Raw genomic sequence first — 71,367 nt, forward strand, 5'->3', positions numbered from 1 at the left:
TTATGCGTTTTTGAAAAGGACTTTTTGCCCTATCTCCCCAGGCTAATGTGGGTCCCTTGTTAGCACTTATCATTGTCTGTACTTCTTTTTCTTAAAAAAAGAAAAAATCTGTTTATCTATTTCTATCAGTATTTGCCCTCTCCTGAAGACCTGACCTTCAGAAGAACAGAGACTCTGCTGTTTGCGACTGTACTCGTATGTTTTAGCCTGTACCTGGCACATAGTAGGAGCTCAATAAATATTTGTGGCCCCAATGTTCCTGATGAGCACTCATCCCTACCCCAGCCCTGCTGGCTTGATACCAAAAAGCATTGGGCTGACAGATGTGTAGAGCTTTTTGACATTACAAAGGGTCATTCCAGGGCCTTTGACATAATTACAAACACAAAGCCCTGTTACAACAAACACTCCTTTCCTTTCCAAGGCTGTGGAAGAAATGAAGCCAGAATCACAAGTTCAGTCAGAATGAAGTCAGTTGCCACCCATAGTGTGACAGTAGGGATTAGCAAACCCTATTATGGAATTTTTCTCCAAAGCCAAGAATGTTAAACGTTGCGAAATCGGTACTGCTTAGAGTGATTTATGGAGGTGAACCACATTTGATTTCCTTGTGTCAACCCTTACTTTGACTGTATTCATTCACTTGTTCATTTGTTCGGATACACTTCTTTTTAGGCTTTACTGTGTGTCTTTGAGCAGAACATGGTGAGATGTGTGCCAAGAGCCCATGGAGGGAAGTGCATCTACCCAAGAATTGCAAGGCTCATCTGAGATGTTAGTATCTGGGAACCCATTTGACTAAGGTCTGTCTCTTGCTGGGGTGCCTGGGTGGCTCAGTGGGTTAAGTATCCAATTTCAGCTCAGATCATGATCTCATAGTTTGTGAGTTCAAGCCCTGCGTTGGGCTCTGTGCTGACAGCTCAGAGCCTGGAGCCTGCTTTGGATTCTGTGTCTCCCCTCTCTGTCTGCCCCTCCCCTGCTCATGATCTGTCTCTGTCTCTTCTCTAAAAAAATAAATAAACATTAAAAAAAATTTTTTTTTAAAGTCTCTTGCTACTAAACAGTAAGCCTCAGGGAAACAGGGACTATTTTTTTTTTTTTGTCTTGCTCAATATTGAACAGTACTTGGTACACAGTAGGAACTCAATATATAGTTGCAGAATGAGGGAAACAGTATCATCTAAAAGAGATCCAAGAAGTGCTATGGGGATTGGAAGGTAGAGCTTAGTCTCAGCTAGGGAAATTATATGATCAAAACTGAGTGCTTAGTGCTTAGTGCTTCCTGCAGCTGTTCTCAGCCCTATTTGACAATGGGGAAACTGCCACAGAGAAAGAAAATGATTTGTCTGGGGTCACACCGTGTTATGGGCTGAATTTTGTCCTCCTCCCATTCATATGTTGAAGTCTTATCACCTAGTACCTCAGAATGTGACAGTATCTGGAAGGAGGGTCTTTAAAGAGGCAAATAATTTAAAAATGCAGTCATAGGGGTGGGTCTTAATCTATATGACTAGTGCCCTTAAAGAAGAGGGGATTAGGACACAGACACCTATGAAGGGAAGAACCTTGCGAAGACACAGGGATAAGATGGTTATCCATAGGCCAAGGAGAGAGGCCTCAGAAGAATCAACCCTGTTAGTATAACACCATGATCTGCTGTCCTCTAGAACTGTGAGAAAATAAACTTCTGTTGTTTAAGCCCCTCAGTGTGTGGTACTTGGGTATGGCAGCCTTAAGTGAACTAATATACTCAATAAGTGATGGCAGAGTTAGGATGAGAAGTCAGGTCTGCTGAATCTCTCTCTTAAGCTCTCTACACGGCCCCACCCGGCTGGTCCAGTCAATGCTCCCCAACACCTGCTCCTGGTGAGGGCGAGAACGATGATGCTAACAGCTAACCCATATATAGTGCTTATCATGTACCAGGCACCCTTCTACGTACTTTACATACATTGGTTCATCTAATTCTCTCAACATGCTTGGGAAGTAAGTACTATGATTGTTCCATTTTTACACATGAGGAAACCGAAGAACAAATTGAGCAAACAGATTGAGCAACTCGCCCAAAACGCCCCAAAGCAGCCAGCTACTCAGTGCTCCAGGGGCTGAGAGCCGCTCCAGGGCCTGCTCCTACCCTCCTGCTCTTCTACTGTGGTTTGTCTACATACCAAAGTCGTTTTTAAATTTTTTTTTTCAACGTTTTTTATTTATTTTTGGGACAGAGAGAGACAGAGCATGAACAGGGGAGGGGCAGAGAGAGAGGGAGACACAGCATCGGAAACAGGCTCCAGGCTCTGAGCCATTAGCCCAGAGCCCGACGCGGGGCTCGAACTCACGGACCGCGAGATCGTGACCTGGCTGAAGTCGGTCGCTTAACCGACTGCGCCACCCAGGCGCCCCCCAAAGTCGTTTTTAAACATGGGAGGTAATGGTGGCACTTCGGGCCTCACTGGGTTTGCTTTTATATAGCCATCTGTTGTGGCCATACTTACCCCGATCTGAAGCGGTTCAAAGGAGGCATAAAACAAATGAGCGGAGGGGAACTGGAGTCTTGCTAAAGAGTAGAGTGTTGGGATTTATTTGTTCCAGAATCTTCCCATGTGTTAGGATATCAATCAGAAGCACTGAAGGAACGGATTTCAAGCATCCTGCAAGTTCAAAAACATCTTCTAATTCAGTTCTTGAAAGTGAAATAACCAAACGACTCCAGTCAAAGCCGCTTTGCAGTAAGAGACCTGGGTTTAAGTCCTCTCTTGACCACTAACCAGCTGTGTGACTTGGGTTTATATGCTTAGTTGGAGCTTCAGTTTTCTCTTTTGGGAGATGGGGAACTAACACTCCTTTCGTGGATTAGACATAATATATACAAAAACACTGCCACAGTGCCAGTACATAGTAAGTGATCAATAAACACTGCTCTTATTAGCTAAGCAAAATGACCACACCCAAAGGCTTTCTCCTCCATGAAGCCTTTCCCGATGTCTCATCCTAGCCTGTCCAAATTAATTGCTCACAGCTCTGGCTCTCCCAGGAAGTTGCTTACACTTCTATTGTCCTTCATTGTATCATAGAAGTTGATGACACGCCAATCATTCTGTCCATCCACTCAGTAAAATTATACTAATCATTTTCTGCATCCCAGTGCTGTGCTGGGCACTGGGAGTTCAGAGATGGGTGCCTAGACACTCGCTTTTGCCCCTATCCAGCCCTGTTTTAGCTCTTGTTACCACATCCTTGCAGACTCCTTCAAAAAACTGAGGCTGTTAGTTTAGGCTGGGGAAAGGTGGATGGAAAGAGAGATATGTGCTAGCTATCTGCAAAATCCCAAAGGACATCACTCTGCGGAGGAGATGTTACCAGAAGACAGATGTAGTTCCAGAGAACAGAATGGGCCAGTGGGGGACATCTCAGGAGATAACAGGAGGGCATTCCAAGAGAAAAAGATTCTTGTCAATTTTGCTTATAGCTCAAAGAGTTTGGGCTTTGGGGCAACTCAGGGCTATTGAGACCCTGTGCTCAATAGGCAGGGTCGTAATAATAATAATGACAACAACAAAGATTAAAGGTTTTTTTTTTTTTTTTTATACAATTACATTGTATTATAGTATTTATTATGGGAACCCCCATCACTTTGTTGGGTTTCTAGACACTTCTTTTATCATTAAAACTATTTTTACAGAATAACATTTTCAGTTCCTTTCCAGTTTAATTTATAAAGGTCTCAATCTGGTTCAGTTTGGCAACAGATATATTAAAGAATAATTACAAAGGCTGTGTTAAGTGCTGGGCTAGAAGACTCCAGTGTTTTCTGGGGTCTGAGGTAAGAGAACCCCACTGCCCCAGTGGAGCTACCAAAGGGTGGGAACCAAGCCTTATCCTAGCTTCATAACTGTCCTTCAAGCTGACAGAGTTTAGATGCCAGCTTCTTCAATGCAGTCCACAAAAGGGCATGGAGAACGCGGGGTGGGGGGTGGAGGGCTCTTACCCAATCTTCCCCTAGTCTGGGCAGTGAAACTCACATATTTTCTGTTTTGTATAAAAAACAAACAAACAAAAAAAACAACAGAGGCCCAGATGGTGGAAGTGACTTACTCAAGATCAAAAAGTGGAGAGTGGCAAATGTTTTAATAGTTAACACTTACTGATTCTTTATTATAATGTCAAACATTGGCTAAGGGGCTTTGCAGTTTTCTCTCATTTAATCCTCTGACAAGCTGTCAAGTAGTTACCCTTATTTTTCCCCATTTCACAGATGAGGAAATGAGGTAAAATAAGACATTTTCACAAGGTTATCTAGCTATTAAGTAGCCAAGTCTGCATTTGCTCTCAATAGGTGGTGGGTTGACTTTGGAATAACAGCCTGATCCTGGACGTGTGTTGGGGGGCCACGATGAGGCACGAGGGACAGGTGGACGCCTACCTGGGCGTGCACTGCACAATCTTGGCCTGGGGCTGGAAGCACAAGGAGGGGGCGGGTTAGGGGTGGGGCCTCCGAATCGCAGTTCCCCACTAGCTTCCCCGGCAGAGGAAAAGTCCCGCCTCCCACTTAAGAAAGGGCAGGGATTGGCTCTTCCGAGGAAGATTGGTAGCACAAAGCACGAAGGGGGCCGCGGCGGAGGCGGGGCCGCAAGCAGGAAGTGGGAGTGAAGGTGGCTCGAGGGGGTGGCCCGTGAGCTGCTACCACCACTTCGCCTGGTCGCGGCCGCCAGGGGCGAGATGGAGGGCCCGGGGCTGGGCTCGCAGGTGAGTGCGACCGGACGCTGGCGGTCTTGGGGCCGGGAGAGCAGCGGCGGCCATGGGGAGAGGGAAGGGCGTAGGTGTGAGGCGGCTCCTAACAGGGGCCTCCGGGGGCGGAGGGGCCTGGGCCGGGGAGGAGGAAGCATGGAGACGCCGAGAATGATGCGGGGAATTCTCTCGGAGGCGACCGGAAAGAAAAGGCGAGGACACACGGGTGAGTGTCCTCCCGGCCCTCCAGCCTGCACGGTGGGCCAGGATGCCCCCCCCAGGACCGGTACCCCCCGTGCCCGGCAGGGACCTCAGGGGCCTGGGAGTGGAGTGTGGCCGTTCCTGGGAGAGGTGTCGGGTGACACACCTGAGTTGGACCAGCCTGTCTTGACCTTGGCCTGGAATCCGTGCGGTTCTCTTGATCTCTTTTTTCCGTGGAGTTGCCTGGGCACCTGCCTTCGCCCCACCCAGCCCTGTTCTAGCTTTTGTTCCCACATCCTTGCTGACTCTTTCAAAGAACTGAGGCTGTTGGCTTCTGCTGGGGGAAAGGTGGGTGGAAAGAGAGGTAGGTACCTGATAGCGATTTGCAGACCCCCCCGTCCCCCCCCCCCCCCCGCCCAAAAAAAGAGGATGCTATTCTGTGGAGGAGAACCTACCAGAAGCCAGATGTAATTCCAGAGAACAGAACGGGCCAGTGGGGGACGTTACAGGAGATAACAGGAGGGCGTTCGGAGAGAACAAGATTTTTTGTCCTTTTTGCTTATGGCCCTTTCCCAGTGCCTAAAGTGCCGACTGACATGTTGTAGCTGTTCACTTAATGTTGGATAAATGAAGAATATCCAGATTCTGCCAACATTTAGTGAGTGCTTAGCATATACCAGAAGCTTTTATATGCATTATTTTATTCTGGAATTGAAGCATCGTGAAGAACATCATATTGTCTCCTTTTTTACTGAGGAGAAAACTGAAGCTGCCTCCAGTTGGAGTGAGCTACATAGCAGATTTTCGGCCCTTAATGGGACCCAAGCAGTTTGAGATGACTGGATTAGTTGGCCTCTAAAAAAAGAAGTGTTTACAATCCTTACAGTGTTTCTCATGCTTCCTCATTCCTGTCCTTCTTTAAGCAGCCTGATGTGGGTTTAAGAGAAAGAATAAAACATGTTTAAGAGAAAGGATAAAACAAGAGAATTTGTTAAGTTGTTCTTACCGTATTAGGTGTTCTTGCATTTTGACAGTGGGAAAAAAAAAGGTTCGCAAGCCAGCTGGATTTTACAAAAGGGGGCAAGAGGGGGTATAGTTTCACCTGGAAGCTATGTCTCATTTTATTTCTCAGAGAATCTCAAGGAAAAGTTGAGAGAATTGCCTGTCTTATCTTAATTACTGCCACTCATTGACAGAAGCCTTCAAGTGCTTAAAGTCCAGTCCCTCGTGCTGAAGGGAAAGATAGCCCTGCCCCAGTTTCATGACAGGTGGAGGAAGAGAATGATTCAGAGGTTGAAATTAATGGGGCATGGTAGAGTGGTCATTGTTAATAATAATTGTTGTTGTTAATAATACCATAATAATAATAATAATAATAATTGTTTTTCAGTAATAAAGATTTCACCTGTATATGGTGCTCTACAGTTTGCAAAATATTTCCCCATGCTTGATCACTCTGACCCTATGAGGTGGGGAGGGATTGTTATTCTAGTTTGAAAGATTAGAACTGACGCTCAAAATATCAGAGGCATTTGTTAAAAGTCAGATAGCTGCCAAGTGACAGAGTGAAGACTTCATTCTTTCTACTACGTGCCAGGCACTGGTATAGGTGCTGGAGATAAATCAGTGAACAAAACAGGCAGAAATATTCCTGTTCTTGTTGGATTTGGTTCTGCTGATTCCAATTTCAGTGTTGTTGGGTTTTTTGTTTTTGTTTTTGCCAGAATTTGCTTATGCCATCTGACCCCCAGTTTCCTCTCTGACCTCTTTTTCTTTTTTACTACTTTCTTGCTTGCTTAATCAACCCTAGCCACACTGGCCTCAAGACCTTTGTACTTTCTCTTCACTCTGGCTGGCGTACTCTTTCCTCCTTTGCCCACATGGCTTATTCCCCCACCACTTTAAGGTTTTTGTCTTTTTTTTTTTTTAATAAAGAGTGTTGCATTTTTTGAAAGTTTATTTATTTATTTTGAGAGAGAGAGCACAGCAGAGCCTGATGCATACTTTGTCTTGTTTGTTGTCTCTTTCCTTCCATTGAATGTAAGTTCTATGAGGGCAGTGATTTTTATCTGTTATGTTCGCTGCTGTGTGCCTAGCATCTAGAACAGTGCCTGGTGTTGTTGGGTACTCTGTAAACAAATGTCCAATGAATGAACTTAGAAGCAACTCTGTACTTCTGTTAATGTCATGAGAAGTTTTAATGGTTATCTATTAGGTTTCTCTTTGTTTTATTTGATAATCTGGCAGGAATAGTCATCCTCATCAGAGTTTGAATATGATTTTTTAGATCTTGGGTTTCTTTTCAATTAATGCCCAGTGTAACTTTAATAGTACTTATTTACTATTTAGAAAAAAAATAATATGATTCATGATATCTCCATGTGAAAAATATATGATCCCTTATATCTTATATCTTATATTGTTGTATCTTAAAATTGTTCTAGTTTTCTATTGCTGTGTAACAAACCACCCTAAAACATAGTGGTGTAAAACAACCCTTGTCATGCTCATGGACTGTGTGTCAGGAATTTGGACAGGGCATAGCAGAGATGGTTTGTTTCTGCTCTACTGCTAGAAAGCTTTTGCTAGAAAGACTCATAATCTGGAATACTTAGTAGCTGGGGTTAGTATCATCTGGTGGTGTCTTTACTCACATATCTGGCAGTTTATGTTGACTTTCAGCAGGAACACCTACATGTGGCCTGGGCTTCTGCACAGCATGGTGGCTGGGTTCTAAGAGTGAGCATCTCAAGAGACAGAGAGAGGAAGCTGACAGTTTCTAAGACCTGGGCCTGCAAACTGGTGAAGCATCAACTTTTGTGGTATTTGATTAGTGAGGCAGTCACAGAGCTGAGATTTGAGAGGAAGGGACACAGACCCTCTCCTCTTGATGGAGAGGTATCAAAGAATTTAGGGACTTTGTTGTAAAAATCACCACAGATGTATCCATATCTCTGTTACATAATTTTCATAATGTCTTGCTCTTCCCTGTGAGGGAGATTATTCAGGCAGCTACCTATTTCTTGGTATCCTTTGTACTTTTTTAAAAAATTAAGTGTATTTATTTAATTTTAGAGAAACAGAGATAGCCCAAGTGGGAGCAGGGGGCGGGGGGGGGGGGAGAGAGGGAGAGAGAGAGAGAGAGAGAGAGAGAGAGAGAGAGAGAGAATCCCAGGTAGGCTCTTTGCTGCCAGTATAGAGCCCTTTGTGGGGCTTGAACGCGTGAAACTGTGTGATCATGACCTGAGCCAAAATCAAGAGTGGGATGCTTAACTGACTGAGCCACCCAGGTGCCCCATCCTTTTTACTTTTTTTGAATCTTGCCTGTTGTGTTCACTGCCATATCCGTGTGTCTAGAACAATGCCTGGCACATATAGGGCGTTCAGTAAACATCTGATGAGTAAATGAATGGATTGCAGCTGGAATTGTCTTATTCCCTAATTACCTAATACAGATCTTCCTCCAGTTACAAAGGGGTTACATCCAATAGGCTTATCATAAGTTGAAAGTGCATTTATTACATCTAACCTACTGTACATCATAACTTCGCTTGACCCACCTAAATGTGTTCAGAACACTTCCATTAGCCTGAAGTCGGGCAAAATCATCTAACACAAAGCCTATTTTATAATAAAGTGTTGAATATGTCATGTAATTTATTGAATGCAGTATTGAAAGTTAAAAACAGAATGGTTATATTGGGTACACTACGGTTGAAAGCGTATCGGTTATTCACACTTGTGATCGCATGGCTGAGTGGGAGCCATGCCCAGCATCACAAGCATCCTACCATGTATCACTAGCCCTGGGAATGATCAAAATTCAAAGTACAGTTCCTGCTGAATGCATATTATTTTCACATCATCATGAAGCTGAAAAATCCTAAGTTGAACAGTTGTAGGTTGGGGACCATCTGTATTGGGATTGGTACCTAGCAGGTGTTCTTTACATTTCTCTGAATGAATGGTTAATGAGAACTCTTATGAGTTTGCTGCCATCATGAGAATTTGCCTAGTCTCTTCTGTTACCTTAACATTGTAGGTCGCCAGATAGCAGTGGAGCTTTCACTGCTGTAAAGGGTGTTTATGTGAAAAGTCTTTGTCAGTGCACATTTCAGTAATGACTGTTGTAACAGCTCCTCTTAGATCCATACAGCATGGACGTGGAAGAAACTTTATAGCTACACTGACCAGTTCTTTGCCTTTTACAAATGTAAACACTGAAGCCAAAAATAACCAGCATTCGCCAACATTCACCAACACGAAATCTGAGACTTTGGCCTTGTTCTCAAGGGGTTTACATTTCAACAAGGTAAAAATGAAATCAGAGAATACTTAAACATTTTTTTAATTTGATAACTAGAGGGTAATTTCTAAGAAGGATTTATTATCTTGCTTTAGTCTTGGTGATAGGAATGTATGGTTGCTTTCCGTAAACATTTTTATGTGACTGCCCCCAAAGTTGACCTCCCCCAAAGCAGATCATTCCCTTTCTCAACGGTAGCTCTTGTAAAATTTTGGGGGTGTGTGATATCCAAAGCAAAGGAGATCTTTAAGCTGCTTTGATCATGCATTCTTATCAGTAAAACAGTTTTGAGCTTGTACCCCCAGAGTAAAACCCTACCATAATGTGAAAAGCGGAATCCCACATTTTCATTTTTGTAAAACATCATGTGCTGTGAAATTAATGGAATGAAAAATGAAGCCTGCACTGCACGCTGCACGGTCTACATCATCCAGGTACTGACTGCAGTTTGTTAGTCACTTGTTGGGAATTGATCACTCTAACTTACACATTGATGGCACAGTTCTGTGTTATGTGGTCGGTCAGCTGGGACTTAAAAAGTTCAGCTTCCCTCTGTTTGATGTACATGGGGGCTGGGGACAGGAACCCATTGCTGAATTCGTATCGTCACAGGGCATGCTATTGTAAGATCTGACAGTATGTTTCTAAATTATATTCGTTGACTGACACACAGCTCTGTTATATACCTATGGTAAGGTTTTGAACTAAAAATAATATAAACCTGTTTCAAAGTAGTCCTTTTGATTAATTTTGATTTTTTTTTTTTTGTAGGGAGACTGGCTTTTTGTTAGATCAGATTAGATTGTCTTTGCTTTTACTTTAGGTTATACTGAAGGTACTATGAATAAAAGTATCAGCTCTGCTATTTTCTTGTTTGCTTGTACTTATGCTTATTATTACCCTACTTCACGGCTTCTTTGTAGGAATCAATTTAAGCCACTTGCTTATTTCTGGAGGAGTAAGTTAAAATGAGATAATGTAACTTGAAAATGAACTTAATCTGATAGATACTGCAGTATGCTGAAGGTCCCATTGTCAGCCCCTCTGGGTGGTGGAACTTCTACTCTGCCCCCCCCCCCCCATTACTTTGTAAATAGGCTGTAAAAGAGTGACTGGCTTGACATTTGAATCAAAAGAGGCTGGCAGTGCTAAAATTAGTAAAGCTTAAAGAACCGGATTTGTAAATTTTTGTGGTTTTCCCTTTTTTTAAAAAAAAAAAAAGATAAAAATCATTTTAATAGAAGCTTTAACGTGTTCTCCCATTACCCAGTGGGTCACTGCATATGTGGCCTTGATTGGCCTTGCCTGACTTTGGAGATCACTGACTTTGAAAACAGGCTTTGAATTTATATGATCATTTTTTAGGTTTACTCTGACCTCGATTTTGGCAAAAAATGATGATGTGAACAGAAGGTAGCTTCTGTTCTTTAGGCTTTACCACCCATTTTTGCCACTTAATCACATGTTGCCTTGCATTATCACTTTACTCTGTTTGTCTCTATTAGACTCTATTAGACTAAACTCCTGGAGGATAGATACCCATGTCTTCTGTGCCCCTAGCATAATGTTTTGTATGCCATAAATACACAGTAATTAATTGTTGAAAAAAATAAATGCTCTTAATTGTGGATATTCTTTACATTGAAATGTGTAATCCTCCTCAACTTTCTACATGAAAAATGAAGCTGATGTTAAGGCATTAAGAGAAGCAAAAAAATTTGTATCTGTGGAATGAGTAAATTTCTGCATTGAAAAATCTGTGTCTAAACAAAAGGTTAATCTTCCTAACATACAAATGGGGAAAGATACACAATCCACTAGAAAAACAGTAGGCTATGAAAAGGGAGTCCACAAAAGAAAAAATATGAAAGCCAATAAACATAACACAGATTCATTAGCAACTAGGGGCATACAAATGAAAACCAAGATGCTGTTTTTAGCTATTGGATTGGAAAGATAATAAAATGATTGATAATGTTCAGTTCTGGGGAGGTTTGTAGGGAAAAAAGAATACTCACATACTTGCTGCAGAGTGTGAAATGGGGAGAGTAGTTGCTCAGTATCTATGTTTCAGCATATATTTTCTGGCCCAGCAGTCCTACTTTGGGAAATCAATGCTGTAAAATGTATAGGGTGTTCTTTGTAGGGTTCTTTATAGAAGTGAAGGCTGAAATTAGTCTGCATCTGTGAATAGCACCGAGTTTAGGGGCGCCAACCCCCACACAGTAAAAAAAAATCCACGTGTAACTTTTGACTCCCTAAAAACTCAAGTACTAATAGCTTGCTTTTGAAGCCTTACTGATAAGATGAATAGTTGATTAACACATATTTTGTATGTTATATGTATTATATGCTGTATTCTTACAATAAAGTAAGATAGAGAAAAAATGTTAATAAGTCATAAGGAAGAGAGAATACGTTTCAGTAGTATACTGTGTTTATAAAAAAAAAAAATCCGTGTGTAATTGGGCCTGTGTAGTTCAAACCCAAATTATTCAAGGGTCAGCTTTATACATAATGAGGAAGGATACACCAAACTGCTAATAATATTTTTTGGGGGGCTGCAAGATTAGAGGGAAAATAGTCCAGATTGTTTACCCTTTGTTCACTTTTATATTGCTAGATTTTTTAGATGAATATGAATCACTTTGTAATTTAAAAAATTAGTGTTGTTGTAAAAAGTAGACTGACTACTCTGTCAACTTTAACTACATCTGCTATTTACTGACACACTAATAATTCTGAGCATAGTTCAACTCTTTCCTCAACAGCTTGTCTTCCAATTGGATATCATTACAATTGCTGTGATATGATGAAAAGAATCTTAAAGTAATATTCTTATTTATGTTTTGATCTCACTACCTATATGTTTATTTTTAGCTGTGTATGAGTATGCTTGTGTGTAGAGTGTCAGGTAGTGAGGCTGAATCCACCAGCTAAAGCAGAACTTACCTATTGAAAGAGCATTTGTGGCTGTGGTTCTGGGTAAGGTGGAATACGTGCGCTCCGCCCTGCCAATCCCACTGAACGCACCGGGCACAATGTAAGTAGCAGCCGTTTAAGGATTCGGAAAAGTAAATTGTAACAGGTAGATTGCAGGGAAAGGTCAGAATTCAAAAAAATCACTGAACCAGGAGCGAATTTACATTTTTTTTTCCATTGGGGGTTCCCTCCCCTGTTGCCCCCCATGCTTGAACTTGAACCATGGAGATGAGCATCAGTGCAGACAGAATGCTCTGTGAGAAGCCTTCTAGTTCAGGTTCAGGGAGCAAGAAGAAGGTCTCTTGGCAGCACAAGCATCTGAAACTCTGTGGGAGGAAAACTTCCTCTTTGAACAGAGGAGTTGTGGTCCCAAGATAACTCTTCTTAGAAGTGACACCAAAAGCATGGTACATGAAAGAAAAAAATTGATAAATGGGACTTCATCAAAATTAAAAGTTTTTGCTGTATAAAAGATTTTTAAGAAGTGGGAAAATAAACTACAGACTGGGAGAAAATATTTGCAAATCTCGTATCTAGCAAAGAACTTGTGTCTAGAATGTATAATGTGAAGAACTCTCAAAACTTAACAGTAAGAAGACAAACAGCCCAGTTAATAAATGGGTAAAAGACAATTCACCAAAGAAAGTAAACAGATGACAATAACCACATGAAAAGATACTCAACTTCAGCCATTAAGGGATATGCAAATTAAGACCATGACTATGTATTGCTACAGATCTATTACACTGACCATACCTGGCTCCCGTGGGCACGTAGAGCAGTGGGCACTCTCATACATTGTTAGTGGCAATGCAAAGTGGTATAGCCACTCTGGAAAATAATTTGATGATTTCTTATAAATTTAATGTATACTTACCAGATGGCCAAGCAGTCTCACTCTTAGAAGCAAAAACATATGTTCATACAAAAGCTTTGTTGGATGAATGGTTATAGCTGCTCTATTTATAATTGCCAAAAGCTGGAAACAGCTCACATGGGTTGTCTGAAAGGATAAACTGATATATTCATATAATGGAATACTATACAGCAAGGAAAGAACTGTTAATATAAAACCACTTGGATGAATGTTAAAACTATTATGTTAACTGAAAGAAGCCAGTCTCAGAAGATTATGTACTATATAATTCCATATGACATTCTGGGAAATATGAAACTAGTGATGAAGAACATATTAGTAATTGCCAGGAGTTGAGATTGGAGGGGAGGGTATGACAACAAAGGAATATCTCAGTGGAGTTTTTTGAGGTGTTGGAACTGTGTTGTATCTTGATTTTGGTGGTGGGTTACACAACTCTATATACATAATGTGTTAAAATTCATAGAACTACATACCAAAAAGTCAATTTTATTGTAAGTTAACTTAAAAAAAGACAAGGCTGTTTCCTCTTTTAGTAAACCCATTGAGGGGTTATAGACTTATTTCAGTAAAACTATCATTTCTTAAACCTTTTTTGGAACTGTTGGAGAATTGACTTAGGCATATTATTTTAAATATCTTCAGTTTTTCTATTCCTAATGTGTATTTATCCCTTGAGAATAGTGGGGTTTTTTTTTGTTTTTGTTTTTGGTGGGGGGCTGTTTGTAAACAGTGAAAAGTTCAGAGAGATAGGTCTGATGAATAAGGTGCGTGAAGGCTGGATAACCTTATGGTAAAGCACAAGAAGGAATGATGAAATAATTAGCCAGTTTCAATTTCTAGGAATGGTTTGCTAGATACTTGATGTGAACCTCCCCCTTGAATGTAATTAAAAATGCTGGATATGATAGAAAATGATCTTAAGTATTTTATATTTTTGATGCTATTTAAATTTTATAAAGATTGCTTAGATCTCCTACGTATATGATCCTGTTGTCTGCAGAGAAAGATAGACTTGTTTCTTTTCTAATCTGTATGCATTTTATTTCTTTTCCTTACTCTATTATTCTGTCTAGGACTTCAGTACAATGTTGATTAAAATTGGGGTGCCTGGCTGGCTCCATGGGTGGAGCAAGCGACTCTTGATCTTGGGGTTGTGAGTTCAAGCCCCATGTTGGGCGTAGAGCCTAGTTAAAAAAAAAAAAAAGAAGAAGAAGTGGTGATAGCAGACATCCTTGCTCTTTCAGTCTTCAGAGTTAAAGTATGCAGTCTTTTGCCACAAAGTGTGTGTTAGCTGTTGATTTCTCATCCTGTACCTCTTTATCGGGTTAAGGAAGTTCCGTTCTTCCCCTGCTGTGCCAGGAATTTTTATTCAAGAGTTTTTATCATGCATGGGTGTTGAATTTTGTCAACTGCTTTTTTTCTACTGAAATGAATGTATTTTTTTCCTTTATTCTGTTAATATGGTGAGTCACATTGATTTGTTTTAAAATGTTTAAGCTTGGCTATAATCTATATTATTCTTTTTACATATTACTGGGTATGCTTTGCTTAATGTCTTCTTTAAAGATCTTTGTATCTGTGCTTTTAAAGGATATTGGATCTGTAGTTATTTTTTGCTTTGTTTTTTATTTTATTTTGTTTTTTACTTATAACATCTCTTGATTTTAGTATCAGGGTAATGTTGCTTCCTAAAATGAGCTGGGAAGCATTCCCTATCATTTCTGAAGGAGTTGGTATCATTTCTTCCTTAAGTATTTTGATAGAGTTCATCCGTTAAAAGTTATATAGACCTGGGGTTGGTAATTTTTTTTTTTTTAAATGGGAAGATTGATTGATTGATTGATTTTTTAGGGAGCGAGAGAGAGCATGTGTGCCTGTGCACACAAATGAGGAAGAAGGGCAGGAGGAGAGAGAGGGAGAGGGAGAGAGAGAATCTTAAGCAGGGTCTATGCTCAGGGTCGAGTCCGATAGGGGACTCGATCCTGTGACTCTGGGTCATGACCTGAGTCAAAATCAAGAGTTGGATGCTCAACCAACTGAGCTACCCAGGCACCCCTAATGGGAAGTTTTAAAATTATGAATTCAATTTCTTTAATAGCTAGAGTGCTACTCATTTCTTTTTAAGCCCATTTTGATAACTTGTGTCTTTTGAGGTATTTGCATTCCATCTAAGTTGTTGAATTTATTGACGTAAAGATGTTCTCATTATTGCCTTACTCCCTTTTTAATTTTTTTTAACGTGTACTTATTTTTGAGAGAGAGAGAGAGAGAGAGAGAGACAGAATGTGAATGGGGGAAGGGGCAGAGAGAGGCACAGAATTCGAAGCAGGCTCCAAGCTCCACGTTGTCAGCACAGAGCTGGACACGGGGCTCGAACTCACAAACTGAGATCGTGACCTGAGCCGAAGTTGAGCGCTTAACCAACTGAGCCCTGCCTTATTACCCTTTTAACGTTCATAGAATCTTGTATTGATGTCTCCTTTTTAAGCCTGTTTGTCATTGACATCTTTTTTCTTGATCCATTTGACTAGAGGTTTATTAATTTTTATTAATTTATTCCTTCCAAAGAATGAGTTTTTTTCAGTGATTTTCTGCATTGTTTTCCATATTGTATGGGTTTCTTCTGCCTTTACTGTTTTCTTCATTCTGTCTACTTTGAGTTTAATTTTCTGTCTCTAGATTCTTAAGGTGAAAACTTAGATGATTTATTTATTTTAGACTCTTTTTGCCTGTTTGGCCTTTAAAGCTAAAAATTCACTCTGAACACTGCTTAGGCTGCATGCCATGTATTTTGCTGTGGTTTCTTTTCCATTCAGTTCAAAATATTTTCCACTTATTCTTTGTTTTCTTCTGTGACCTATAGGTTATTTAGAAATGTGTTTTTCTGGGGCGCCTGGGTGGCGCAGTCGGTTAAGCGTCCGACTTCAGCCAGGTCACGATCTCGCGGTCCGTGAGTTCGAGCCCCGCGTCAGGCTCTGGGCGGATGGCTCGGAGCCTGGAGCCTGTTTCCGATTCTGTGTCTCCCTCTCTCTCTGCCCCTCCCCCGTTCATGCTCTGTCTCTCTCTGTCCCAAAAATAAATAAAAACGTTGAAAAAAAATTAAAAAAAAAAAAAAGAAATGTGTTTTTCAGTTTCCAAATATTTGAGAATTTTCCACATACCCTTTGGTTATTGATTTCTACTTAAATCTGTTGTAGTGAGAGAACATACTCTGTATGCGTTCAGTCCTTTTGACTTTGTTGAGACATGTTTTATATTGTCTGTCTTGGTATTCTGTGTGCACTTGAAAAAAAAATCTGTTCTACTGTTGTTGGGTTGAGCTTTATGAAAATGTATTGGATCAAGTCTCGGTGGATAGTGTTAAGTCTTCTCTATCCTTTTCTCTATCCAACAGGATTTTCTGTTTACTCCTTCATAGTTATCGAAAGAAGTGTTGAAATATCCAAATGTAATTGTGAAAATTTCTATTTTTTTCCAGTTCCATCAGTTTTTGCTTCATGAACTTTAAAGTTTTTTATAGGTGCGCACACGTTTAGGATTGTTATGTCTTCTTGATGAATTGACTTCTTTCTTTAATATTATGAAATGTCCTCCTTATCTCTGGTAATATTTCTTGTGCTAATGTCTACTTTGTCTTATATAAATGTAGCAGCTACCTTCCTTACGCTTAATGTTTCTGCATAGCGTGTCTTTTTCTGTTGTTTTGCTTTTAACCTGTGTATATTTTTATATTGAAAGTGGATTTCTTGTAGACAGCTTATAGTTGTAGTATTTTTGTTTGTGTCTTAAAATCCAATCTAACAATCTCTGTCATTTATTTACTTATTTATTTATGACCATTTGCACTTAACGTGATTATCAATATGGTGGTTAGGTATGAAAATATCATCTTGTATGTTTTTCCTCTCTGGTTCTGTATTCATTTTTTTCTACTTTTCTTGCCTTTTTAAAAATATTAATTTGGTGTCTTTTATATATTTTATTTTATCTCTGCTCTTGGCTTATTACTTAGACCTCTTCATTTAAAGGTTGCTCTTGGGTTAGCATTATATGCTTTAAGTTATCACTACCTACCTGAAAATACTACTATAGTATCTCTTATAACTATTATAACATCTTTTAGAAGTATACTTATAAGGATACTTCCGTTTCTCTACTATCATCAAGAAATTAAAAAATGAGAAAAAAATCTGTTATGTTTACCCACATAATTATCCATATTTACCCATGTGGTCTGGCATTCTGTTCTTTTGTATTGATTCAGATTGCCATCTGGTATTATTTTCATTTAAGCCTGAAGAACTTCCTTGATCATTTCTTGGAATATAAGTTTGCTGGCAATTTTCTCATCTTTTGTTTGTCTGAAAAAGTATGTATTTCACCCCCATTTTTGAAGAATATTTTTGCTGTTGCTTCAGGTTTGTAATTCTTTCATTCAGCTCTTGAAAACTGTTGTGTTTGCGTTCTGGCTTGCACTTACTGATAAGAGGTCTGAATTTATTTGTATCTTTGATTTTGTTAACACAGTGTATCTTTTATCCTTAGGCTGCCCTTGAGATTATCTCTTTAACATTGGTTTTTGGTGATTTGATTATGATATACCTTTGTGTGCAGTTTTTTTTTTTAATTTTTTTTTTTAACGGTTATTCATTTTTTGAGAGACTGAGCGTGAGTGGGGGAGGGGCAGAGAGAGAGGGAGACACAGAATCCCATGCAGGCTACAGGCTCTGCACTGACAGCACAGAGCCCGACGTGGGGCTCGAACTCACGGACCATGAGATCTTGACCTGAGCCGAAGTCGGCCACTTAACCGACTGAGCCACCCAGGATCCCCGCTTTGTGTACAGTTTTGAGGTTTATCCTTCTTGGGTTTGTTGAGCTTTTAGAGTTGTGAGTTTATAATTTCACCAAATTTGGAAGGCTTTGGGGTATTAATTTAGTCAAATATTTAAAAATATTTTCTCCTCCTCTCCTGAGACTCCAGTTATACCTATTCAAGAACTTGTTTTATTGGGAGGTTCGAAGGATCCTTAGGGTGTGTTTGCTACAACTCCCCAAAGCAGAGAGCTGGTGACCTTCCTATGTCGGTAGCCGTAACCCTCCAGCTACTACAGGTCAGAAGGTCCATTGGTGCCTTTGTAGATTACTTTTGTTTAATGACAAAATCTATAATGGGGAATTTTCTGATGATCATCTCACTCAGTGAATAGGATTAAGATGAAAATCTTCCCTAGGATATACCTGGAAGACTCAAAGTAATTCTAATTTGATAATATAGATACACTGTTGATAGTAGCAGCTGGTTTGTTATGTACTTGAATGTGACATTAATTCTCCTCCTATGCTTTGTCACATTTCTCTTATGCTTCAGTGCAGGAATCACAGCCACGGCCCCCACCCTCCAGGATTTGGTCGACATGGAGTCTGTGCATATGAAAGCAAAGAACTTGCCAAGGCGAGAGAAGCTCTTCCTCTTATAGAGGACTCTAGTAACTGTGACATTGTAAAAGCTACTCAGTAAGTCTCCCCAGTGCTTCATCTGATCATTTCTGCGTTCTGTGGAATCGTAATAATGTTTGTGCAGTTTGTGGCACCTTCCTCACCTCATACTCTAGCGGCTAGTATTTGTCCTATGGGCATCAGAGCACTTAATACAGTGCACCTTAGCAGTTTACTACCGGTCTCTGCCATTAGATCATGAGCAGCTTAGGAGCGAAAGCAGGTCATTTTCATCCTTGTCACCCCAGTGCTTTTGCATACTTCTTATGTTTGCTGCCAAATAAATGTTCGTTGAATGAATTAATAATTATAAATGACAGTAAAACTAGACTCTGAGTTTGAAACAAATTGGAGTTTTTAAAAATGTGCTACAACCTAAATAAGTCAACGGGATAGAAAAATATCAGCTCGGACACTTAATGGATATTTTAAACGATTATTTATCAAGTACTTTCTTTCTTTTTTTTTAAATGTTTATTTATGTTGAGAGAGAGAGCAAGCGCAGCAGGAGGAGCGGGGGAAAGAGAGTCCCAAGCAGTCTCCGCACTGTCAGCGCAGACCCTGATGTGGGACTTGATCTCACGAAGCTGGAGATCATGACCTGAGCCGAAACCGAGAGTTGGATGCTTAATCAACTGACCCGCCCAGGTGGCCCTCAAATACTTTCTATGTACCCATTGTACTGGGTGCCCTGGAAAAATGTCAGTAAAATAGAAATAGGTTTTCTGGCCACTTGAAACATATAGTGGGTTATTTGCTTGCACTGTAAATGAAAGTGTGTTTTGAAAGTTTCCCCTTGAGCTCTCCATATGTGGGTATTTGTATTAAATCATTTCTAACATTTTCCCCCTCATGGATCTCACTGGTTATTAACATCCACCCCACCTCTTGCCATTGAACATGTTTCGAAATATTTTGTCTTTTAGATTACATTAATTAGGAATCATTTTCTTAGTGATCAAATGTAAATCTGCCCATCAGAGCTTCTAATCAGCATGTAAGGAACTAATGTTACCACACTAACTTGATATAATTTCTCTCAAAAGCAAAGACATTTGGTGACTGATTAGTCTGTTAGGCCTTAACAAAAACTAATCTATTATTTATGTTAAAAAATAATCAACTTGTGGTGCCTGGGTAGCTCAGCTGGTTAAGCGTCTGACTTCAGCTCAGGTCATGATCTTGCAGTTCGTAAGTTTGCCCCACGTCGGGTTCTGCGCTGACAGCTCAGAGCCTGGAACCTGCTTCAGATTCTGTGTTTTCTCCCTCTCTCTGCCCCTCCCCTGCTTGTGCTCTGTCTCTCAAAAATAAATAAGTGTTAAAAAAAGAAATCAATAATTATTTGAGTATTCTAATTACTAATTCATATGAACTCGAAAAGCCCTTGGAACTGCTACTTTAGGTGAGTCTTTTTTGATATTACTTGTATTATTATATTTATGTGAAGGTAAGAGTGTTCTTAAGGTAATTTTTTGCTTTAATTAGCATAGAAGCATTTAAATGTTTCTCTGCTGCCAGTAGAGCTCTGTTATGATAAATAAAAGAAATTAGGCTATGTTCACAGAGAATTCCAGTAAAAACTCACGTTTTATATCTTTCCTAAAATTTACTTTAGGTCTTAGACCTCCTTAAGTGGTTGTGGGAATATCATTAGGTGGTGTTTGGAAAAGGCAAAGAGAGCTAGGATATGTATGTTCTCTAAATCACCAAAATCCTAATTAATGTGTACTCTTACTGTATTTCTCACATAAAGGGAGTATTTCTTTTTCAGTAAAATGTTAAAGTTGACCTTTAAAACATGGAGAATATAAATATACGTATCTTTATTCACAGTTCACTCTCATTACTATTTTCACTTAACATTGTCAATAAGTATCTCTACCTTTTAAAAAGTACCTTAAAGACAGCCTGATCAGCACACACATTTTGGTGAGGTATACGTTATTTAATTTAACATTGTGATTTTCACCCTTAAAGGCCTATTGAAACATTTGGCTCCCTCTAAATAGAAATAAGTATCGGGGCGCCTGGGTGGCTCAGTCAGTTAAGCATCTGCCTTGATTTCGGCTCAAGTCGTGATCTCACAGTTCGTAGGTTCGAGCCCACGTTGGGCTCTGTGCTGACAGTATGGAGCCTGCTTGGGATTCTCTCCTTCTCCCTCTCTTTCTGCTCCTTCCCAACTCGCACGCACGCATGTGTGCTCTTTCTCTCAAATAAATTAAAAAAAAAAAAAAACACATAAAAAATAAGTCTCAAAGAAAGTGCTAAATGGTCTGTTGGGGACTTAATAGTTTCTATTAGAAAGAAATAAAGCTAATGAATGATTTAAAAAATTTTTGTAGTATTCAAAAGATATTTTTTATTCTGATAGTCACTTAAATAACCATCTTAAATATCCCTCAAGTCCATTCCTCCTTTTCCATTCTTACTGCCTCTCTTAGTTCAGGTTCTCATTACCTCCCACCTATTTTTATGTAGAAGAGTCACGCTCTTCTTTTTTTTTTTTTTTTTAAATTTTTTTTTTCAACGTTTATTTATTTTTGGGACAGAGAGAGACAGAGCATGAACGGGGGAGGGGCAGAGAGAGAGGGAGACACAGAATCGGAAACAGGCTCCAGGCTCTGAGCCATCAGCCCAGAGCCCGACGCGGGGCTCGAACTCCCGGACCGCGAGATCGTGACCTGGCTGAAGTCGGACGCCTAACCGACTGCGCCACCCAGGTGCCCAAGTCACGCTCTTCTGATTAGCCTCCATACCACCACAAATGGGATCTTTCTTAGAACTCAAAGTGGGTATGCTTTCCTTTTTAAAATCTTCAGCAGCTTCCCTCCGAACTATGAAGTCTGAAGCTGCATAGCATGGCATAGAGGCCCAAGCAGCCTTTGCCTGCCTCTTTTAGCCTGATCTCTTGCCACTCCCTTTTTTTATGCTTTTATGTTTCTGCTGTGCTAAATTGCTTATATTTCTCTGAACATCCATGCAGTTTCACGTCTCTGGTTTTTATACATGCTCTTTTCTCTGCCTGAAATGCCCTTCCTTCAGCCTATAAAACAGCTTATATATCATGCTTTATCTCCTTCAGGAAGGGCTAATCATTCCTTTCTTTGCTATAATTACACCACGCCCACATCGTATTGTTGAATTTATCCCATTCCAAGTTTGCTGTTAGTCTGTCTCTCTTATTCAGGGATAGGATTGTAGTTAGGGACGAGCATCATACATTCCTGGCATATAGGAAATGATAAAATGAAATTTATTGAGGGAGGGCAAATGTGAATGTTGAAGTTTAATTAAGAAAATCAAGTTCAACTCCACGTGTATCTGTCTGATCAGTTAGTAAATAAAGTTTACTTTTATTGTTTGGCTTAAGAATACATCCTCTTTTTTTTTATTCTTGTTAATTATTGTATCTGTGTTGGCTGAGAGATTAGATAAAGACATGGTAAACGGAATAAATTTTGGTATTTGAAATTATTTTAATGGTATCATTCTGCCTTTTTTTTCCCCCTCTTATTTCAGGTACGGGATTTTTGAACGTTGTAAAGAGTTGGTAGAAGCAGGATATGACGTCAGGCAACCAGACAAAGAAAATGTGTCGCTTCTTCATTGGGCTGCTATTAACAACAGGCTGGATCTTGTAAAGTAAGATGGGCTGTGTGTGTGTTATTAAGTATGTATTTTTTATTCTAGACCTCTTTTCAGTTGTCTTTTTCTTTTAGTACAAGTATGAATGCTGTACCATCTATAATCTTTTATTGTGAATGAATACCTGAAATTTTGTGTTGCATGCATCGGTTATTATCGTGTTGAAAAGGGCTTTATTGACCATCTAGTTCAGGACTCTCACTGGCCCAAAAAGGAAAATTAAAGATAAAGCCATGGGACCCATTGTAAAGATAAAGTTCAGGCAATGAAATGGAATACTGTTGTTTTTGTTTTTTTCTTTTCTAAATAGCCTCTAGGCCCCATGTGGGGCTTGAACTCACAACCGCAAGATCAAGAGTTGCATGCTTTACTGACTGAGCCAGCCAGGTGCCCTGAACATTTTTTGAAAAGGAAAAACGTAACATAAACTGTCTCAGGATAGAACAGAAAGTTTCGTCTAGTTTAGAAAAAACATGGAAATATTTTACTTTGTTAAAATCCCAGGAGGTATGGATGGGTAGGAGAATGATTTAACCATTTTTTAGATTAAATATGGAATACATTTTTAGGTAGACATGTTTGGATTGTATGAAATATTTCCCCTTCATAGAGCACTACTTCCCCATTGTGTGGTTTTTGTTTGTTTCTTTATTTTATACCTTAGCATGTAAATTAAATGTGTGTATGTGAATGTGTATGTATTTTGTATTATATATATTTAAAATCCTTGGGATTTAAGAAAATAAAAATGTACTAAAGTTTAAAATACACTTAAAAAACCACACTTTATAGTCACAGGCAAACACCTTTTCTGTGGAAATAAACTAGTATATTATTTAGATAATATGATATATGAAGTACAACTTTAGCATAATGAGACCACTTCCTGTAAACCACAGAAGAAAAGTCTCTTCATCTTATAGGTTCACTTGATACAGTGTATCACCTCTGTGACCCCAAAATAGGAAGCCAAATACTCAGAATATCTAACTTTTCTGAAAGGATTTTGAATTAAGTTTTTACTACTTACTTTTAGAATTCAATTCCACATAGTAATTTTACAAGTGACATTATTCCACGTTTCTTCTTGTGGGTTAAGTAGAATATCTGTGTGATCCTAAGTGTTTTGAATATAAACCATTTAAAAAATTTTTTTTTCAACGTTTTTATTTATTTTTGGGACAGAGAGAGACAGAGCATGAACGGGGGAGGGGCAGAGAGAGAGGGAGACACAGAATCGGAAACAGGCTCCAGGCTCTGAGCCATCAGCCCAGAGCCTGACGCGGGGCTCGAACTCACGGACCGCGAGATCGTGACCTGGCTGAAGTCGGATGCTTAACCGACTGCGCCACCCAGGCGCCCCGAATATAAACCATTTTAAGAGTGCTGGGTAATTAGAATATATGGTGAGAGTAGTTATCATGCGTTTGGTATGTAAGTTATGATGGAAAGCTTATGACAGCAGGAGTAATTACTGATATGCTAAGACTATTTCACCAGGGATCTGTTTGATGCCTTTGTGTGAATCTCAGACTTCTGTAGGTCTGAGTGTTTCGGGGGAGGGTTATTATTATAATTTCTGTTGTCGTATATTTATTACTAAGAAAAATTGATGTTTTCTTTCTCAGTATGTATTTTAAGTTTTAAATCTTATTTTCATTTATGTCTCCTTTTAATAGGTTTTATATTTCAAAAGGTGCTGTAGTAGATCAGTTGGGTGGAGATTTAAATTCGACACCTCTTCACTGGGCCATCAGGTAAAGATTTCTTGAAACACTGAAATTGCTGTTCAGAGTCACGGTGACTTAAGTTCATTTTCTGAATCTTGTAGACTAGCACTTTCTGGCAGAACTTTCTGTGATGATGGAAATGTTCTATTTTGTGCCATCGAGTATTGTGGCTACTAGCCACATAGGAAATGTGAAATGTGGCTAATGCAACTAAGGAAATGAATTTTTAATTTTATTTAATTTTAACTAATTTGAATTTAAATAGCCAATGTGCCTAGTAACTATCATATCGGGAAACTGCTGTTGTGGGCCATAAGAAAGGCTTTCTTTCCCTTTTTTCCCTTTCATTAAAAAAAGAAAATTATAGTTTTGAGACAGTATATATTTTTTTGTTTAATTTAGGGTCCCACTATGATGCTAAAACTGAAATATGTGTATTATACTTTCTTATAATCAAAATAAGTATCTTTTATAGCTGATCACATGGATAAAGTGATAAGTCAGTGAACTGTAAACTTACTTAGTGTTTTTCTCTGGATTATATTGGCCATTTGAAGCTGAAATTAATATGTGCCTGTCTTGATACTTAATAGTTTCTTCATCTGTCATTTCTTTTTAAAGTTTTATTTATTTTGTGAGAGAGAGATTGGGGGAGGGGCAGAGGGAGAGATGGAATTGGTGCTTACAGTTCCAAGCCCCATGCCGGGCCCGAACTCAAAAAACACAAGATCATTACCTGAGCTGAAGTCGAGAGTCTAGTGCTTAACCAGCCGAGCTAACCAGATGCTCCTCTTCATCTGTCATTTTAATTCCAGTCTCTGGCTGGTGGGGTTGACGTGAACCTAGAACTAAAATGAGTACTTGTTTATTTAAGACAGGAGTGGAATCTTTTTCCCACTGCCCAGAATTTTGAAGAATCTAAGGTTAACCAACTCCTCCCTTTTGAGCAAGTGGGGTGCAATGCTTTACATGGAAAATGAGCCATATTCAAATGTAGAAGTCTGTAGTTCTAAGAATAATATTATCATGGTATATACCTGCAATCTGAATGTTATACCTCAATTCTCATGATTATTTCTTGGTTTTAAAATAACAACAGTGAAGGGGCGCCTGGGTGGCGCAGTCGGTTAAGCGTCCGACTTCAGCCAGGTCATGATCTCGCGGTCCGGGAGTTCGAGCCCCGCGTCAGGCTCTGGGCTGATGGCTCGGAGCCTGGAGCCTGTTTCCGATTCTGTGTCTCCCTCTCTCTCTGCCCCTCCCCCGTTCATGCTCTGTCTCTCTCTGTCCCAAAAATAAATAAACGTTGAAAAAAAAATAAATAAATAAAATAAAATAACAACAGTGAAGTGTACGTGGTTTTGAAGTTTTCATTTTCAGGGGCACCTGGGTGGTTCAGTCAGTTAAGCGTCTGACTTTGGCTCAGGTCCTGATCTCATGGTTTGTGAGTTGGAGCCCAGAGTTGGGCTCTGTGCTGACAGCTCGGAGCCTGTAGCCTGCTTCGGATTCTGTGTTTCCCTCTCTCTCTCTGTCCCTCCCCTGCTCGCACTCTGTCTCTCTCAAAAATAAATAAACGTTAAAAAATTTTTTTTTAAGTTTTTATTTTTAGCATTAGTCACGTATAATTATTATTATTATACATGTATTATTTATACGTTATAGCAACACAAGGTTTGATAATAGATTGGGAGGTTATTAAGTGTATTACCTGCATTCAAGAAGGACTGTCCAGAATAGCCCTAAGTTTGGAGTGTCAAAGTGAAATACATTTGGACAGTCTCCAGTGTTTTGAAAGTCTGTTAGGAAATACTCTTTGTATCGAACCAAAATCTCTCATGTTTTGAAGTTTTTTTTTTTTAATATTTATTTATTTTTGAAAGAGAGAGAGCGAGAGAGAGAATATGAATAAGCAGGGGAGGGGCAGACAGACAGGGAGACACAGAATCCGAAGCAGGCTCCAGGCTCCGAGCTGTTAGCACAGAGCCCGATGTGGGGCTCGAACCCACAAACCACGAGCTCATGGCCTGAACTGAGGTCGGACACTTAACCGACTGAGCCACCCAGGTGCCCCCCAAATCTCTCATGTCTTAGGGATACCAGTTTCTTCCTGAAATTTTTTCTTTTACTGCATGCTGTAGAAAACGGTGTAATTTTTACTCTCTATTTGCAGACAAGGACATTTGCCTATGGTCATATTATTACTCCAGTATGGAGCCGACCCCACTCTCATCGATGGGGAGGGATTCAGCAGCATCCACCTGGCAGTATTATTTCAACACATGCCTATTATAGCGTATCTCATCTCAAAAGGACAGGTATGTTTAGGAACATATCTTATACTCCAGCTGCTGTGAATCTGAAGAGATTGGGAGGATGATTAGTAGTAGGTCTGCCCTCAGTTTTAGAGTATATGTTATGGGTATCAAATATTCAAATATTAGCCCCAGTAAGTCTAGGTATTGAATGCTGCTTTTCCAGCTTCATTGGAGCAAAAAGGACAGGTCATTTAGCTCAGTAACATGTAATAGATGTTTTTGAAACTTGTAAGCCTGTAATAGATTTTCTTATGATCCCAGTAATTTGCAGAGTTTTTCAAAAACATGACTTCAAAAGCCTGTATTTTTCTTCTGGTTGAATGTAGAAATGGTAGTCAGATCACTAAATGAACCCATCATTTGCTTTCATTATTTGAGTGCAAATGGGAGACCAATTTGAATGTGTGCTTCTTATTGTTCTCTAAAGTAATTCCATGAAAAATGACTTGCCTTAAGAGGCATCCATTTATGGCACAGGTTAAATTATAGGGTATTGGCAGTGGGAGTCTCCCTGTCAGCCATACTTGCCTGGGATATGCTTTCTGGTAGCAGAGTGGTTTCTGTATCAGCAGACTTGCCTATAACAGGCGTGGAAACATGTTTGCACAAATGCTGTTGGAATGATTGTGTTCCTTTTAAATAAGCACTTTCTCTCAGACTTAGCCCACTGAAGTAGAATAATTATAACCTCCTGGGTCTCATTTTGGGAAGACGTATGAGGAGGAGCCCTGTTTGCTTCTCCTTGGGCTCTTTCCCAAGTCGTATTCCTCCAAGGCCCAAGAGACACTTCGGTAACTGAAACTCTTTCCTTGACTTGGTTAGAACCATTATTGTGCACCTCAAACACGGGCGCATTTTATTAAAAGGAGCATATCCTTATGGAGATATGGTTTCTTTCCCCACCCCCACCTCCATATTATAAAAAATAGAAAAGAACTTTTCATGTTTTAGTCTTTGAAACATAAGTCCAAAATTACAATGAGTTGTCTCAGAAAAGATAGAGGTTTCATTGTCACTGGAAGTGTTTACATGGAGACTGGGTGGCTTTGTGTAAGACATGATAATCTGAATTACTGTGTCAGGTAAGGTCTAAACTAGATGACTCCTAAGGTCTCTTATATCTGATGGTGATTGTCAGCATTTTCCTCTTTCCCTTCGCTTTCTTCCATTCACATCATGCAACACTTTGAAACGTATATTCAGATTTTTCCTTTATGAGTATTTTGTAGAAATCAATGGATTTTCACCCTTTGGGTGAGGAGCAGAACACTGTTTTGTTCAAATGATATCAGAACACTTCTTGTAAAAGCAATGGTGATGTTGAATGTATTAAAGAGATACTTCTATTAAGAGAAGAGAGAATTTTGACTGTGTTTACAGTTAGGCTGATTGACTCTTCTTTTCGAACAGAGTGTGAATATGACAGATTTAAATGGGCAGACACCTCTCATGTTATCAGCTCACAAAGTACTTGGGTAAGTAAGTCTAACTGACTTGCCTTTTTCTGATTCTTGGTTCTAACAATTTCTTTTCTGTGTGTATAATTTTAAGTAGCCTAGTCTATGTTGAGATGATACTACATTCTGAAGATTTTCTACCCTGTGACTGTGGTATGAACGTTTAATGTAGTTACGGCTAGAAAAGCACCACTGAAATAAAATTTCTCTTCTGATAGCTTTGGGGAACAATTTGAAAACTGCTAATAAGAAAAAAATTTCCTTATAGAGCAGGTAGAGATTTTATAGTATATGCTGTGAACATGGCTTATATTTCTCAGTTTGCATTTTTTTTTTTTAATTTTTTTTTTTCAACGTTTATTTATTTTTGGGACAGAGAGAGACAGAGCATGAACGGGGGAGGGGCAGAGAGAGAGGGAGACACAGAATCGGAAACAGGCTCCAGGCTCTGAGCCATCAGCCCAGAGCCCGACGCGGGGCTCGAACTCCCGGACCGCGAGATCGTGACCTGGCTGTAGTCGGACGCTTAACCGACTGCGCCACCCAGGCGCCCCTCTCAGTTTGCATTTTTAAAAAAAAATGACTACAGGTTTAAATGTTCTCAAAGTTTGAAATCGAGATGATAAAATCTTCTTTCCAGACAACAGTATGTTTTAAGTTTCTCTGACATTGTTGACTGCTCTGAAAATAGCAGATTTTGAATATCTATGAATATGAGTATGGTCTGTTTATATGTTTCTATCAGGTACTTACATGTTTAAGTTTTTCTGTTTGTTTATAAACACATGTGATTAATGGCCACCATGTAGTCTAACTTCTGGTATTCTTCTGTTCAAATACTTGCTACAGTTTTGCCTTTATGAATTTGTGTTGTGCTTAATTTCTGATTCTACTTTTACTTAGGATTTCTCTCCTAGGATCCAAGGTAGTTGTGATGCCATTTCCTTTTGATCACGGAGTGCTGGGGCTGAGGGTTGAATTTTGTTAAAAAGCATTTTGTCTTTTTCGCCGACAACTCTGAGGTCAGATAATAGTGTTTAAAGATGTTGATAGAATAAGTAAAATAGAATACTGCTTTATTAAAAGAATCTTTTGAGTAGTCATGAAGGAAGAGAAGGTATTTATGGTAAAGTAAAAATATTTTATTGAACTCTGCCTTTTAGTCCATAGGTTTCTAAGATAAATGAATGTTTTAGGACATTATTTATGCCTGTTTTATTTAATAATTGGTTAAAGGAAGCATGGAAGTCAGCTTTTGGTTTATCTCCTCAAATATAGTGTTGCGTACATTTAGTTTTTAATTAGATAAATAACATAGCATTGGCCCAAGTTAAATTCACAATAAAAAAAAAAAAAGGTAAGCACTACAATAACTACATGAAAGTAAAAGTTTGAAAAACAAAAGCAGTTATTCCAGCATATTGATGTTGAAATTACCGTATTTGTATTGCCGACTATCACATAATAGATGTCTTTTTTTGGAGGTGCATCTCTCCTATTAGCCCCTGGAATAGAACTCTGCACAAAGAAGTTTCTCGATCTTCAGAATACTTAACTGAGTGGTTAATTTATATGTTAGCTTAAAAGATTCATTATTTGCATTTACCTTTCAACTCATTCATCTCTCTAATACTCCTTGGTATTTTATTGTTTTGAGACAGGCCAGAACCAACTGGATTTCTTTTAAAGTTTAATCCTTCTCTCAGTGTGGTTGATAAAATACACCAAAACACTCCACTCCACTGGGCAGTTGCAGCGGGAAATGTTAATGCTGTAGATAAACTTTTGGAAGCCGGTTCTAGCCTGGACATCCGAAATGTTAAGGTATGACCAGGTATTTATCTCCTTTAGTTTATTATATATTCAGTTAGAAAATTAGTACATCAACATAAACATAAGCTATACATATATTTTTCAATTACCACAAGATAAATAACCAACGACAGTAACTGACTACTTCCAGAATGAATACACTGAGTCTATGATTCTGCTGATTTCTTGTACAATATTTAACACCCATACTCTTATCAAAAATATAATTGAACTTTCTCTCTCTCACTCTCTCTTTTTTTTTTTTTAAGGGCGAAACACCTCTTGATATGGCTCTACAAAACAAAAATAGGCTCATTATTCACATGCTAAAAACAGAAGCCAAAATGAGAGCTAACAAAAAGTTCAGACTCTGGAGGTGGCTGCAGAAATGCGAGGTATTTTCATATGGGTCCTGTTCTGTGGGCCATAAGAACCGTTTTATTCATTTGTGTTTCTGTTTTTAAGGCAAATCAGGGGGGAAACCAGGATGAAACCAGGAAGTTGGCTTAGGGCTGCATTATATCCACTGGTCACATCTGCCCCATGTGTCCCATAGCCCAGAGTTGGAAGTGTGGCACTTTCATTGGCAATTTACTATTGGTCCTCAGCTAGATGGCTCTAAAGCTACATGTTATCTTGTGAATATCATAGCAGACTTCCACATTTACTTAATGAATGAATTGAAACAGATGGTTTAAATTCTTAGAGTAGCAAGAGGAAAATTTGTTTTTACTGAAAATCTTTTTCAAGGGGCAAACAGTAGCATTCAATGTTTTGTTAGAATCATGAGGAGTTAGCAGATTTCACAAAATGAAAACATCTAGAATTTCAAGAGATGACCCCCAGTTTTATGCTTTGTTCAACTTGGCAGTTCTTCTGAGTGATGTCCTCCTGAACTTAACAGTTAAACTGATGGGGAAAGTTAAGAAGTTCAGCTTATTCTCATAAAAATCCAGCCCTAGTAGTGTCGTATTAGTCATAATTCAAATTATTAAAATGGGGTGTTGAACTGATTCTGTTTTTAATGTTTTCAGATATGAAAGACGGCATCATCTTTTCTAATGATGATTAGTAATTATACTTTCAGAACGATTCTAAATTCACAGAGCCCAGATTTCTCTGCAGAGGTTCATTATGAATACTGCATCTATTTTGCATTCAGGCGTGTAGAGGGAGAGAGGAAAAAGTAACTGCTACTCCTCAGTATCCTTTGCCAGCTCCTCTGCTTCTCCCCTATCCTTATTGGTAGGGTGACCCAAGATTTTGTTCTTGGACCTCTTTTGGTGATCTCATGCACCTCCGTGGCGTTAAATGCCGTGTGTGTATTGACAGCTCCCAAAGTTATCTTCAGTCCAGATCTTTCCAGACTCCTATATCGAATTACCTACTTGACTTATCCAGTTCAATGTCTTATAGATATCTCCAATATACATATCCAAAACTGAACTCCTGATCTTTTTCCCACCCCGCCCCAACTACTCCATCTACAGCCTGTCCCTTCTCAGTAGGTGGCAACTCCAGTCTTCAGTCATTTTTGTCTTTTCTCTGTCATGCCATGTATCCAGTCCATTAGGAAAACACATTGGCTAATTCTGCCCTCAGTATATATCCAGAATCTGATCTCTTCTCACTGTTCCACCAATGGCATTTTGGTCCAGCCTCCAGTGTCTTTCCTGCGGCTTACTGCAGTTGTCTGTCATCCCCCTGCTCCCACTCACTTCTAGTCCATTCCCAGCTGAGCAGCCAGGTGAATCTTTTTTTTTTTTTTTAACTTATTTTTGAGGCAGGGGAAGGGGCAGAGAGAGAGGGAGAGAGAGGATCTGAAGTGGGCTCTGTGCTGACAGCAGAGGCCCCGATGCAGTGTAAACTGTGAGATCATGGCCTGAACTGAAGTTGGATGCTCAACTGACTGAGCCACCCAGGCGTCCACTGATGAATCTTTTAAAATGTAGGTCAGATCCTGTCATTCATCTGCTCAGAATCCTGTGATGTCTCCCCCTTTCCCCTAGAATAAAAGCCCAAGTCCTTTCAGTGACTTACGAGGCCCTGTGTGATCCAGCTGTTTATATGCTATTAAACCACTTAATACATTTGGCTGTCATCTTCTGCTAGAATTTAAGCTCCATGAGAGAAAAACCTTAAATTCATGATGTGTCCCAAGTGCTTAGAACAGTGCTGCAGCATATAGTGTACAATGGAATATTTATTGAGTGAGTAAATAGTGTGGCTCATTTATGAGTGTTATATCTGGGATTGAACTTTGAGATCCAGGGGCTCCTGGGTGGCTCAGTTGGTTGAGCATCTGACTCTTCATTTCAGCTCAGGTCATGATCCCAGGGTCATGGGATCAAGCCCTGTGTTGGGCTCTGCAGTGGGCATGGATCCTGCTTGGGATTCTCTCTCTCCCTTTGCCCTTCTTCCCCACTTGTGTGCTCTCTCTCTTTCTCTCTTTCTCAAATTAAAAAGAAAGAAAAAATTTGAAATCCATATTTAATTCTTATTTCTGTTCTGAGATTATGTTGCTCATAGATTCTAAGTTTACTACCTTTAAAAAAAATCTAAACTTGATTACCTTGCAAATTAGATTTAGGATTTTATTTTTTTTAATTTTTATATATTTTTTTAAAGTTTATTTATTTTGAGGGAGACAGAGACAGCATGAGCCGGGGTGAGAGGGGTCATAGAGAGGGGTAGAGACAATCCCAAACAGGCTCCGCACCGTCTGCCCAGAGCCCGACACGGGGCTCAAACTCACGAACTGTGAGATCATGACCTGAGCTGAAACCAAGAGTCAGACATTTAACTGATATAGGACTTTAAAAGATTTGATAGCATTTGAAAGTATTCATCCTCAGAACACTTAGAGAAATAAAAGTGGAAGAAAATAGGGCAGAATATATTTTTTCCCTTTGCCGTTGCAAAAGCCTTACTGGCTTCCAAGGTCATGTATATCGCAGTTAAGGGACTGCATTGCAGAAATGTGGTGCCTGGCTTCAGTACAGACAGTCACACTGTTGGTTCATAGACATTTCATTCTTTTCACTTTGCCGGCATAAACCTAAATGATTAGCATCCCAAGGACATGTTTCAGTCTTTGGCCTCCGTGTGACATTTGACAACTGAGAATTACTCCTTTCTTGAAACTTGAATCTTCCTTGGCTTTGCTGGGACCTTTCTCCTGTGTTCACGTCCTGCCTTTCTGGTCACACCAGTCACTCTTCGTTACCTTTAACAACTTAACTTTTTTCCCCTTCAGCGTTTGTGTTGGCGAAGATTCTGCCCCTTTCTACCTTGCACACAGTCCTTGGGATGTTACTGGTTCATGGCTTTCCAGATTATATACTGATGAATACAAAGTTTTCTCCTGGGTGGTCGACTGCTTTTCTGACTGCCTCCTGGCTATCTCCCCATAGGCATCTGAAATTCCACATGCCTCCAACTGTCGTCTTTTCTGCGGACTTGTTCCCTCTGACCTTTATTAAGGGATGGCACCATCTGGTGTCCAGGCTGGAACTGCTGCACTCTCCACCTTGAGCCTTGGGTGTCCTGATTTTTGTGTGGTCCCTTTGTTTTGCTTTGTGCTTTCTGACCTACAATACTGTTTGAAAGAAATTATTTTTAAAAATGTCAGCTCTCATTAGCACTCCTCTGAAAGACCCCTGTTTCTTGGAGGGGAAGAAAGCACAAGAAAACATGTTTAGGCAATATTTTATAAAATCTAAGGTTTTTAAAGGATTGTTTCCAAGATTGGTAATTTTCTCAGACTTCACATTTACTAATCAGCAATTTTGAAGAACAACTGTGTTCTGCTGTTGTATTAATAGTTATATATTTCAGAAGAAGTTCTTCTGTGGTACTAATCATTATTGGATACTTAGGAGGTGAAATCCATAAGGTTCTAAAATTCTGAATCTCTTAATAGCTCTTCCTGCTGCTGATGCTTTCTGTGATTACCATGTGGGCTGTTGGATACATACTGGACTTCAATTCAGATTCTTGGCTTTTAAAAGGATGTCTTCTAATAACATTGTTTTTTCTGACATCTTTGCTTCCAAGGTGTGTATATTAGTCTTTGCAAGGCTGGTTATTGCATTTCCGTGTGATTGTTTATTTCTGTTAATTAGCTGAAATCGCAGTTTTTACTGAGCTCTGAATGTTATTTACCACATAGAAACGTCTTCAGGGGTGGTGGGAGGGAAGGGCTTTGGTAGCATATGATTTGGCTAAAAGCAGATTGGTCAACCCAGTAGTTTGATTGAATTGGCAACTGGTAGGAAATAAAGACCCTAGCTCATTTTTTGAATGGTTGATTTTGGTAAATAATGAGATTTTTGTAAGTGTTTTGCATCTTGAAGCACTTTTGCCCACTTTTCAGAAATTGTGTTTTTTTCTTGATCGGAATTCATTTTAAGCTCGTTATTTTTGCTTTTAAGGTTTTTTAGTTGAAACGACCTAACTGAAATGTAGGAAATTATAAAATGGTAACTGTGGGATGGCTCTATTTTTAGGAAAACATACATGATTGTATTTAGTCATGGTTAAGGGTCAAGTTGCCTGGATTCAAGTCAGGCTTTACCACACAGCAGTCTGACCTTTAGCAAGTTGCTTTACCTCTCTGTGCCTCACTTTTTTCATCTATAAAAATGAGGATAATAGTTGTGACAATGCCTGCTTTATGGTTAAGACATGTACAATGGCTGGAACCATGGCTCACACACAGTACCCAGCAGTCATACCACACCCCAGTCTCTTCCTGCTTTCAGTAAAATGGCATCCAGTTCCCCGTGTGAATAACGACTGTCATCCTTGGATTACTGTTGTGTTCCATTCTTCCCTTCCCACATCCAGCTCATCACCACGTCCTTCCTGTTCTTTCTCCAGTTGGTCAGCTCTTATCCCTGATTTATAGTTCATCCCCACTTAGCAATCAGGGTGGTCTTTTTAAAAGGCAAACAGTTTCCTTTTTTTCTCTCTGCTTAATGGCTTCCACTGACTTTTCTGCGTCTTCAAAATAAAATCCAAACTCCTTGCCTGTGAGGTGTCATGTGATTCGATCTCTCCCTTTGGACTTCATCTCTTTCCTCTCTTCCCTTCTCTGCTCTTCTGCCCCCTTTCTGTTTCTAAAGCACATTGAGCTCATGCCTCTCCTGGGCCTTGACTCTTGCTTAGGTCTTTGTCTGAAGTGTTCTGATACCGTATCGTTTTAGAGCAGGAGACACAGCCATTCAGGCCTCAGGACCAGTGTCACCTCCTTAGGCCATCCCTGAATAACTCTGCATCACCCTGTTTGATTTTCTTCATGGCACTTACTCACCGTTTCCTGGAATGTTAAGGCCCATGCAAGCAGGAAATGTTTCTCTTTTCAATTTTCAGTAAATGTAAACTTTCATTTACTGAATGAAAGAAAAATGTAAAGTATGATGATGATCCGTAGAAAAGGATCTAAAAGGATCTCTCTTCAGGGTGTGATGTTGAGTATTCCTATGCCTTTTTTTGCTTGCCAGCATTTTCTGGAATAAGCATGAGCTGCTTGAGTAATAAGGAAAAACAAAATATTAGAGGAATCTTACCTCTTGGTCACTCAAGAGCAAGACGGTTGGAAATGAATTAGAATATAAGTGTAAAGTAAAAACTTATATTTCTGAAAAATAACAAAATGCCTAAAATTGTCTGCTGTACAGAAAACTTATAACTTAGAGATATTTATACATTTTCCACTAAGTAGATTGTGAGTTGGTTGCCAAAGAAATTTTAAGCCAAATCACCAGAAATCGCAATGATCACTTTGGGGTTTTTGTGTTTTCTCTTTCAGAGAGAAAGCAAGAGCTGACAGTATCTACTCACCTAGGATAGGAGCATTTGAGATTTTGTTTGTTTCAGTAGAAACCAACATTGTACAAAAGTTTACAGGAAACTTTTATTTTTGCTGACAGTGAGTGGAGGGCTTTGTATGCTAGACTTGGCATATGGACACGATTCAAATGGGACACAAATGCATATGGCAGCTTTATCCATACTGCTTTTATTTCATACCCTTCTGTAGAGACCGCGTCTCATGGAGGTAGGCAGCTGCAAACTTCTACTCTTCTTTAAGCTCCAGGCGCAGTTGCCTGTTGATCCAGGCTGCTACGTGATGCCTGTTCAAAGCACACAGGTCGTGGTAGCAGACGCTTACAAATTAGGTAGTTCACTGCACTGCTTAATTCATTCAGACACATCTGCGCTGCCTAATCTCAGGCAGGTCATGCTGTGGACGTTATGTGGGCTCTATTTGGCCTGTTCTGGTCGCGTATTATGTGCCCGAGGCTTGGAACCTTCAGTTTTTCTCAAATATTTTATCATAATTATACTTCTGATCTTGATAGCTTTTAAAGAATCCCTTTCTTACCCATCATCAACCATTATTTTTTCCTGGTATAAATTTTAAAACAGATCCAGGTAAACCATATTCCTGCATGGATTTACTCTATTGAATATTTAACATGAAAGACAGATTTTTTTTTCTTTTGAAGCTACAGTATTAACATTTGAGTAAGTTCTGTGCGGACTTTCACGTTGCTCGTTACCCAAGCGAGAGGGTTAGTGTTTGATGACTAAGGCCACTTTCAGCCTTTATTTCTTCTTTTTATGTTCAGTGTCCGCTTCTCAAGCTGGTTGTGGGATAAAGCTGCTTAAGGTCGTGTGCATCTGTTATGGTTTAAAAATATACTGCTAGCCTCCAGAAGAAAGCTTGTTAAATGTGAAGGTGAATCTCCGAAGTATTTAAAATTTTTGCATTTTGGAATATTTGAAAATATGATATGCCAAAAAGAGAACTACAAATGTGATATTTTTCAATAGAAATAAAGATTCACTGCAAATAGAAAGTTATTGGGAATGAAATAATGTAGAAGTTAGTTTTAAGGACTGGAACATGCATTTCTTGAGTGCTTTACTTTTCTCATGGGTACAGTGGGGTTGAGATGGTGGCAAACTCTTGTTTTTTTAATACTTTTTTTAATGTTTATTTATTTTGAGAGAGAAAGAGTTTGAGTGGGGGAGGGCAAGCGAGAGAGAGAGAGAGATTGAGAGAGAGAGAGAGAGAGAGAGAGAGAGAGAATCCCAAGCAGGCTCTGTGCTGCCAGTGCAAAGCCCAATGTGGGGCTCGATCTCACGAACCTTGACATCATGGCCTGAGCTGAAATCAAGAGTCGGTAGCAGGTCGTGGTAGCATTAACCATGCTTATCCATTTGAGCTTCACCATTTGAGCCACTCAGGCGCCCCACAAACTCTTAATTACTATGTGGAAAGTGGCACATTGGAAGCACTCGGTACTAAAAGCTGTTATTGTTGTTACTTAAGGGAATCGTTATTATTACTGCTATTATTTAAGGGGATTTAGAGCTAAAATTAATATGAACCCTACCTGTTTTTACTAATACCATATGTTTATCCTTTTTTCTTTTAGGTTCTTGGTCGGGTATAAGAGTCTCATCTACTTACCAACAGTCTTCCTGCTAAGTTCCATTTTTTGGATATTTGTAACGTGGTTCATCTTATTCTTTCCTCATATCCTTCCAGCTGAAATTTAAATACACATCCCATTTTTCCTTTAAACAATAGTAATGCCATAGTTAGAAATGTAGATATTAGAAGAGATCCAGGGACTATAACTCATATTTGTATGCATTTTAATTATTTTGGTTGAAGATATTTCATGTTGAAAATCTGCTCAATTCTGGAAATAATCTCCAGACACACCATGGAAGCAGTAGTGTCTAGCATTTATTACTCAGAGGATAGAAACAATAGAGTGAATTATTGTTTTACTTGGACCCGTGAAAATTTGTCGTATTGCCTTGAGATACTCTCCTCAAGGTCAGCAGGTTCTTTTAACTTGGTTGGCAGTTACAGTTGATTAATAAATCTTCTGGGTGCCAAGATGGTCTATAGGGGAGGGATGTTTGGAGAAATGTGTCCTCCTCAGCAGTGGCCAGTGCAGTGTTCCTGTCCAGAGCAATGGATTCTCGTCTACAGTAAAAATACATTTACATTGCCACCCAGACCGAATGTGAAACAGAAAACGATACTCCTAACGTGTGCTTTACTGTGAAATTCTGTAAATGAACTGTAAATGAACCACTTAATTCTTCCATGAACTGCTAATGGATTGGCAGCACATGGTTTCAAATAAAAAAAACTCATCCAAGAGATAGGTTTATCACTCGAAGAGCTGGGCTCAGGCCACGGCCAGCTTAAGCGTGTGTTGTGCTCTTCGAGGAGAGTTCTTGGTTTATAGCTAAAGCTGCCATTAGGAGGGAGGCATTTTCTCTAATTTTTTATCTTCCCACCTCTTTCCAAGTTCCCTTTTCCCCTTCCAGAGACTCTAGGAAGCCATTATAACCTTGTTTTCTTTACAGGGTAGGAGAAGAAAGAATGTGGTGGATAGAAATGTACCTGTAAACATATTCCTTTAACTTCTGTGTTATGTGTCCTTCTGGTAATGGCATTTTTAAAAAGAAAGATGGTGTTTGTGGGAGAAATGCATACAATCAATTCAGGAATATTCTTTTCGTAGAAATCAATGTGAAGTGAAGAAGCATATGAGTTCTCAGAGGGCATATATCTCCTTTCATTATAGCATGTTTATACTTTAATGATATTTGTTTCTGAGCATTTTCTCTAATATTTTTCAAATTCCTTTAATGTAAATGAATGGGGTAGCATACCATGGAGTTCATTTGACTTTTATCAAAAGATGTTATTACACAAAGCCTTTGTCTCATGATTAATGATTTGGGGCAGCTTTTTAAGCACTAGTCTTACTGCCACTAGTTATTGAAGGCTTGCATGATATTATGTGTTATAAAAATACTTTATAAGTAACCACAAGTGTATAAAACAACAGGACAATATACACCCCAAATTATTTGCGGAAATCTCAAGCCTGATAAATTCTAGGATAAGTGACATGATTCTGAGAAGGGATGGCTAATATTTTTGTTGACCAACCCATGTGGCAGGGGAGTAAACACAGTTTTAGATTTGTGTTCCCTGATGATTTTTTTGCAGAATCTATATCAACAAGAAAGTAACTCCACTGTGGTTTTGCAAGCCTCGATCACAGAACCTCATATTCAGTTGAGTTTAATTGCAAGCGGCTCACCATTTGCGAAGATGCCATTACCTCAGAAGAACTGATTTCCAAAGCTAGACAGACTCTTATGTCGGAGTTGATGAGATGGGATCTTTTACTTGCGTGTACAGCAGAAAGCCCTTTGATCTAGGCAGCCATATGCACCTGCTACGGGTGAGTGCATGTCAGTCAGTAGGTGGCACACTTTGCCATCAGATCAGTGTCTTCCAAGCTGAACGGTAAATGTCGTGTGGACTGCCCCGGGTGTGACCGGAGGTGCTGCGCTCAGTTCTGAGTAGACGAATCTTGTCCCAGGTTTTGCCAAGTCTGGGCTTCCCCTCTCACGGTCCTTTATGGGAAAAGTGTCTGGGGCACTGTGGAAAGAGTACTATCTTTGCCATCAGAGTGAGTTTGACTTTGGCTCTCTTTCTTAGGTACCACTGGGCACATTATTGAATTTCACCGAGTCTCAGTTTTTCTGTTAAAAACAACAACAAGAAAAAAAAACCCGAGGGATAACAGTACCAAATTTGTGGGATGGCTGCAAGGAATGCTATGATGTCTGTAAAATGCTGACCACGGTCCTCATTGCATAATGGGCATTTTGTAAATAATACCTATTCTGTTATTATTCACTCTCCTGAATAAACTCTGTGTAGAAGGCTGCATGTTGAAATTAATTTTAAGGGAGACTCTGGACTGGTTCCTCAGATGATCCCTTCCTTTTGGTGCTTTTTTATATGTTCAGCAAGTAATGTATTTGGCTTTTATGAGGCAGGATCAGGTGGAAGAGATAGGACCTTACTGATGAGTTTGGAGATGAGATGAAGACTCAGGAAAGAAATGGTGAAGCACGGAACGCTACGTCTGTGATTCTGGCATGTTCCAGATCAGGTGCAAAAGAGCAAGAGCTTTGACTGAAAGCCTGGTGTGGGGAGTGACACAGGTGTCAAGGGAGCCACTGTATTCCCTAGTAGTACAAGGATTTGAGTCCACACAAAGGACAACAGCCATCTCACTGTCCCCGGCACTGGTCAGTACAACCCCGCAGTGTGCTTGTTCTGATTTGAATTCTGTTGTTTTAAGAGAAACATTGACAGATGGGAGCACAAGTGGAGGAGCATGACCAAGAAACTGTACTGTACAAGGAACAATGTTGCTGCTTATCCTGGAGGTGTGAGCACTGCCTTCCAATGTCAAGTGTTTGGAAGTCCATCATTTGTAAGCCAACGTATTGTATGGAATGGACGTTGGATAAAAATTTATTGAACAAATGAGGAATAAGCTTCTATAGGGTAGATCTAAGGACAGCTATAGTGTAGATCTTTAGCATAGAGCTAAAGGATCTAAAGAAGGAAAACCGGTTAGTCCAAGTTCCAGGAAGGCAGATTTCACTTGAAGAGCTGGGCTCCATATTGAGAGACTTGAACTGCAAAGAGTCACAAGCTAACTGGAGAGGCTGAGCAGTCTATAAATAACTATAAGGTCTAAGTGCCACAGAACAGGCATTTTAGACTCAGGGAAGGGAAAGAATCCTTTCGCTGTAGGGAATCGGGAAAGACCTGCAAGGGGAGGGAGAATAAAGTTAGACTTGGATGTCCTAAAAGTGTGTTTCTGGAAGTATATGGGGGCAGTGGGGAGCATTTGAGGTTAATGAACCACACAAAGCAAGGGCATGGAAGCAAGGAACATTTGGCTTTCCTATGAGGGGTTCGATGCATTCATTTTACTTAGAGAGGATCCAGTGATTCTCCTGGGATTTGTTTTGAAAGTTATTCAGAACAGGAGGCCAAAGTTCAGTCACTTCAATATGCAGAATCATGTGATTCAACTGAGTGTATTTTTGAGAATGTGTTGTGTTTTGATCAAGATTTTGTGGAAAGAAAACAGGATGTGATTCTTTAAAGGCCTTGACCTATGTGCTCTTTATCAGTGTTGTTAATCCAATCTAAGTAAGCTTCATTTGTTAGAATTTCATTTCACACAACACTTCTAGATCCTATGTATTTCTTAAAGCCAGGCCCTTCTGCAGACAAAGTGATAACCTAACTTTTGTTTTTTTCCTCTAAATATTTATTTATTTTGAGAGAGAAAGAACAAGCAGGGGATGGGCAGAGAGAGAGGGGAGAGAGAATTTCAATCAGGCTCCTTGTTGTCAGTGCCAAGCCTGATGTGGGGCTTGAACTCATGAACCGTGAAGTCATGGCTTGAGCCAAAATCAAGAGTTGGGCACTCACTGAGCCGCCCAGGTGCTCCCAAACTGATAAACTAATAAACCAACAAGATTTGTTCCTGCCTACCTGAACCAGATGTGGTTGTGCTAGTTTTTGTGGGTCACAGCAGTGCTTCTTAAACTCTGTTGTGCATGTGGATCCCCTGAGGATCTTGTTAAAATCCAGAGTCTGGTTCTGCAGGTCTGGGGTGAAGTCTGAAGTGACGCCTTTCTCGCAAACTCCCAGGTAAAGCCATTGCTGTGAGTCTATGGACCACACTTTGAATAGCGAGGGTTTAGAGTCTGTTTTATGGCTGCCTTTTCCACTCCAAAGTTTGGCACAAGACAGCCTGATAATACCTTGGAAGGCAGATGTGGTTACTGTGTTGGTAATGACTTAAACTGGGCAAGGAGAATTGGTTTACTACTGGTATACTGGCTTATTACTTACTGCACCTTCATTTGTCTTTCCCTGGATCAAAGTTTTACTTTTTATACAAAGAATTTGTACTGCTTCAAAAACATTTCCAAGTGGGCAATATTTATCCTTGAAATACTTTTTATCTTAATGTGTCTATAGTATCTTCCTTTCCCAAAATAGTACTTGATTTGTAATTAATTTGCAAAGAGCAGTTTTTTAAATTTCTAAACCGCTACAGCCTAATACAGTGACAGGCATTAATTAAACTTGCCATTAGTAAATTTTTGCAAGCATTTATCTAATGTATAAGGAAATATTTTTAATTGGAATCTCTGAATCAAGTGGTTTGTTTCTTTGAATGATTTTGTTAAAATGACTGATAATTATTCTTTTAGATGCTTACAGGAGAGCCATGGTAACACCATTAGAGATGAACTTATTTGGATCTTGAATGTTTTTCAGTTCTCAGGATGTTCCTTATATATTGCAACCATTCCTGTCAATAATTTTTGTATGAGTTTCAGCTAATTAGAAGGGATTAATTATTAGCCAATTATGAGCAAATCCCTGTGGGATTAGAACATAGGATGGGGTCAGGTTTGGGGGCAGGGATGTGTATTCATAATGGAACGTGAGGTTAGAATGCAGAGAGATTCTTAGGCACCGATGATGAAATTTGCTTATGTCATAATTATGTTATTCTTAGTGGAAGTTGATACATTCCTTAACGTGGCCTTCACATCTAGCAGGCACCCCTTTCTATTTTGCTTTCATTCTCAGCCTAATAGGCTTCCTCTACTTTTTCTACAAGACTTGGGCAACTGATCCAGGCTTCACTAAAGCTTCTGAAGAAGAAAGGAAAACGGTGAGCTTTCTTTGTAATGTTACTTTTTTTTTTTTTTTTTTTAATAGGAAGGTTGTAGCAATGTTCATGTTTCTCATGGCTGCATCTCCGGGGCCTTGGCATGTAATAGATGCAGCATAAATCAACAAAGTTGAGATTTCTCCACTGTCATTCCTTTTCATTTATTTATGGAAAAGTTTTAAAAAGTATTTTGTATTTCCTCTTAAAGTCAGACCCAAGACTTTTCAAATGTAATTTCTGTTAGCGAACATGATCTGGATTTCTTTATAGGAACACTTAGATAATGATCATTTAGCTTAAATTCCCCCATTTGATACATGGCGAGTAACCAGGCAGGGGCCAGGGGGAGCCCTCCTTATGGCCAAGAGATGCCCCTTCTCTTCCTAAGATGTGAAGGTGTCAGAGGACATGCGTGTCTTCTTTCACTTTGAATATTTAGAATTGTCGTTGTCGGTGTTACCTATAGGCAATTCCTGGAAGACTGAGCCTGTGGTGCTTATCACCATCAGTTACAACGTATACTGATGGGTTTTGTTTGCTTTTTATGAATGTATCCGTGTATGTTTAGTTTTCTCTAGCAGATTATAACTAGATGATTGCCATTCATGGAGAGAATGGGGAGGTGTAATATGTGTGCCTTCTAATTTATTGGCTGTGGTTGGAAATGCAGCCTTGAAAAGTCACATTATTTTCAGGCACAGAATGATGTGGTGGCAGGTATTCCAGATTGCTTTCCTGGCCACCTCAGTTTGGAGAGAGAGCTGTGACAATGGTGTATAACCGTGCATTTGTCCGTTCCCCAATAAAACATAATTGTAAGGTCAAATTTCGTGCCTTTCAGAATATCATCACCCTTGCAGAGACTGGCTGTCTGGACTTCAGAACATTTTGTACCTCGTGCCTTGTGAGTCTTTTTTTTTTCTTTTCAAATAATTTTATCCCGTAGTGAGAAAGCATATTCTTGGTAACATTTCTCACGTAAGCATTTGTTAAATCTCCCTGGTATATTTGCACACCTTCGTTTTTACCAGTTTCTGATTTTGTATTACTATCAGAATAGTTTTCTGCCTTGAGCATACGAAGGAATGATGTTTACAGTTTCTCCAAGATGTCTGTGGTTAGATCTCTCTGTGAATGATCCATAGTGTGTTTTGATTGCTTTTTCCTGCCATGAAGGATATATTAGAACTAACTTCAAGTCAGAGGCTCGTGATGACCCTAGAAACCACTTAGTGAAACCTCTCATTGCAATTGAGGAATCAAAGCCTAGAGGGAAGAAGTAACTTCCCCCAAATTATTGGCAGAGCCAGAAATGTAACTTGGGTTTCCTTTTCCCTTTTTCTTAATGGTGCTGCCTTATTTCCCTTTCATCAGTGTGAATAGGTTCTGGAATTCAAAACCCCTTTATTGTTGGCCTACTCAAAATATATATGTGGAAGTAAATATTAATAAGGCATTCCAGAGCCTCTCTGTCAATTGATGATCTATTTAGGATTATTTGTACCCATGCCTTTATGATTTAGGAGTAAGAGTTTGCTTGTGGTTTGTTACCACTTTAAGACACTGAGTTTTGCTTAGACATGTCTTCATTGCCCACTTAGATAAGGAAGCCATTAAGGTCACTTCATTGCCACGTGTGTAACTCCTGTGTCGCTCGATACGATCAGCATTGTCTGTGGACTGGACGGTGCATAGGTGAGAGATTGAATTTCTTAGTTAACACTATGAAGTTAAGTATATATTTGGCTATATGTGTGATTAATAGAAAAAATAGAAGGGCATCTCGGGGGTCCGTTTTGTAGTTCTTCTTTGTCAGAGAATCCTCTCTACGGTGTTCACACGTTTGGAAAACTTGATGTTGATAATAATTAATGTCATTTGTATAGTATTTTAGAGTTTATAAAGCAGTTTTGAATATAGTTTCCTGTCTGATCATCAGGGCACACCTATGAGGTTGGCATTACTGTCTCCATTTTAGAGGTGAAAAAATATGAAAGGCAAATTATTTGCTTGAGGTTACTTTAGTAGTATTGGTCTTCTACACCAAATAACCAGGTTCTTACCACATTTTGTGGCTTCTCTCTCTCATGTACTTCTCCACTTGGCTCCTTCAAAGCTCAGGTAGGAGCTTGAACCAGAGATGGTGTGGAGTATTCCTTGTCCTGGTCGGTAGCCCTGAGTTTCCTCTGAGTGGTCACTGTAAAAGCCAGGGGATTATTATGAGGAACTTCAGAGGAACTATGGTTATTTGTCTCCAGGAGAGGATATGCTTTTATAATCTTGAACAAAAGGCTGCCTCAGTGAGTCAGGTTTCTTTAGTGCATTTTGATGTTCTGTACTGTTCCTAGAGAACAGTGAAGAGACAATTCCTAGGGTCCCAAGCTTCATGGACCCCATCCCACCGTAAAGATGGGATGATTAACATTCAGGCAGGCAGCTGTGAATGGAAGTGGGAAAGCAACAGTAGTGAGCCCCTATATTTTTATTATGCTGCATTTAACGTAGTGGATCATCTTGTTTGGCTGCCAGGCCTATGAAGCAGACAGAAGAGAGATTATCCCCATATTAAAAGCAAGAACACCGGATCAGAGAGGTTAAATGACTTCCCTGTAGTCACACAACTAGTCACCCGTGGACCTAGGTCTCCTCATTGCACTGGGCATTGCTCCTGCTGCTGGGCTTTGCTGTCTTCGGAGAAAGTGGGAACATGGTGGTACTTTGGTGCCATTAGCATCAGAGTGCTCACAACTCCATTGTCAAGAGAGCAGCAGAAACAAGCAGCATATGCGAGAGAGGCTGCAGGCTGCCCCTCTTTTTCTGTGTGTAGGCGCCTGCAGCAGATCTATTTAGTGCTGCTCTTCAGATTCATTTTCTCTGTTCCCCTGATCAAGTGAATCCCTGATGTTCAGAAATTGTACTTCTTAAATTTGTTATGTGCAAGGAGCATAGGGTATGATTTGCCCAAAGTCCTGCCTGTTCCCCTTCCTCCGATGCAGTATAGGCCACCCTAGAGCTGCATATGCTTAGTAAATCTTGCTCTGTTCAAAAAAGGTATCTTCTCTTAGGTAAGCAGCAGATAAATATTAGTTCATTTAACATGGACAGTTGACCATGACATATCAGAGCTGTTTGGTTTTGGTTTAATGGTATTTAAATGCAAAGTACTAGCTTATTTACTTTTTTACTTTGGTGGAAGCTTTTGACAGGAAAGTGGTTAGTAAGGTCTTGATCTGGAAAATCATTGTAAGCAAAAGTATTAAATGTGTTTTTTCTTTTTGCTGTAGGTTTCGGCAACCATCATTATTACATATTCTTCTTATTTTTCCTTTCCGTTGTTTGTGATTGGATTATATATGAATCTTTCATCTGTAAGTATAAATTTTTCTTACAGCAAGCTCATGCACCCATAGTCATACATACTTTTCTTGGTAAATTCTTGAATGGCACATTCTGGCTGGGTGACTATGAACCACACCCCTACTAAAAACGAAACGGCTGCCTCTAAGACTCTCAGCATTGGTAAAGCTGCAAGGAAGACTTGAAGAGGTTAGTTGTCAGCACCTGGGAAGAGATTGTATTCTAAAGCGACCTTGATAAATTTGAGAAGTGGTCAGAATATAAAGTCATGTAAGGCAGGTGCAGATTTATCACCCAGTGAAGTGAGGAAAAATCAGCGGCTCAGGCACAAAGCGAGGGAAGTGATAAGTAAATAAAATAGGAAAAAGAAAAGGTTGGTGCTGGACAGGTTGAAGGAAGGCGGAGGTGGTCACCATAGTGAAGGAACACAACTCTTGATAAATGTCAAGTCACAGCTTAGAGCTAATGGGAGAGCGAATAGTCATTGAAAGTTTGGGAATAATGACCTGGAAGGGAACATTAGGCCACTTATTCTGCATGCCTGAGACAGAAAAATAACTTCTCAGTAGCTGTGTGAACAGGCGTGTGGGGGACTCGAGGAGGGAGTGACATCCAGCTGTTCCAAGCTGATGGACTAAGAAGAACGGGGTTTACATTGAAGCAGGAAGGATTTGGGTTAGCTCTTAACAGTTGCACGGCTGTGCTTCTCAAACCTGGGAGTGGTTTACCTAACTGGGAAAGCGTATAGTGCTTGTAGTTTATTTATTTTGGCTTTCCTTGTTTCGCTGTTTATTGTTTATTTTGAAGACTTTGGGAGAATGTGGCTTCACTATAAATCCATTTCCTCCCACCTTCCTGTTACGTTCATGCTCAGGTCTTAGATTCCAACAGTGGAGTACTAGTTTGTTGCTTGTGCTAAAATGCAGAATGATCCAGGAAGATGTTAGCAACGTTTTTTTCCACTTTAGTTTCTTTTTCCCTTGGCATCCTAAGCACCGCCTCTCCCTGCCTTCCCCCGGCCTCTGCTCCAGCTTTTTTTAGTTTAAATTTTGCTTAGTTTTTGAAAAAGAATTCCTTCTACTCTGTCCCCTAGCCTCCCAGTTACCCTCCCCAGAAACATCAAGTTTTGGGTGTTTGGCATTTCATTTTTAGAGATTATTAATCAATGTCTGTGTGACATGTTGTGTTTTGGGTTTTTTTGCCCTGCCCTAGGCATGGAGAGGGCTTCAGTTAGTTACCTTGTCAGCCCCTTTCTCGTCTGACACCTTGGGTGTCTGTGATCAGTAGGGAAAGCTTCTGTAGTTCAGTGTAAGTGCCACGCTCTCAAATGGACCTAATAGTCGGAAGGTTGTGATCCCTGGTACCATTTCTTGTCAAAGGCCATAAATAATCCTGAGCATTGAAATTTAAAAAACCTCTTAGGTTATGTCCTGTGGTGTAAGAAGTAAAAGATTTCTTGGCAGTGCATCTTTCTACTGAGAGAACTGCCCTTTTAATGCCTAACAATAAAGCATGTTCCTGGAAGACCTTTTTAGGCTGGCCCGTGGACCAACTTGTCCCTTGGACGTGATCCTATTGGGAGAGAAGCCAGGTTTTACACCACTCTGTCTCTCCTGCTTCTCTCTTCACTAAAAATAGTCCCCTTTGTTTGGTGTCTGTGTCCAGCATAAGACTGTATTGATAAGGACAGAAGTAATTTTCCATCACTTTCCTTCTCTCCACTTTGCTTTCGTATTCTGTGCATTGGCTCTTCCCTCTTTGTTTCTATTCTCTGGCTCTGAACCAATTTTTGTATTATATTTTGTCTGTTAGAAATGGTCCTCTTTATATTCACCTGCGACCGTGTAGACTAGTCAACGTATTTTGTTAGTTTTATCCCATTTATATTCTGGCACCGAATGAGGACATCATGTCATTTATCATTACTTCACAGACAGGAAAAATGAACTTGTGCCTCATTTTTCTAACAAGGCCTCCCCGCCATCCCACCTTCTTTGTTTGGCATTAACACTCCTGATGCGACGGCCCTGATGCACACGAGCCTCGCGTGAGCCAGTTACAGCTACTTCTGGCTCTGTGTAGCCTCCATCCGTTCTGTCCTTTGTGAGGTCTGTTTTCAGGTTGGACACTCAGAAAGGGTCAGCATCCTGCAAGTTACAGGGAGAAAGATTTTAGATCATGGTTAGAAAGAACACTGTAGCTGGCAGAGCTATCTAAAAATGAAAATGATCGGCTTGGTACAGTATGAGTCCCCTATCATTAGCCAGTGACCACCTGATAAGAATGTATTATTAGCGCATATTAAAGTTGTATATCGCAGAAGATAATGTACGTGGCCATTTGTGGCCATTATCTTTGACATTAAATCTGTAATCAGTCCTATGAAAATTCTAGTTGGGGGTCATGCCGTGTGATCAAAAAATTTCCCAGAAGAGAGCAGTAGAAATCTGTAAGCTGGAAGAAAGTAGGTATTCTTTCCCACTCAGCAGCTGTTTCCTGTACCTGCCGTTGGGAATTATAGTCTTTTTTGTCATATCAGGTGCACGAGAGGCATCTTTGCCGTCCTAATGAGAAGCTCTCAAGAGAGTGTAATTTGCCTTAACTTGTTGCCTTGATGGTTACTCTGTGGTGATTACTCTTAGATTGCTTCTGACGTATAGTCATGAAAGATGGTTGGGAATCAAATGAGGCTCAAAATGGGGGAAAAAAAGACTTTTTTCTTTTAAGACTAAAATGGACAGACAGGTGATAGTAAAGTCAGGGACTCATTTTCTTTCTGTCCCAGGAGCTCTTAAGTGCTGCTTTGGGAAACTGTCTGAAACTACTTATCAAATTGTCAGAGGCATTTATGAAACCTCAAGGTGAAAATTTACAGAATTCTTATTTCAAAAATAATTTGCCCTTTATAAACTGTCATGAGGCCTACAGAAGCCATTGGCTTCGCAAGACCTTGAGGATTTGTTCCCTTGTTTCTGCTGCTTCCTACCTTCATTCTCCTTCGTACTGCTCTTAGCTGCATAGCTTAGGGAGGTCACAAAGGCCATAGTGAAGTCCTCTCTTTTAATTGGCGTATAAATAGGTGTTCCTGGAGAGAAAGTGAGCCGTGCCTATATGAATCTTTTTCTCTCCTATATGAATCTTTTTCCCTTTACTCTTTTCCTAGGGGTGTCTGTCTCATGAATTCCCTTACCTGGACTTTCTCCCTCTCTACAGGATAAATTATGGTGCCGGTGCAGAAGTACACCCAATAACTGCATGCTGTTAGGTTGTGTTCCCATGGTTATCTGGGCGCTTACAGGATTTCTTGCGCCTACAACAGCCAAGTGATCTGAACCCTTAATAAGAGTTTATTCAGTGCTATAATAGACTCCTGTGTATCATGGACAAAATAAAGAATTTTCTAAGACAGACATTTATTAAATCCAGTCATTCTCTGTCATCAAGTCCTTAAACAATTAACTTTGGGCTGGTTCATTTTATGCCGAAAATGGTGGTTTTAGTGGCGGTCTTATGGAACTTTTTTGCTTTTATTCCTTTACTGCCAGCTACCAATGCAGTGTTATCATATAGCTTTAGTGAGTAATGAGGTGCCAGTTTTTCACCTTGGCTAGTTAAGTTGGCACTTGGAAGAAAAATTCTTTTTTTTCACCGTGTTTTAGATTTTTAAATTATTTTTAATTTTTTTTTAAAGTTTATTTGTTTATTTTCAGAGAGAGCATGAGCAGGGGTGGGGCAGAGAGAGAGGGAGAAAGAATCCCAAGCAGGCTCTGCAGTGTCACCGTGGAGCTCGACGCAGGGCCCAACCCACAAACCATGAGATTATGGACTGAGCCAAAAGCAAGGGTCGGATGCTTAACCGACTGAGCCATCCAAGTACCCCCGGAAGATAAATCCTTAAAGCTGGGTTCTATTCTGTGCTCTCATGTCTTACCGTCTCTTCTCCCTGAAAAGAAGTGCAGCGATTTTATCTTCTTGTACAATAATCACTGGTTTGTTGCCTTTTTAAATAATGAGTTTCTTTTTTGTGACTCCACAGATTGGTCAAATCATTGTGCCACGACATTCAGAGAAGATGGACTGTGGACCTACCTCAATCAGATTGTGGCCTGTTCCCCCTGGGTTTTATATATCTTCATGCTAGCAACTTTCCACTTCTCGTGGTCAACATTTTTATTATTAAATCAGCTCTTTCAGGTATTAATTTCTCTTCTGTAAAGCCTTTGAGTAAAATTTCCAGTACACTGTAATAAGGTAGAAAGACTTGAATTTTAAATCAGAAGGCTTTTGGGTCCTAGTTCCACCTCTGTCGCTTACTCTCTGGGTCTAGGCATGTCATTTGACTCTTGGATTTTCAGTTCCTTGTCTGTAAAATGGGGTTGATAATGCTACTCTCACAGGATCGTTTAAAGGTTAGAATAATGAGTTGTTAATTTGTCTGTAGGGATGATCTAATCTGATCTTTTTACTTTACGGATAGAGTTACAGAGAGCTGACTTGCTCAAGGTCACCCAGTAAGTGGCAAAATCAGAACCGGAAACTTAGGTCCACTGACCATCCTGTTCAAAGGCTTTTTTCATCATACAGTTAAATCATACAGTATGTGAAAACATGATATAAAATATAAAAGCATTGTGCAGGTGTGAGATGATTCTCTTCTCTCACTTTTTCCAACCCTGTTTGTTGTCCTGATTATTATGCAGCACTTAAATGGGTAGAAGTGGGGAGGAAATGCAAGATCCCACACTAACCAGTGTAACCATGGTAATTACACTTCTAGGGAAGGTCATGGCCATTAGAAAGTTCACTCTCCAGGGCAGTAGTAGCCACATTGAGCTTCCGAAGAAGCTACTGTCCCTTCCCTGCTGCCTTCCTTCCCCTATGAGCATAACCTAATTCTCATTGTTGCTGTGGCCCGTGCTTGTGGAATGGACGGCCGTGGTCAGTCTGAGCCAATTACTGTGAGACCTCACATAATTAGAGCATTACTCCTCAAAAGTGCGTTCCACGGGGCGCCTGGGTTGAGTGTCTGACTTCAGCTCAGGTCACGATCTCGCGGTCCGTGAGTTCGAGCCCCGCGTCGGGCTCTGGGCTGATGGCTCAGAGCCTGGAGCCTGCTTCGGATTCTGTGTCTCCCTCTGTCTCTGCCCCTCCCCCGTTCATGCTCTGTCTCTCTGTCTCAAAAATAAATGTTAAAAAAAAAAAATTAAAAAAAAAGTGCATTCCACTTTAACAGGGAAGTAACCAGTTCTACAATAATAGTAACACAGTGATAAAGACAGACAAAGGAAAAAAGTGCCAAGGAAAGGAATTAGCTGGTAACACCGACTGAACGGAGGCTTCTGAACATTCATCTTAATCTTCTGCCCCTCTGGCATCGACAGACTCAGGCAGTAAGAATGAGTATTAGCATCAGTGATTATTAATATTAACTACTATCTCGTATGATACCTAGTATTTATCTGTATTTTACATATTCCAGAGCACTTTCCTATCTATTCCCCGACAGACGTTTGAGGTATAGATTGTGCCAAAGTAGTGTCTCCATTCTAAAGGTGAGAAAACTAAGCCTATGAGATGTCGAGTGCCCAGTTTTGTCCATAAGGGTGGTGAGAGGTGGAAGCAGATGTAGAACCTAAGGTTTCAGACATGGATTTTAATTCTCTTTCTTCTTTTCTGGAGGCTTAGGACAAGGACAGTATATGTAAGACTATAATATCAATTTTTTTTTTTTTTTTTCAACGTTTATTTATTTTTGGGACAGAGAGAGACAGAGCATGAACGGGGGAGGGGCAGAGAAAGAGGGAGACACAGAATCGGAAACAGGCTCCAGGCTCTGAGCCATCAGCCCAGAGCCCGACTCGGGGCTCGAACTCCCAGACCGCGAGATCGTGACCTGGCTGAAGTTGGACGCTTAACCGACTGTGCCACCCAGGCGCCCCTCAATTTTTTAAAGAAACCTTAATTTTGTTAATACTTTCTAAGGCAAGGAAAATGAACTCAAAGTTTTGGATAGTTTTCAAATACAGCAATTTAATGTTGTTTTCTTAAAAAAAAATTTTTTTTTTTAATGTGTATTTATTTTTGAAGGAGAGAGAGACAGAGTGTGAGCAGGGGAGGGACAGAGGGAGAGGGAGACATAGAATCCGAAGCAGGCTCCAGGCTCTGAGCTGTCAGCACAGAGCCCTACGCGGGGCTTGAACTCATGAACCGTGAGATCATGACCTGAGCTGAAGTCGGACTTAACCAACTGAGTCACCCAGGCGCCCCCTAGTAATGTTGTTTTCTTAATAAACAAACCAATTCTGTTGTTCGAAGCCTTTCATTTGATGACTGCTCTGGTGAGTCATGGGTTTGACTATAGCAAGTCAAACTGAGCATGTAGTTTGTGGTAAGGACCATGAACTTTATTCTCACGCTGACTGAGGTATCTGTCTCAGTTCTGCCACTCTCTAAGCTGTGTGACTTTGGACCAGTTACTTTACCTCCAGGAGCCTCTGCACTGGGTATTTTAAATATATGATGTCAAGTTCTTAAGCAATCTGATGAGGGAGGATGGTGTGATAATCTCTGTTTTACAGATAAGGAGCTTGATGTTTGAGTTATTTTCAGGATTAAATGGGGGTAACTCAGTAATAGTTGTTTTAATGATTTGGGAGGGTCTTTTTTTTTTAATGTTTATTTTGAGAGAGAGTGTGTGAGTGGGGGAGGGATAGAATCTGCTCTCAAGCAGAACCCAATGTGGGGCTCGATCCCACAAACCATGAGATCATGACCTGAGCTGAAGGCCGCTTAACCAGCTGAGCTACCCAGGCACCCGGATGATTTGGGAGGTTTTTTTTTTTTTTTTCTTTTAGTTTATTCATTTATTTTGAGGCAGAGAGTGTGAGTAGAGTAGGGGCAGAAGACAGGGAGAGGGAGAATCTCAAGCAGACTTCACGCTGTCACTGCAGAGCTCATGTGGGGCTCAAATTCACGAAACCATGAGATTATGACCTGAGCTGAAATCAGGAATCAGACACAACCGACTGAGCCACCCAGGTGCTCCATATTTGGGAGTATTTAAGTTACCTGAATTCTTACCTTTCCCCAAATTGTGGATTTAAATGTTCTTCACTTCAGTACATTTAAATGTTCTTTAACTTTTCCATTTGGCCCTTTCTTTTTTTTTTTTAATTTTTTTTAACATTTATTTATTTTTGACACAGAGAGAGACAGAGCATGAACGGGGGAGGGTCAGAGAGAGGGAGACACAGAATTGAAACAGGCTCCAGGCTCTGAGCTGTCAGCACAGAGCCCGACGCGGGGCTCGAACTCACAGACCGCGAGATCATGACCTGAGCTGAAGTCGGCCGCTTAACTGACTGAGCCACCCAGGTGCCCCTCATTTGGCCCTTTCTAAAGAACTACTAAGAAGCATACACAAAGTGAGAATTGCAGTAATGCTGATCACATATTGTTTTATTCATCTAAAAGTTGCATGCTGAACGTGTTGAGAACCTAAACAAGGTGGTAAGCCCTGGCTTAAATCACTAAAGCAATTATTTCATGACTTTGCTTTTTTGAAGGTTAATAAAAATCAGTCAAAAGGATAAATGCTCAGGGGTGCCTGGCTGACTCAGGCAGCAGAGTGTGTGACTCATAATTTCGGGGTCATGAGTTTGAGCCCCGCATTGGGTGTAGAGGTTACTTAAAAATAAATAAATAAACAACTGCTCAGCTCCTAGATTTACATAGGAGAGTCTCATTTAGAGCTGTTGAGCTGTTGTTATCCTCACCATGATCCTTGCTTAGAGGGCGAGGTGACACTGTATTTGGGGGAGTACTGAATGTTTACCTCTGTCCTGTGATGCACGGAGAGAAACGGAACCTTGACGTAGTGGTATTTTTCATGTACCTTCCAAACTTCTTTTGCAGATTGCTTTCCTGGGCCTGACTTCCCACGAGAAAACCAGCCTGTTGAAGCAGAGCAGGCATATGAAACAGACATTGTCCCTCAGGAGGACCCCATACAAGTAAGTCCCATCTGTTTTGACCACTGAGTCCTGTGGAGGATGCTAGCCTAACCATTGGTTTCCCAGTCTGCTGCCACCACTCAGGCCATGCTGCACTCTAACTTGCTATCTGGTGGAGTTGAACCTCTTATTTCTTGGAAGCCTTAGTGACTGACAGGAGATGAGTGGTGAGGTCATGAGTCCCAAGGTGGTAAGAATTTGGGACTTAGTCTGCTGGACTTGGCGCAAATAGCTAAGTGACTTTGAAGTTTTGCCAACGTGGGGAATCTCTTTAGTCAAGCCACATGGTCACAGGATTGCATGTTGCTGGCGTGAAGTCAGTGTGAGATAACCGAGCACGTGGCTGAGAATTCCAGCCACCAGGCTGTCTGCAGAAAGCATTAGATTGTGAACTTTGCCAAGATTTTCAACCTACCTTTCTATCACCAGTAATTCTTTAAGCCCTGTGTTTAATGTGCCCATCCGCGTCAGGGAGAAACTAGTGTTTCGGGTTTGGGGTATGTTTTCCCAAGAGCATCGGTTGTATAAAACCTGTCCTCAGTAGAAAATGAGTGTTTGTAGGAAGCCTGTCATCTTACGATATGAACAGTGAGGCTTTGAAGCTTATCTCCCTGTCATATATATCGGGGTCTTGGAAGCTGGGAGTGCTGCAGAGGTGACCCTGAGCCCTCTGGGGATTTAACGCCCACTGCATATCTCATGAGCAGTCTATTTTAAAGCACACTTGTGGTACGAGATGAAACTGTTAGGCTGTTAGACAAGGAAATCAGAGCCTGGGATATGACTATGATCTGTGTTTAGAGAGGAGAGCAGTTGACTAAACTGAGAAGAGACGGCTTCGGTGGTGAAAGGTGGACAGTAGTATTGGGCTTGTGACGATTGTCTCAGACTGGCGATGATCGTAAAGTCCTTTCTCAGGAGTTTAACCAGAGAAATATTTACTCCACTGAAGAATGGAAGCCTTTGTGACAGAGGTGGAATTTTCAGCTGAGCCTTGAAAGATGTGTGGTGGGGCATGATGGAGAAGGACAGAGGGCATTTCAAGCCCCAGAGAAGAGTCTGGAAGAAGGGCCTGAGATGAGAGAGCTGGGGCGTGTTTGGAACTGCTGAGTGATGGCAATGTGGGCTGGAGGACCTAATGGCAAAGCCTTAGAGCCACTGTGAATCTAGCTTCCAAAAACCTGCCCAGATTGAAGATTTGTCTGGTCTGTCTTACCCTGAGTTGCTTTCCCTCACTAACTAGCTCTGGAGCTGGTCTTCCTAGGAGTGGAGATGGTCCTGTCCTGATCACTGTCACAGCAGCGGCAGATGCACAGCCATCCTCAGGCACAGATGTGTTTTAGTGTATAGGGTTTGGGTTTTGGCAAGGTTTTTGGAAGACCACACCGTGTCCGATAGGTAAGATTAATTGGAAGGAGCTCCCTCCCTTTGGTTGGAACTGCCATCTTCGAGTAATTCGCCAAAATGACCAGCAACAAGGGAAGGAGGGGAGGCCCCCGCTGCATTCTCTCTAGGCCTTTTAGACAACACGGAGTTGCTGTTCTGGCCACATGCTTGTGAATCTGTCAGAAAGGTGATATTGTGGACATCAAGGGAACGGGCTGCAAAGGTTCCCATGGCACAACCGCAGGAGTCTACGGTGTCACCCGGCGTGCTGTTGGCAGTGTCATAAACCCAGAAGTTGAGGGAAGATTCTTGCCAAGAGAACTAACGTATGTAGTGAGCATATCAAGCACTCTAAGAGCCGAGGCAGCTCGTGTGAAGCATGTGCAGGAAAATGATCAGAAGAAGGAAGCCAAGGAGAAAGGTTCTTGCGTTCAGTAGAAACGCCAGCCTGCCCCACCCAGAGAAGCACACTTAGTGAGAACCAGTGGAAAGGAGCCCGAGCTCCTCCGAGTTCATGGGATGATAGGTATAAAAAAGGACAAAAGACTTCTGGACTATTAAAAAAAAAAAAAAAAAAAAGGATTAATTGGAAAGAACTGAGACAGGGCCAGGGCCATATTTAACTTAGAAAGTTTAAGGAAAAAAAAACCACAAACATCTGTTGACTGTACTGTTGCTGGCCTGCCTGGCCTCTGAAATAATCAAAATCTGAATCAGGGCAGTGGGAACGGAAAGAAGGAAACTTCTTGATGACAGCCATCATTCCAGTTAGTGGGGCACTCAGAAGGAAATTAAGTTGCTGGGCAGGAGTCAGAGAATCTCACAATAGGGATTTAGGTCCAGAGATGGAACTGGGCGTCAATTTTAATGTCCCATAAGCCAGGGAACGGTCTGATTCACCTCTGGATTCCTGCAGGATCTTCAAAGGATGTCGTATATTGTAAATTCTCAGTGAATATTTATGGTCTGGATGAATGTTTGTCAAAAGGTAAACAGGAAAAGTAGTAAGATGTGTTCTCTTCCTTCCTTGGCAGCCTTGGGTTCACGCAGAACCTTGCAGATTTCTTTCAGTGTGGCTGCTTTGGCTTGGTGAAGCCCTGTGCCGTAGATTGGACGTCCCAATACAGCATGGTCTTCCACCCGGCTAAGGAGAAAGTCCTCCGCTCAGTATGAAGAAAAGCGACCCCAGACTCTCACTCTGATCTGTGTTCATGTTGATGCCCTGTGGTCTGCAAGTGAAGTGAAGATTAGGAGTTCACCGAAGCCCAAAGGAAAACACAGGTGGTCTGTAAAGCTATTTAGTAAAAACACAAGTTCTCCAGAAAGGCACTACGCTTTTAGATTTAGCAAGATGGACTGTTCCTGAACAATCTTGGCAGACATCTAAAAACGCTTTTGTATGTTTCACAAGAAAATACAACTTACTTTTTTTTTTTTTTTTTTGGAGATAATATTCACCAATTATGGATAAAATGTAGTATTTTCGAATACTTTATTGGTTGTTTCAAAATAGTACTATTCTTTAAGCTTGTAATTTTTGATAAATTATTTGTTTGTTTTATCTATAAATATGTAAAAAATATCTAAATAGAAGTACCTGTTTTGCTTTCACACTTAATAAAATTTTTTTTTTTTTTTTTGTAGTTGAGACTTCATTTCTGACACTTAACTTTCAGAATCTTAAATTGAGAAAAGGTGTATGTAGGGCATAAAGAAACTGATTCACAATTCCAGGACCGAGTTGAGCTCCCTGTTAACACCAGTAAGCAAGATTTAATTTTCCATCTTACTTAGAAAATGGAACAGATGAGGTTTTCAAGATTAATTACTGTTTTTACTTAGTACCCTCAAAATATTGGACTGATGTGATTGTAAGTGCTAATTTCCCTTGTTCTGGAGGAAAAACTAATTCCACTTTAACTCTTGGTATTGTATATAAATGCCCCTGGACATGGCACCTTCCTACTGAAAACCCTTCCTTAAGGCTCCCCTCGCTCTTGGGGTAAAGGCTTTATAAACTTCTCATCATGACCTACGAGGCCTTGAATAATATAACCTTATTTTGTTTCCCAGTCTCACTCTGGACCACGCTTTGTACTCTAGCCACATTGACCTTTCAATTTTTCAAGGATCCTTTCTCCTTTCTTCTACAGAGCACCGAGCCTTTGCAGACAAGGAAACTAAAGCCTAAAGAAGTTTGTATCTTCTCCAAGGTCACTTAGATACCAAGTGGGGTAGCCACTCTAGAGCCTAGAGTCACCTTGAATATTGTCAGACATGTTGTGTGTGTTTAATAAATGTTTCAATTTATTGAATGAAGGGTTTTTAAGCAGGGTATGGTGTGATCATAATTGTTTGAAGTCTCTGATTCTCAGTTGGGGGACAGAAGGACTTTCTCAAGCTATAGCCTTTCCCTTTCTCTTCAAACCCTACCAAGTATATATTCTCAAATTGTGGCCCACACACCATTTAACTAGAATTCTAGGGATGGAGCAGGGGCTTACTTGTTTAAAATTCAAATTCCTCGCCTCACACCTTCCAAACCACTATATGCCAGTGCTTCTAAGTGATACATGGCACGGAAAGCACATTTCATTAATTTTTAAATTATTCCACGGATATTGATTGAGCACCATGATAGGTCTTTCAGGCCATAAAACATTTAATTGGGCATACTAATCACAGAGCTTGCAATCTAGAGGGAAAGCTAAGATGAATGAAACTATAGGATAACGTAGAAGATATTAAAAGCCATAAGAAAGGTACAAAGAAAATATTGTTAGAGTTTAGAGGTTGGAGAGAGCCTCAGTAGATGTGATAAGGGAAGTGTCTATGGACGATAAGGCATTGCAAAGGGCCTTTCAATGATACTTAGTTTGGAAATCTGGAGTTGGAAGTGAAAGGCATTCTCATGTAGAGAACCCTCCGAGTGCAGATAATGGGAGAGTCTGAAGTATAGTTAGAACCATGGCAGCTGGGTCTATAGGGTGTTTCAAATGGGGCACTCGGTTAGTAAATCGAAGTGGTTGATTGGGACGAGGTCACCAGGGGCCTTTAATGTTAAGCCAAGGAGCTGTAAGGTTTAAGTGAGCAACAGGAGCTGTTTCCTTACCTCGTCAATAAAAAGTCCTTGAAAAGGTTGTGGCTGGCCGGTATCTCCAATTCCTGTCTCCCCTTCCTCCTCTTAACCCACTTAAGCAGTCAGGCTTTCACCCCTGCCCTCCATGGGAACTGCTTAGCAGCATTTGACGGTGGCCAGTCCGTCTTCCCAAATACACTTTCCTCACGCGGCCTCCACGAGACAGCACCCCTGAGTTTCCTTTTAACCCCACTGGTTCCTCTTGAGATCCCCCAGTCTCCTTTGCTGTTTTCCTTCCCCTACCATTTAATGTTGGAATGTCTCAGTGGCTAGTTCTTGAACTTCTTGTTCTTCATCTAAACTTACTTCTCCTTCCTTGACAATCTCGTCCAGTTGGGTGATTGCATATACGGTCTGTGTACCAAAATGCCCCAGCTTTTAACTCTGGTTCAGACTTCTTCTCCAACTCTATCCACTTAAATAAATGTTTAATAGACATCCTAACATGTCCAAAATTGAAATTGAACTTCTAATCCCCACTCTATCCTCACCCTCACAAATAAAAAGTAAATAATTAAATAAAACATAGTAAATTTAAAGATAAAATAGGGGAGCCCAGATGGCTCATTCGCTTAGGCGTCCAACTTTGACTCAGGTCATGATCTCACAGTTCATGGGTTCAAGCCCCATGTCAGGCTCTGTGCTGACAGCTCAGAGCCTGGAGCCTGCTTTAGATTCTGTGTCTCCCTCTCTCTCTCTGCCCCTCCCCAGCTCATTCTCTCTCTCTCTCTCTCTCTCTCTCTCTCTCTCTCTCTCTCAGAAACAAACATTAAAAAAATTTTTTTGAAGATAAAATAAATAAAAAGTAAACAACCCTGTTCCCTACCCCTTAGTCTTCCCTATATCAGCTGTTTGGAAACTCCATCCTTTCAATTACTCAACATCAAAACTTTAGAATCTTTTCTTGATGATTCTTTTTCTCTCGTGATATGCCAGATTGAGATTTCTTTGAGAAATCCTGCGGACTCCATCTTGAAAATACATCCAGAATTGAGTGCTTCTGACCACCATTGCTGCTGTCGTTCTGAGTTACCATCACCTCTTGCCTGGGTTACTGCAGCCTTCTTATTTGGTCTCCCTGCTTCCACCCTTACCCTGCCACAAGCAGCCAGAGTGATCCTTATAAAAGACCGACTGAATCCTATTGCTTCTCTGCCTAGAACCTTCTAGTGACTCTTGAGCTCACCAGAGGAAGAGCCAAAGCCCTGACAGTGGCCTGCAAGCCCCGACAGGATCTGACCACTTGTGCTTTCCCTCTTGCTGATGCCTGTACACCTGCTAGGCATGCTTCCGCCTCAAGCCTTTCCTTGCTGTGCCCTGCCTGGAATGCTCTTTCCCCAGATATCCACGGGGTGAAATGCCTTTCCTCTGAGCTTTTTTCCAGATGTCAACTTCTCGATGAGGCCCATGCTCACCAACATCTAGAAAGTTGGAATAGCCTTTCCTTGAACTATTCGTCCTCTTTACCCTACTCTGCATTTTTGACCTAGCACTTGCTGCCTTTTAACATACTATGTAATTTAATATGTCTGTTGCATTACGGTCTCCTTCCCCAACCCAATAGGATAGCAGGTCCCTGAGGGATTTTTGTTTTGTTCACTGATGTATCCCAGATACCTAGAATATTGCCTACTACATAGTATGTATTCAGTAACTACTTGAATTAATCTGTTACATGAGCTTGTTGAATGAATTGAAGGGATTTTAAGCAGGACATGATGTGATCGGAGTTGTGTTTGAGGACTGAATCTCAACTGGGGGACAGAAGGATATTTTTAAGTTCTGTCTTCCTGTCTGTTCTCACCAACCCCTGCCAAGTAAGTATTCTTCAGTTGTGGCCATTTGCATCAGAATAACGGGCCTGTGGTGATGGGAGTGGTGTCCAGGGATCACTTGTTTAAAATTCAAATTCCTCTTCTCAGACCCTCCAGAGTCTGACCGCCTACCTCCAGAGTCAGACCCTACCCTCAGTTTTCTGAGGAGTGAGTCTTAGAATCTGAATTTGTAACACGTTCCCCAAATGATTCTTACATGCACATGCTACAGTTTGAGAATCATTTGCTTAAGGCCTCTTACCCCTACCGTCTGATTGTGACTTTTTCCTCAGCTACGTATTGGTGTGAAAGTTTAAAAAAATAAAAAGTTTGAGAGTCAGTGTTTTATAGCTAGGCACCCCGGGTTTGAATCCTGGATATGCCAACTGTAAGTGACTTTTGCCTCTGAACAAATGACTTCTCTATATAATGCTTCTGTTTCCTCGTTTGTATCATGTGGGTAACAATAGTATATACTCCCAAATGTTGTTAAGAGGATTAAATGTCTTAATAACATATAAAGCGCTCAGAATTATACTTGGCTCAATAAATGCTAATAATTTAGAAATATTTGGGAAATTGGTTAGAGGTAAGGAAATGTGCCAAATTCACCTTTCTATACTGTGTTGTGTGTTCTGGGACTAGCATTCTAAAAACTACAATTTCCTTGTCAGCTGATTTTCCATTCAGTTCTGCAGATAGGGGAGGAGGAAGGGAGAAGAGACTTAACTCCACTTTTCTTGCCAGCTGTTCCTCTCAGTGTTGTCCCTACAATGGCCTTGAACCCTGATGAAGACAGCTGGAATCCGTGTCTAGCTTTTCTCCCGCAGTTCCCCAACCACCTCCATCGTCTTCCCTTAGAAGCCCCAGCAGGAACCAGGCAGGACTCTCTGCTCAGAGGTCTGACTCCTAACCCTGGGAAACCTGTCCTCGAGGGATCTAAATTAGGGCACCCCCATCTCTTCTCTGTTTTCCCCAGCCCCACACTTCATGGCTGCTTCCTGCAGTTATCATCTCTGTGCTAAGTCAGGGTGCTCCTCTTTACTTTCTGAAAAAGGTTAGCACCTGCTTAATCAATTCCTTCTATTATTTTCTCCCTGTTGAAGCAAAACAGAACACACTACTTTTCTGTGTTTCTGACTGGACTCCGACGGATATAGAATGTTAGAGATAAGCTTTTGATAATGGTCCAGGCAAGATGTAATGAAGGCCCAGATTACTGATTGAACGTGAGGGGAAGAGAAGGGAGAGTCAAAGATGACTTTGAACTCAGTGAATGAGAGGGTGACAGTGTTCTTCTGAGAAGTAAGGAAAACTGTGTGGGGAGACTAGGTGATGAATTCAGTGGGCTATGCAGCAGAAGAGTCTAGAAGGCAGCTGTAAAGAGACCAGGGCATGAATGAAGGTCATGAGCACGGATGGATGAGGTTGTCACAGGAGAGAGGTAGAAAATTGAGATGAAAATGGAAAAGGGAGTTGCCCTCCTGAAATGGGAAGATCGGTTCTAAAAAGAGACCAAAGATGACAACCAGTGCGAACAAACAAAATGTGAGGGAGAGAGAGACAGAGAGAGACAGAGAAACCTGTCCTCGAGGCATCTAAATTAGGGGACCCATCTCTTTGTCTCCCCAGCCCCACACATGGCTGCTTCCTGCATTTATCACCTCTGTGCTAAGGGCAGGAACACAGCCTTCCAGACCATGGATTTAGGGAGCTGGAGAAGAGGAGGAGGGCATGGGGAGGAGGCTGGATATAGGAGGATAATCACGATAGCACAGTGGCATAGAATTCAAGAAGAATTGATTTCGGAGAGGGAGGAGTCACTTGTCGGGAGCTGAGGAGAGGTTGAGAAGAACAACTGAGGGAAGACGGGGTTTGTGGTCTGGAGGTTATCAGTGGGCTCGGTGGAGTAGTGGCAGCCGGCAGTGGGGTGGGCAGCAAGGAGGGCACCTGGGAGCCAGCTGCTCAGGCCGTAAGACTAAATGGAACGGAGTCTTACAGTTTGGCTTTGAAAGGAGAAGGGAGAAGGCAGGTTTGGGCTTGTTTTATTTGTCGGGGCCACGGGGACATGACTATTATGCTGTGATGCCCTAACTTCATTCCTCTTTCCAAATATCTGTATAGTCACATCGGAGACAGTACATTTGAATCATTTCCACAACTGCTACGCAAAATCCTGATGATGCTCCCTGTGACTTAACAGCCTGGCTGGACACTGAACAGTGAGAAGTGGAATATCTTGGCTATAGCACATCCAGTATCATAGCTGGGAGTATTATAGTCACGGGAGTTAATGGGATAATAACCACCCCCGCCCCCGCCAATATCTCACTGGCTTAACACCACATAAGGTTTATTTCCCCCTCTTGTTACAGTCCATTTAGCTGTTCGAAGATACTCTTCCATGCAGGGACCCGAGCTCCCTCCCAGCTAGTGTTTCCACTGTTTCCTAGGGCCTCGGCGTCCACTGGACCTTCTGCATCCACAGGTGTGGAAAGAGACTGGAGACTCTCCTGGATGTCGTGGGGGCCAGGCCTCCATTGGCCAAACTCAGTCCCGTGTCCCAGTCAATGGTAGGTGAGCCTGGAAAATGTAGTAGAACAGTGCCCAGGAAGCAGAGGGGAAACACAAAGACTGCTAAGCCACAATAAGGCCCTTTCTTTGTTTTGCTTGGGTTTTTCATTTCTAAACTTCACTCCACATATAATAATCTCTTCTTTTATAGTCTAGCAGAATTTTGCATTTAGTCCAGCCTACACTCTCTCCCACTTCACTCACTCAACAAATGTTTAGTGCATGCCTACTGTTTGTCGAGCACTGTGAATACAAGCGTGTCACATTCTAACAAGGAAGCAGATGGGAATTCAAAATTTCAAGGGAATGACAGCAGTGCTATGTCAAGTATTGGCTGTGGGAACACAGAGGTGGATTAGTTCTGCTCAGGAAGTTCAGGAAAGATTTTGCAGAGGAGACGGCATTTGACCTGTGACTTGATTATAGGAGTTTGCCAGGCTAAGAAGTTGGTTAGGTTGTGAAGACGGAGGGCGTTCCATCTTCTAGATGTTCTAGGCAAAATGAGCAGCATTAGCAAAACATGATGAGGTGGGGTACTTGGCATATTTGGCAAGCTTCAAGTCTTGGAGTGTAGCTGGAGCTCCTCTGGAAGAGATGGCTGAAGCTAAGTTGAAGGGTAAGTCCAAGGCCAACTTGTGAAAGCCCTTGTATTGACCTACTGTTATGGGCCGAACCGTGGCTCTCCTCCTTGCCCCCACATTTATATGTTGAAGTCGTAACCCCTACAACCTCAATACGTTAATTGTATTTGGAGATGGGGTCTTAACAAAGGTAATTCAGTTAAAATGAGGCTTTTCGGGGTCTCTAATCCAACATGACCGGTGTCCTTATAAGAAGAGGAAGAAATTAGGACACAGACATGCACAGAGAGAGGGCCATGTGATGACAGTGAAGGAGGCCACTTACAAGCCAGGAGAGAGGCCTCCAAAACTAACTCTGCTGACCCCTTAATCTCAGACTACCAGCCACCGGAAGTGTGAAAATGTAATTTCCATTGTTTGAGCCACTGGTCCATGGTTCTTTGTTATGGAAGCCCTTAGCCGACTAATACATATACCAAAGGGTAGGAATGGAGGGGGTTACTCTAGAGATGTAGAGAAGTCAGAATCCAGGAAGCCTGGGGAGTGAGGCAAGGGAGGGGGAGGGGGAGGGCAAAGCCAAGGAAGACAAGATTCTAGCTCCGTCTCCAGGGCGGCTGGCTGGGTGGTGGGGCTAGTAACCGTGAGTTGTGGTAGAGGAGCAGGTCATCCTGTCCGGTGCTCATTTTCACATGTTGTGTGTCTTACCCCTCTGTAAGCCTGGAGGTCTCTAGCGTAGGGGACTTCCTAGCCAAGGCCAAGGTGCTATATTGCTCTTAAAGTCCGTGCAGGTTAAAGGGGACTTGATGTAGTTAATTCAGTTTATCCCTGGTGTTATTAATTGTTGGACTGACGTCGATGGGATCTCACACACCTCTGGCCAGAAGCTGACAGATGAAAAATAAATCGCCCTGTGCTCCCTTCCCCCGAGAATGTAAAATGTGCAATAGTTCCACCCTCGGGTCATTTTGGTGGAACTCGGTGGCCAAATCACCCCCCGCAAGGGTCTCTGGACAAATAAAACATCTACATTTTCTCTTTGAAAGTGGGATGGGGCACAACCTCTGCCAGCCCTTGTTTTTCTCTCTGAGCCCTTCTGTTAATGCCAAGCAAATAGAGAAAATGATGAGATGTAATTGCATCCGAAGCATCAAAAAACCAGTAAATAAATAATGAAGTCAGTGCGGGGCTTTGTCCATGATGGTGCGTAAGCAACCCTGAACATGTGCTCTTTTTAACGGAAGCCTTCTTGGGACTTGGTGTGTAGAAAAACCATGGTTTAGTCTAGCTTTTCCTTTGCTTTCATTTCCTCCAAATAATTCAGAATTGCACGTTGGTGGGAGAAACGCGGTGGTTGTTAGAAGCGGAGGCCCGAGAAAATACGCACACTCAGGCCGCTGAGAACATGCTGAGGAAGCACAGGGATATTTTTAATTGGCTGCATTTCATTGGTGAGGCTGGCGATTTGACGTAGGAGAGATTTTAAGAAAATTGCCAAGCCCTAGGGAATTGTCCCAGAATCAAAGAAAATCATCCTGCTGTTGTTTGTAACACGGAAGCAAACTCCACATTTTGTTGCCATTTCTGGGTTTTTCACAAAATGGGCGAAATTGCAAAGCCCCTGATAGGACAAAAGGACCGACTCTTCAGCAGTTTTATTAGTTTTGATTTTCCTTCCAGAATTTGCTCTCATGTTGTCTTGCTTCCTCTGGAACCCCGTTTCCTTCTCTGTCAGTAATGAGAAAGAAGCTCAGTGGACAGATTCTGGAAGCCTGCTTTCCTTTGCCTCTCGTTCCTCCTCCTCACGCCTTCCCCAGTTGACATCAAGATTCATTGCATCGTTTGCAGCGCGTTTTTAGAAACACCTCTCTATTTTTTGAAAATCTCCCTCCATTCGAAAGAAAAGATCCAGAGACACGCCAGGTGCCGCTAAAACATTTATTTATTGCCTCCCCCGCCCTGGGTGTCAGAAATTAACAACGCATTTGTTACAGGCTAAACTCGTAATACTTTTCTTCCGAAGGTGTCTTCTAACTTTGGGTAAAGACTACGATCGCTTCTGAAGAGAAATACTGCCCGATCCCCAGCGAGAGGACGTTCGGGGGAGGGTTGCCGCCTGGCAGGATCACGTGGCAAATGCTGGAGGCCCACGGAAGTATGTCACACTCTTCACTCTTTCTTCTCCACTTGATGTGTTAGGCCTCCAAACCCAATACCCGTAGGGCCAAAATTTTTGGCATAGCAAACTGAACGAGAGGGAGGAAAGGGGAGAGAGAAAGGGTTGGTTAGACCGTGTTTGCACTTCCTTGCTCCTAGACACAGTCCTTTCATCTGTGAGAGACGTCCTTGTGATCACTGTATTCATAAGTTCACTTTTAAGCATATCGAACTGCATTTATTTTAGATCTGCTGATCGAAATTGTTCATACTTTGGGGCACTTGGGTCTAAGTGTTCACAGACGTTTTCTCACTTGAGTCAACACGATCGGGGCCATGATTGCCTGCCCAGGCTCGTCCCCTCCTGCCTTTGCCTCCCTCCTGATACTGCAGGCACACGGAACCACTCGTGGACCCTGGAATGCCCCCACCAAAACCCACATTCATCCTTCAAGACCCACAGGGGGCTTGTCTTCTAAGAAGCCTTCCCTAACACCCCAAGCTGGTCACTTGCCTCTTTATGTGCTACTACTGGAGTTTTTTTTCACTTGGTGATGCAATTATGCTATTATTTGTCTACGTGTTCATCTCTCTGCTGGCCGCGGCAACATTTTAGCGTTTTGGGGCCTGTGAATGCGGAGGACCCTCTGGGTCCTCCACTGGCGGGAGGAGGCACCCCCTCTTGGATAGGGCGTTCGTTTGCATTCTGTCTCACCGAGGGGGCAAAGTTTGGGCACCTTGCAGTCTTGATTAGTAATGTCCTCCCTCTTGCCTTCTCCCGTTGCTCCCCTCCATTCCAACACACACACCTGGAGACCTTGAGACACCATCATCACGTGAAAGGGTGGGAGTACCCCACTGAGAAACGATAGGCCTAGGAGAGGCTCCGAGGTGGAGAACACATTGCCTTGGCCCTGATTCATCCCTTCCTTTTCATAGCATCAGAGAAGAGCTAACCCCTACTGCCTTTCCACAAGACAAAGGGATCGTGGAGGCATCTGGGAGCAGAACTGTGAGGACCAGAAGGAAAATTAGTTGTCAGTTCTGTCCCTGCGATCACTAGGTGATAATGCAATGTTAGAAACAAATGCTAGGAAGGAAGGAGGGAGAGAGGCAAGACCTGAGGGAGGAAGGAGGGAAGGAGAGAGAAGGGAGGAAAGAGAGGAGGGAAGGAAGGAAGGAAATAGATATGTGTCGATAAACCAAGGAGAGGTCAAACTCTCTGAACTAATAAACTATTCATTTAATCTAATATACTAAAGAGAGTTCATCCTTCCCCAGTCGCCCCTAACCACCATTCAGGTAGACAGAGGGTATTTGGATTTTCAGAAGGGAATGTGATACTGTTTATCCAGGCCCGTGGCCTCTTCTGAGTCAGGACACTGTTTTCTCCTCATCCTCTCTGCCCCCAGGTGCCCAGCTGCCCTGAACCACTGAGTATCTTCAAGCATCCGGTCCCCCCACATGCTCCAACGGAGAGGACCAGAGCTGGGTCGGGGGGGGGGGGGAGATTTCTTCCCCTTAGGTGGCTTTGCTCCCCATCCTGAGAGCCCAGACTCTGCTCAGGCTGAGCAGCCATGCCTCCTGGCAGACACAAACCTCTTGGCTGGACACAGCTTACCCTCCAAGGACCCTCCTTGGGAAAACAGCCCAGAACCACTCACCTTTGCAGTAAAGTTCCCCATCTTTGTCAGTGACGTTCGTGGACTCTAGACTCTTCCCACAGATGGCGCAGCGAAAACAGGTCTTGTGCCAAGGCTGAGGGGCGCAGGAGAGCAGGAGAGTTACATTAGCGGGGTGGGCTGGGCAGCGTATTCTGTGTCCATGTTAAATCCCCTGACGAGCAGCGTATAAAGGGGTGCCACTGTCTAAACCGTTCGCGTATAGGCGTAATAGGCGTAATAGGCCCCAGACCAGTTTTCCCGGGGATTTGGAGAAAATGAGATGCTATGGAATTGGCCAGCATAAAAATAAATTTACTAAAATAATTTACCGGAACTATTACCATATGTATTCCTTCAGAACAGACTAGAAAAGGGCTTCCCCCTTCTAGAAGATCGAGGAATAAAGTGGAGGCCGTGGGTAACATTTACATCGAATATAAAGTTAAAGAAGACGAGAAGAAATGAGGCGATTAGCCAGGTAATTCAATTTCGCTTGAACTCCGTGTCTTTCTGCCAGAAGAGAGTTGCGTGGCTTGGATCATGGGAAGGCGGCCTTCTTCTGCACACCTGTACGTCCACCAGGCATGGCCTAGGCGTTCTCCATCTTCAAGTGGCCAGTCTTGGGGGTGGAGAATGCCCTCATATTCGAAGTCAGACCCTCCCCATGGCCCTTCTTTCCACCCACCCCGTTCCGCTTTAGTATAAACAGTTTTGTTTTTTTTTTTCCTTTCCGTCGGGCCCCAACCGTTTGGTGAATATCCTGAAACCGGAACTTGCAGAGCAAGTGTGCATAACGGTCTCGGACATTGGATGACTCCTCCGATTGCCAAGACGCTTGTGAGCAAGGATGCTCCTTGCTGCTATGAGGTGTCTGCTCTATCCGCCGGTGGTGATGCCAGTGGCAGATGGAGTGACGCAGTGGTGATGGGCTCACAGGGCTCATAGCTTTCTGGAAGCATTGTGGACACTGCAGGGCAAGGGGCTTGTACACTTTGTATCTCCAGCGCTTCCAGCCGGGTGCCTGTCACCTAGTGGGCTTAGGCCTGTTGCATCGCATTTCACCAGCTCTAGATTTCCAGGGCTCTGCACAGTGACACTCACAGCCAGGAAAGCGGGTGAGGGTGGGTGGCTCCTAACTCGGCTCCTGGGAGCAAAGGAGAACGAAGGGCCTGGCTCCCACCCGCTCACAGTTCCTACTTTCCTCTCTTAGCCCTCCCGCCCCGTGTGGTGCAGATGAGCAAGCCCCACTTGGCTCACATGGCCGTCCTTACCTTGCCACCTCCCATCACCTTCTCAGCAGCATAGACTGACTTGCCGCATCGAGGGCACTTCTCAGACTCTCCGAACTTCGCAGTGAACTTGGAAGGGTTGCTGGTGGTGGCTGAGCGTGCCGGCTTTGGGGACCTGGTCGACACAGACAAATGGATGAAACCCATAGAGCTTGTTGGAAAAGAGTACTTTAAGCGAGTTACTAAACTTGTCTGTGCCTCAGACTCCTCATCTGGGAAATGGGGCTCATCATGGTGCCTTCCTCAGGGTTGCCGAGACGGTTTAATGAGGGGACCTGAGTAAAACACTTAGAAGTCTGTGTGTCTCCTGGCATTTACTGAGGACTAACAAACCTAGTTCTTTTAAAAAAAAAATTTTTTTTAATGTTTATTTATTTTTGAGACAGGGAGAGACAGCATGAATGGGGGAGGGTCAGAGAGAGAGGGAGACACAGAATGTGAAGCAGGCTCCAGGCTCTGAGCTGTCAGCACAGAGCCTGATGCGGGGCTCGAACTCACGGACCGCGAGATCATGACCTGAGCCGAAGTCAGATGCTTAACCGACTGAGCCACCCAGGCGCCCCAAACAAACCTAGTTCTAATGAGCTTAAATCTTTCCTTTCTGTGGTAAAACACTTAGCTAGTGTTCCATGTGTGTTCGCTTGTGTTGTTGTGTTATTATTGCTGCTAGCATTTACATTCTTCTATACCGTCTTGGAGCCCACTGGTCTGCTTTATGGAGTGAGTTGTGGAAACATTCTAGAGCAAGATGGGATCTTGACAATTGATAGCAAACAAACCATGGTCCAATAAACTGATGCAGTCCCTGTCACAGGTCAGGTTGCCATCCTGCATCCAAAGGTCACCTGTCCCCGGGTGAGCATCGTCCAAGATGGAAGCACAGTAAACCACCCCTTGCTTCTGTATCTGTTGGCACTTCCTTGTGCGTTTATCACTGATGTCTCGCCGTAACCTCTAGGTTAGGCAGGGCTAGTCGGAAGAGAGTGAGGGCATGAGGGGCAACTGCCCAAGTTTAGGCAACTCGTAATCAGAGCTGGGATAAAACCCAGGTGTGCGGATTCTTGTTTCTCTCGGTGCAGTGTTACAACCAAACCCTAGCGGAGGAGAGTGAGCTTTGGGCAACGTGTGGCAGAGAATGTGGTTGGTGGCCTCTTTCCTCATTAAATGGTGTCCAGTTGGGATTAAGTGATCAGAAACATGTAAGCGACGACTCCTACATTCCTACGTTTTCCCAGGCTCCACCACGGGCTATAGAAGGGGCCAGATGACTCTTCAGATGGTCTAACTGCTGCTCTCTGGGGGAGGCCCTCCATGGACCACTGCCTCAGTGGGGCTAGGCCTTTCTGTCTAGTCCCACTGCAGAGCTGAGTCCGGATACCAGCTGGCCAGACCCCAGCTGCCTGCGGGTGGCTGTCAGTCTGTACTCAGTTCCAGGGAGGAACTCAGCGCGAGCAGCAAGACAGTAGAACAGCCTGGTAGATGGAGGTTGTGCAGGGTGATATCCCAGCTTCCTCTGATAGTGTTGAGGGGGAAACCTCAGCGCTGCATCGTCAACAGGCAACTAGGAAGACCCACAGAACAGTCATAATTGATTGTTTACTCCTGAGGCACAGAGCCCTCCCTGCAGACCCACCCGCCCTGTGATGTGGGTATTAGTCATCTTACAACCCTAAGGGAGGAACTGGGTGACAAGGACGCAGAGAATGGCCATTGCTTCCCTGCCATATTTATGTGATTTACACAGAAACGCTCCAAGGGGAAGAAAAGGGACTCCGTGCAGTTTAGCAAAGGTCAAACAATGGAACATCTGTACTTTCTGGGTTTTCTCTTGACATGCAGACCAAGAGCCATGGTGTAAAAGTAATTGCCCTTTAGAAAGGCAGATAATTTGAAGAGCGTCTTGGGAGAGATGACACATTGTTAAAACTTGGTCAGAGTATTCTTATTGTCAGCCAGTCAACAATAGAGTCCATTCTCCCACTTCCAGAAAACGTTGCTATGGGAACAAAATGAACTGTCCTGATAGCTAGGGCTCTACTGGGCTGGGAGAAGCGGTGGTGACTCACTGTTGGAACTGGAGGCCCAGATGTTCGCCCGTGTCCGTGCTGAGGCAGCCGGCGCCTTGTCCGTACCCGATCCCCTTGGGGCCATATCTGCGCCCGTAGCAGATCTTACAGTAGATCTCCGACTCATGAGCTGCGACTGTGGTGCTGTCGAGAGCCTTCCTGCAGGCCACTGCGGAGGAAGGGACAGTCAGGGGGTTGGGGCCGAGGCTCCTCCCCCTTTCCCCGAAGCCCTAATGCCATGCTCAGGGCCAAGAGCCCCAGCAAGAGGGACCCTCTGGCCGAAAGCACAACTTTGATCCCTGAGCGGAGCACCTTGAGCCGTGGATTCCAAAGCAGCCCTGATTTCACAGGTGAGGAAACTGGGGAACAGAGAAGGGACATAATGTGTTCAGTGGAACCCAGCTAGAAAGAAGGGGAGGCCAGGATGGGAACCAGGTGTGTGGTCTTGGGCTAGTTAAGAATATTGTTCCCGAATCCGAACAACCTGAATTCCCGAGTGTCTAACCTCACGTGACATCAGGGAAGCGCGTGTGTATGCTTGTGGGGTGAGGAGGGGATAAGGCACTGAGGCAGGGGATGAATTTATTTATTTTTTCTTGATAATACCAGAATTGGGACCGAGCAGTTTCTGTACTTACCGTGGCCCTTGAAGAGCACTCTGGTATTCAAGGAGACAACTACCACTGAGGCTACTTTTGATCCAGGTCTGGAAGCAGGAGATGGTGTAGAGGCAAACCTGTCTCACAGACCCTGAGGCTTTAACTGGGGGAAATCCCCAGTCACTGTATATTACCTAATATAAAGTGTCCCCCGGAACATGAAGTATATAAGGCAAGCCCCATTTTTCCCAAAAAGAAGATAGATACATTACAATAAGTGAGTGTGGGGTTTTTTTTGGCAATTTGAAAAAAGAAAAAAACTTTTAAGGATGTAAATGAAAGTGTTAACTACCTACTTATAATATTTAATTTAATAATAGAGATCAATAATGTATTGATTTGGAGAGGTGACTTTTTTCTCATCTCACACAAACTCAGGGACAAAAAATTTCACCGTCAGCACCTCCCTGTCACCAGGGTTTTCCTCAGGCAGCAACTCCGCTCTCCAAGACTTACCACTTCTGTGTGCATCTTTGAGGTCTGGTGGTACCTGAGTAGGAGGCTGTCCC

At 41.7% G+C, this 71,367-nt stretch overlaps 2 protein-coding genes across 7 annotated transcripts in view; one reads left to right on the forward strand and one right to left on the reverse strand.

Moving 5' to 3' along the window:
• The first annotated feature begins 4,644 nt into the window (after positions 1-4,644).
• ZDHHC13 (zinc finger DHHC-type palmitoyltransferase 13) lies at positions 4,645-56,561 on the forward strand. Of its 4 annotated transcripts, none has more exons than XM_047070836.1 (17): positions 4,645-4,743; positions 18,466-18,611; positions 22,113-22,235; positions 23,918-23,995; positions 26,136-26,280; positions 27,691-27,755; positions 29,399-29,561; positions 29,819-29,944; positions 33,472-33,605; positions 36,998-37,098; positions 42,039-42,163; positions 43,005-43,067; positions 43,765-43,858; positions 45,448-45,531; positions 49,557-49,714; positions 53,435-53,532; positions 55,953-56,561. In XM_047070836.1, exons 1-17 carry the CDS (start codon positions 4,717-4,719, stop codon positions 56,089-56,091), a joined length of 1,869 nt encoding a protein of 622 aa, XP_046926792.1. In that variant the 5' UTR covers positions 4,645-4,716; the 3' UTR covers positions 56,092-56,561. The 4 variants fall into 4 exon arrangements, with proteins under 4 accessions (XP_046926792.1, XP_046926793.1, XP_046926796.1 ...); XM_047070837.1 differs by having other exon boundaries at positions 4,653-4,743; positions 18,471-18,611; XM_047070839.1 differs by lacking the exon at positions 4,645-4,743 and adding an exon at positions 4,934-4,951.
• Positions 56,562-65,073: 8,512 nt separating this feature from the next.
• The window catches only part of CSRP3 (cysteine and glycine rich protein 3), a 9,559-nt gene continuing 3,265 nt past the window's right edge, over positions 65,074-71,367 (reverse strand). Inside the window, exons 2-6 of one of the 3 annotated variants that reach the window (XM_047071837.1) lie at positions 70,209-70,368; positions 68,452-68,457; positions 68,116-68,248; positions 66,845-66,938; positions 65,074-65,269 (exon numbers count right to left, since the gene is read on the reverse strand). In XM_047071837.1, coding sequence (XP_046927793.1) covers positions 65,193-65,269; positions 66,845-66,938; positions 68,116-68,248; positions 68,452-68,457; positions 70,209-70,368 — 470 coding nt within the window. In that variant the 3' untranslated portion in view covers positions 65,074-65,192. Of the gene's footprint in view, positions 65,270-66,844; positions 66,939-68,115; positions 68,249-68,451; positions 68,458-70,199; positions 70,369-71,367 lie in introns of all 3 variants that reach the window. The other 2 variants (XM_047071838.1, XM_047071836.1) reach the window with 2 other exon arrangements.

The sequence above is a fragment of the Lynx rufus genome, unplaced genomic scaffold (assembly GCF_022079265.1).
Source record: "Lynx rufus isolate CCGP_SWC_20201006 ecotype Redwood Valley unplaced genomic scaffold, mLynRuf1.p SCAF_9, whole genome shotgun sequence".
Lineage (NCBI taxonomy): Eukaryota > Metazoa > Chordata > Mammalia > Carnivora > Felidae > Lynx > Lynx rufus.

What these genes read in the sequence shown, in the direction of transcription:
- ZDHHC13 (XM_047070836.1), top strand. Translation starts at nt 4,717, where the DNA reads ATGGAGGGCCCGGGGCTGGGCTCGCAG. An exon ending in AACAGGCTGGATCTTGTAAA is followed by an intron (nt 22,236 to 23,917) that starts GTAAGATGGGCT and finishes TCCTTTTAATAG; the next exon opens with GTTTTATATTTCAAAAGGTG. An exon ending in CTCAGGAGGACCCCATACAA is followed by an intron (nt 53,533 to 55,952) that starts GTAAGTCCCATC and finishes CTTCCTTGGCAG; the next exon opens with CCTTGGGTTCACGCAGAACC.